Source organism: Argentina anserina, chromosome 6 (assembly GCF_933775445.1).
Source record: "Argentina anserina chromosome 6, drPotAnse1.1, whole genome shotgun sequence".
Classification (NCBI taxonomy): Eukaryota; Viridiplantae; Streptophyta; class Magnoliopsida; order Rosales; family Rosaceae; genus Argentina; species Argentina anserina.
Genome location: NC_065877.1, coordinates 10763292 through 10834208, shown reverse-complemented (window position 1 = coordinate 10834208; position 70917 = coordinate 10763292). Strand labels below are relative to the sequence as shown.

Below are 70917 nucleotides of genomic sequence, written 5' to 3'. Positions count from 1 at the left end.
AATGAGGTTTATTTCTCGTTATTTACTTTTTCTGTTTAATGTTAAACTATGTGAACAAATTGTCCTCTGGAAAAAATTAGAGAAAATTTCATATTTGTTTAAATGATGGTGTTGCATTTGCAGGGTGCACTTTACTTTGGCGTGGAGATGCTGCTCATGAGATGTAAAACTTGGTTTTCCAAGGTTGCGTCATCAGAGGTGCCACCAGAAATACAATTGGATGAGTTGATTTACATTTGGAGCTTCGGTGTAGAGCATGGTGAGAAACTATCTGAATTCACTAGCATGATTTTAGCTGGCAAAACATTCTTGCTTTTCTTAGAACTCATTTTCTTACTGTCATGGTCTCTAGTCTAACATCAGAAATTGAATGCAGCCTGTGATTTTCTTCCAGAGCTTTGTGCGAGCTATCTTGCGAGAAATTTTGTATGTTCTAAACTTATGTTTAGTTTATGTGCAGCCTCCTTCTGCCCATTTATTTTTGTAGTTCTGACTTTCTTGAACTCGAATTAGTTGTTCAAAATACAACATGCTTGAATGTAAGTTCACACACGAGGCCAGTCACTGATCATTGATGCAATTAGGTTATAAGGAATATAAAATCATTTTTCATTAAGATGTATTACTATCTTAGAATTTTTGTTTGGGCTTCCTGTGGATGATAATCATGTCTTATTGTGATACGCAAGGGATAGGAAATTCCAGGGTAGCCAAACGCTAGAGGCAAAATGAGCGGATAAGAATTACTGAGGATTTAATGAAGGATGAAAAAAAATCATCATAGCGTCAAGAACCCGGGCATGTTACACATTTATGATGTGCACATGCACGCATGGATGTGTGGCTATTACTTTTGGTTAGAGTCCAACTAGATGGTAGTACACGTTCTTTCAGATAAAGATGTTGGCTTGCTGCTATTTGTGAAGGGTTGAATCACTACTGTTTTGCTCAAGTTATATCAAAATCCTAGGGATTTATAGTTTCATAGCTTACCAGCTTTATGCAATATATTGTCGTCACTGTGCTCAACCTTATGCTATAGAATTTAACGGATTATGATTTGTTTTTCAGATGTGGGCCATATCTATGAGTTGTTTTGTGGATATTCCATACGAATTATTATTATCCTGTGTGAAGAACATAAATATAACAGTGGATAGGTTAGTTATCCTTCAGTTAGCTTAGTTCTTTTGCAAGACACCAACAAACTCTGATATCTTAGACTCTTGGCTGCCTTTACAGTGAAATGCATCTTGCTGATGCGCTTCTAAATTGGATCAATGCTAAAACAGCAACGATGGAAGGTTCAAATGGTTACGAAAATGGCTATACTTGCTTATTGAAACAGGTACATGTTAAAAATGTTTCAATGTATTCATTTATGAAATACATAACATGCGTGAATTGATCAATTAAATTATCTCTTCTTGCTGTTGAACAGGTCCGTACAACGCTTTTGCCCTTGTCGTTTGCTGCAGGTATGCTTAATTCTCAGATGTTCAACATAGAAAATTGATAGATATTCCTGTTCTTTCTCATGTCCATTATTAGATATTTGATCGGGTTTCTTTTTACAGAGAAAAGAAGTTCTTGTCATTTTTCTAAGTTTGCTGATGAGAGCATTAATTCGATTTTCAGACTACTGAAAATTCCATCCTCTACCTTAATCACTACCATAGGAGATGGTAACTTGCATGATTTAAGGATTCGACTGACAAAATTTTCTAAGGTATATAGTCCTACAAAGGACCCTTAGGAAGTTTTCTCAGACTTCGAGATAGCAAGTTTTAATTAAAGTTATAATTTAGTTAAGAAAGGATAATACTCTGTGTGATTATGAAATGGTTTATCTATTATATTCAAGGGACAATCGAGATCCTTGGGTAATGTATTCTAATATCTGTATCTTTTGGTAGACAGTTTGTGTTAATTTTTATTCTAGTCTGCCTACACTATGGCTACACTGTCAAATCTCTGTAACTGTTTAATTTGTTTTTTCTTTTCTTCTTTCTGCAGAAAGTGAAGCTTTCAAAGTGCCCGCAGATAACCTCACAAATGATACTTTTGTCTGTGCTTCCTTCATCACACAATTTTGATTCCACATTAAGAAGTATTGAACAGTCACCAATTAAGTTTGACCGTATTGACAGAGATCAGTGTTCAATAATACTGAGATCCTTGCCAACTCTGTCTTTTGAAGCAGTACAAGAAGTGGATATCTCTAAGTGTCCGGGGCTTCATCTTGAAACTGCTATTGAGTGCTTCTGCACATCATTTCCATCTTTAAGGACACTGAAGGCAGCTTTTCTTCTAAACTTCAACATAAAAACTTTCAGTCTCCTCATTCGGAAATGCCCTATGGTCTATGAGGTTGACTTAACTACTGAAATAAGTCCAATTATAACATCACAAGTCAGCAGTTTATCCGCAACTCCAGCCACAACACCACAAATATCAAAATTGTCCTTAAATGTTGGAGAAAATACTCTCTATATGAATCCCTTTCACAAGTCTGGATTATCTTTAGCAAAGCTCACACTGGAGGGGAGAAGCGATCTCTGTGGTGAGATAACTTTTGATTAACTATTTCTCCAAACCTTTTTATAATATTTTAGCTTAACTCTACAATGAGATTGGCAGTGAATGGTCAGAAGTTAAACATGTGGCAAACTGAGTTTGCAAGAACATCGACCAGTCTGTTCAATGTAAGGCATGTGATCATTGTAGAATTCATAAAAATGAACTTTTGGCATATCTATAGCTGGCAGTTGATAACAGTGATCATGTCCATTTAATCTGCTGGGTCAGTTATTGACATGTTCCACTGGTGAATGAATGCTGCCGTGGTGATAGTTGAACTTCCATGAATTTCAAATATCTGGGTACATATTTTGATTACACAGATATGCGCACCTGTAATTCATGTGTAGTATTTGTTTCCCTTTTTTATGTGCATTGCCTGGATATTTCATTTATTCCCGAACTAACTGTTCCTTATTATGCTTATGGCAGATTCTGATCTCCAATATATATCCAAATTCTTAGTCTCCTTACAGTACCTCAACCTTAAAGGGTGTATTTCATTAACTGATGTTGGCATAGCAAGTCTTCTTCTCAAATGCTGTAAGCTACATTCAGTTTTAGTTTGTGACACTTCTTTTGGGGTAAATTCGGTACTAGCTCTTTGTTCTAGCCCTTCGGATTATGCGGCTGGCCATCATGTAGAAATAGAGCATATAAAGCCCTTGGCATTTAATCTTCAAGCACTTCATATGGGCGGCTGCAAGCGTGAGTGTCATTCCAACCTTGTTACATTACCTTTTGAGGTTTATATCTTCTGTTATCTGAACAACTGTTTCTCACTTTTTACCGATGGAACACGTACTTGGTCTCTTTACAGTCTTATGATTGCACCTGTGTTCAAATGACTCAGTTTTGCTGATGCCTTGTACATAAGTAAAGATCTAAGAAGTTGCAAATACTGGCTATAACTAGTTCAATAAATTGTATACCTGGGGTCCTGGTTATTTTATGTTATGTCCTGATGATCTGTACATGGTAAAAAAAAAATAGTCCTAGCAATTGGAATGCACAGAGTTCATGGGGCCACATGATGAACAATCACTTTTTACTGGTCAGGTGTTGAAAAAGCATCTCTTCTAAACATTATGTTCCAAATGCAAAAGCTGAGGACTCTTTGCTTGCGCGACACCAACCTAGATGATGGTGCTCTATGTAGGTTTGGAGGTTCATCCTTGGAGGTGCTTGACGTTTCTAATACTAAGGTAAATCGTGAAGTGTAATGAACCTAATATTTTGGATCGAAATCAGCAGAAGACATAATGATTCTTGAGTTGCCAAGTGAAATTTTGTTATGGCTAACAAGACATTGATTGTTGCTTGTTGATGTCTGAAGGCAAACTCACCTGCTTTGTTTTGTTTAGTAAGACATCCACAAGGCAAGAGTCCTCTGCGTCCCTATTGTCAGTGCAACTATGGTAATCATGTGCTTGAAATTTCAGGTTTCACATGCTGCTTTAGCTCATCTTGTTGGTAGAAATCCAGGTCTGAAGTGTTTGAAACTGAGAGGCTGTAGATATTTGTCTCAACAAGAATGTGACACTCAAAAAGGAGAATATTCATCAGTCTATTCCTGCAGAGAACTACTTAACACAATTGGGAGAACTCTTAGGTTGGAAGAATTAGCACTTGGATGGGGATTTTCATATTCCTCTTTGGAAGCTCTGAAACCTGCAATCTCATCACTGAGGAAAATAACAGTGGGTTTAGGTGGATCATTGGGTGAAGACACACTGGGAAGATTACTAAATATCTGTCCCATGCTTGACTCTATTGTTCTTTACTTTCAGGTGATTGCTTGTCCTCTTTGACTCATACTGTTATTGAATGCATCAGTTGTTATCAAGAATATGCAATGCTAAGATGTTTTGTAATAACTATATGTGAAGATGTACTTGAGAAATGCGCCCATTCCTTGCCCTCTTTATGAATGTGTTATGTTCCTTTTGCTCTCCATTATTGTCTGTTGTTACATGGTATTGTTGAGGCTGGGTTATATCCATACTTCATTCATGGCTGTACCTCAGTAAAATTAATTTACCTCCGTTCTTGCAGGTGTTATCTGATAAAATCATCATGCAAATTATGGCAAACCTGAAGAACTTGCTAGCATTGACTTTGTGTTACTGTATGGGTGATATATCTATTGTAAGCTTCAAATCTTGTGTCCCAAACTTGAGAAAGTTGAAGCTTGAGCGGGTGACACCTTGGATGACAAACAATGATTTGGTTGTTCTTACTGAAAGCTGTGCGAATTTGATTGAGCTTTCATTGCTAGGGTGCACACTTCTCAATTCAGGTCAGGAGTCTTCCTTTCAAAGGGATAATTTAAATATGCCATATGTTAATCTAAGTCATGGTTCAATTTCTGCATAACAACTACAAGGAGCCCATTACTCTGGCACACGACTTGTTATTAATTTCTTTTTAAGTTTCAAGTGCATTGCACGGATTTCATTTAATTATCATATAATTTTTGCTATACCTCTTGAGAAAATGAAAATAATAGCTTCTGTTTTGTGTAACGGTAGCTGATTGATATGCCACATTACCTTTCTCTTACCGCCTTGCTTGCAGAGTCTCTACACATAATCTCACGTGGATGGCCAGGCTTAGTCTCTATTCATCTCGAGGTTTGCTTGGTTCAGTTTTCTTATGACTTATTACTAAGTTTCAGTTAAAGTATGATTAGTAACTATCTGCGGATGCTGCCTTTCTCATCTTACTCTGAATGAGTTGAGCGAACATTTAAAGTACCCTTCTTCTGAATAAGTGAAGGAAAATGTGTACGGGACATGTTGCTTTTTCTGAGTAATGTGCTTGTCAGCCATAATAGTATTTATGTGTCAATGTATGAATCAGCCCAAATGTGATATCAGTGTTATGTTTTCAGTCTTTGTTTTTTTAGGGTTGTTTGCATTAAATTTGCAATAGAAGTCTTAGTATTATATAAGATAGTGTCCTGTATACATGCTATGCATGTTTACAGAAGTGATCAATTTTGTTGTTCAGGAATGTGGAGAAATGACAAAAAGAGGGGTTTCTTCTCTTCTTGACTGTCAAGCTCTTGAAGATCTCTTGCTGCGTCATAATGTGAGATTGCATGGCTGTTTCAGTGTTTACTCTCCTGCATGATGTATACGAAATTAGAATATGAAACATATACTAACAATATAAGGATTGCTTGTTTTTATGGTGCTGAATTGTTCTACTTTGTACAGGGTCCTGGGATAAAAAAGAGCTTTATCTCTGATGCTGTTTCAAAGGTGGTGATTTAAATATCGTCCTGCTGTTCTTGTTGTCAGTTAGAGGAACCAAGTTTAACATCAACTTTTTTCCTTTCATGTTGGTCAGTTGCCACTGCTTAGGAAGGTATCATTAGATTTGTGTGATGCAAGTGAAGGTGAATTTGATATTCCTGATGTAAGTCTTGAAATCTGTTGACTAATCTCTTACTCGCTGTCAACCCCTCTCTCTCCTCTGTACTACGTGGTCTAATCTATTATTTGGCACAGTATGCTGACAGGTATTTTTTAAGTACTGTGAAGATTGCCAGATGCAAGTCTCAGAGGTGCGGTCTGGATGTTCAGTTTGTCAAGGCTCGTAGGAGGCCTGTACACAAAGAAACACTTGTGGTGGTGTGGAACAGCAAAACTATCATTAGAACGGTTGTGAAGGAAAGACTCTAATGCTCTTTGGTCAGAGATGTTAATTGTTGAAGTGGTGAACCAACTGCTCAATCATGTATTTATGCTGTACACAATATACTTTGTTGAGTTATACTATGTATTATGCACAAAAGGTCATGTATGTGTACAAATATTAACGAACATAATTGCCATGGACTAACTATTGAATTTTGTGCTAAATCATGAGGTATGTAACTTTGGGTCCTTGCTGTTTCCAGATACATCATAGATTTGACAAACCCTGTTTTGGTGTATTTCTAGTTTGGTTTTTCTTTTCCTAGTGGTTGTGATAGGATCGTGAACTAACCATAATTGAGGAGACTCAGGCACAATTGCACCGTGCTCATGAACTACTAGCATTTGGTCTTCGTGAAGAATAATCGCAGAGTCTCTATTCACCAACGCAGGCTTGAATAAATTCTTCAATGCAACCGGCATTGTGGTTAAGCCATCACTATCATTCCAAAGCTCATCCAAATCAATTTCTTTTCCCCTCGAAGCCTCGAGAAAGTTACCCAACTGGCAAGGTTGAGAGAGCAGAGCAAGCCCATTATCAGTAGCCTCGCTGCTGAACGTGGTCCAAGTTGTGAAAGAGAAGTAGCCTGAATGGACAGTTGAGATCATCCAATCATGTACCTGGCCATTCAATAAAAATTTGGGAAAGGTTGTACTCGAGAACTTGTGGAACATTGAGGTTGACGAGGGCGATGTCGGTAAAGGCATCGTTGGTAACGTCACGATTGCTTGTTGGTGAGGCGAGGCTGGCCTCCTCAGGCACGGCAACGGAAGAGATTACCTCCTTGTGATTAGAAGTGTGTGGCAAAGGAGATGGGTTTGTTGCCGGCTGAGGTGAGGTACTGGTCGAAGTTTCTGGACCCAAAAAGAGCTGACATATCTCCTCCACAAACTCTAGGAAGACACCATCTTGGTTGGCCTTCACAGTCCAAAGTTCGTGCCCCCAGTTCATCTTGGACCTTGAGTACTTAATTGCACCATAGAGCATATCTGGTCTCCGGGTCTTTTAGACAACTCTCGATTTGGCTGCTAGGGCGACTCGATATCAATATGGTGTATGCATCATGAAGTCTTGTTCAATCTTGAATTAGGTGATAGCGGGTGGATATATAATGACTATCTTAATTTCAATATTTCATCTTTAAAAAAAAACAATATGGGATATGGTTTGGCTCTGCTAGGGTTTCTTAAGGTGATTTCTAGGGTTTGGGGTTCTCTTCCAAATTCCTTTCTCTCGACTGTACTTTGAGGTTTTCTTTTGTGCTAAGGCTGGTTGTTTGTCTGGTTTGTATCATGGAGGATGTTGCGAGGAGATTTGCAGAGAAGTTGGTTCTCTCGGAGAGAGAGGCAAGGGGTTTGAAGATTGGAGTTAAGGCGGTGCAGTCGGCGCATCGATTTGAATTTGCTCTTGTTTGTAAGGTTCTGACGGAGAAACCTTTTCATCGTCGGAGCTTTATTGAGTTATTCACTCGTATATGGAGAGGAGATATGGGAACAACCATTAACGATGTGGAGGATGATCGCTTTGTTGCTTGTTTTCATTGTGAAGGAGATATGAGGAGGGTGTTGGAGAGGGAACTATGGGATTTTGACATAAAATTGATTGTTATGGCTCCGATGGGGTTGTTGAAACTGGTGACAGAGGTTCCTCTCACAACGACGGTGTTTTGGATGCAAGCACATCGGGTGCCATGGAATTATCGAACCAAGGAGGTGGCCTTGGAGATTGCTAAGATGCTGGGTACCTATGAAGATGGTAGTATGGGGGATGAAGGGTTTAGAGCGGGGAAGTGCTTAGCTATTAGGGTTAGAATGGATGTTTCTATGCCACTGCTTTGGTGTAGTCCCATTGACTTCCCTAAATCTTGTCCTCAAATGATTGAATTCATTATGAGAGGCTGCCGGAGTTTTGTCAAGAATGTGGTAGAATGGGTCATATAACTCAGGTTTGTTTTGAATTGCTGAAGATTTTTAAGAAACCTGAGTCTTAGAGGAATTTTTCTCTATCTCTAAGAGCTAGGGATGACGTTTATGGTAAGAAAATTTTATCTCGGAATAGTCGAAACATGGTTGATGTTACTTATGGTGATGAGAACCTGAGTGAAGGTGATAGCGGTGTGAGACCTGCGAGGAATCATTCAGAAGCTACTAATTGGAGGCATACGGTTTCGAGGAGTAAAGGTTCATCGAGAAACTCTCAAGCTAGAGTTGAGGAGGTTGAGGAGGTTGAGGAGGAAACGACGTCTTCGCCTATTAAAGTTGACAGGGGAAGACGTGAAGTTGTGGTGACTGAAATTATGGATGATGAGCCCGCTGTTATGGTGGAGAGCATTATTAATGGGAGTAATTTATTAATGTTGGATGGTAGTAAGGACAATGATCAGGAGATGCAGATGGTGGTGTTTAATGATTTAGTTGTTGAGCGTCGTATTACTCTGCCACAGAGGGAGGTTCAAGTGGATAATAATGTTATTAAAAAGTTGGGATTGACTTTGAGAAGGGTTTTTGAAGGACCGGGCACTAATATAGGCAGTAAATTATCAAGGGTGGTTGGCTTAGGGGTCCATGCTAGCTCACAGATTGGAAAAGGAACTGGATGTTCTAAGGCCAAGGCCTCTGTCTCGGTGAAACAGAAACTGTTGTTAGAAGATGTTTTGCTGAATGAGGTGGAGGGTGTAGGGTGTTTAAAGAAGAAGTAGGTGGTTGTTGCTGAGCATAGAAGACAAGTTTCTGAAGAGGTGATGCAGGAAGACATCCTTGAAGTGATGGGAGTAGCGACGCTGCCCCATCAAGATCAATGAGGATATTCAGTTGGAACGTCCGGGAACGTCTGAGGGATGAGGGGATCCCGGACGTTCAGAGACTTGAGTGATTTCATCCATGTACATAAGCCGGATTTAGTTTTCCTCATGGAGACAAAGATGACAGCATATTGCATGAGTAGATTAAAGAAGTGCCTTACAATGGATAGAATCCTCTCGGTGGGAAGGAAGGAGGTGAATGGAAGTTATTCAGGGGGTTGTGTATGTTATGGAGAAATAATGTGTTGCTTTTCGGTCCTCTAGTATATCTCATATAGATGTGATGGTGACATGGGATGATGGGTATGTATGTAGGGTTACAGGGTTGTATGGTGAGCCTTCAACAAGTCAACGCCATATGACTTGGTCTTTAATGAGGGCTTTGGCTGCCAAGCAGGATGGTCCATGGTTACTGTGTGGAGATTGTAATGAGATTCTTTGTGCAGCTGAGAAGACTGGTCGGGTTTTTCGACCGTAGAGGCAAATTGATAACTTCAGAGAGGCTGTAGATGATTGAGGTATGTTTGAATTTGAGTTTACTGGATATGCCTTTACTTGGGATAATAGGAGGACTAGAGGCTTGATCGTGGGTTTGGTAATCTTACTTTGATTCAACAATGTGGTGGTTTCTTGACTCATCACTTGGTGACTATGGTGTCTGATCATCAACCTATTCTAATTGAACGTGATGCTCCAGTTAGTGGTGAAATGAGAAATCAGAGGAGGAGACGGCGTTTTCTTTTTTAGGAAATGTGGTTACATGAGACGGAATGTGATAATGTTGTTAAGCAGGCATGGGATGGTTTATGTAATGAAAATATTATGGAGAAAATTAGTAGATTGGGGGAAAAACTGTTTTTCTGGAGCAAGGAGAAATTTGGTACTATGCGGAAAAAAAATCAAGGATTTTAGATCTGCCCTTGATGAGCTCCAACGTCAAGATAATTTTGATGTGGTTATGGCTCAAAGAAAACAGGTTGGTGAGCAATTGGAAGTTTTCTTGGAAAAAGAAGAGATTCTATGGAAACAAAGATCTAGAATCAATTGGCTTCAGCATGGGGATAAGAATACTTTTTTTTTCATAATTATGCGAAGCAGAGAGGGAGAATTAATAAGATGGAAGGGATTTTGGGGGTGGATAATTGGTGGAGAACTGATCCGGTTTGATATTGGATGTGAGTTTGTTCGCTATTTTCATGATCTTTTCACCTCTGATGGCGGTGTCTTTACAAATGATTTCTTTAGTGTTGTAAATGGGAGTCTCTGAAGATCATGTGATGTTACTTTTGAGACCGTTTGTGAAGGAGGACATTGAGTTTGCGTTGAAAGGTATGGGTGCAACTAAGTCTCCTTGCCCGGATGATTTGCCTCCTTTGATCTATCAAAAGTACATGTCGACAGTTGGTCCAGAAGTGGTGAGTAGATGCTTATCAGTGCTAAAAGGTAATGCTTCTGTAATTGATTTCAACCATACTTGATTGCTCTTATTCCAAAGGTTGAGAATCCTAAAAAGGTGACTGAATATAGACCTATTAGCTTGTGTAATGTTCTTTATAAGTTGGTGTCAAAGACTTTGGCAAATAGGTTGAAGGAGGTGCTTCCGGATGTTATCTTGGCCTATTAAAGTGCTTTCATTCCTAATAGATCAATTCATGATAATGTTATTGTTGGTTTTGAGGTGATTCATAACTTGAAGAGGAGAGGGAAAAAGAGTCGGCATAAGATTGCAATGAAGTTAGATATGGCTAAAGCTTATGATTGGGTTGAGTGGAACTATTTACGAAGGATGATGCAAGTGCTGGGTTTCTCGTGTAGGTTCATTTCTCTGGTTATGAATTATGTGGAAACTGTCACATATTCAATGTTGCTTCATGATAGTCCGTTTGGGAAAATTAGACCGAGGAGGGGATTACGGAAAGGTGACCCGATTTCTCCTTGTTTATTTTAGTTGTATAGGGTTTCTCTTCTCTCCTTAAAAAGGCTTAAGCTACGAGAATGATTCATGGTGTTAACGTGGCTCATGGTGCGCATCATATTTCCCACTTATTATTTGTAGATGATAGTCTGTTTTTTTTTTGTGATGCCAAAAGAGATGAGTGTGAACGGTTGTATGAGGTGTTCCATTTGTATGAGATGGCTTCTGGTCAGAAAATTAACATGGACAAATCGGCGATTAGTTATAGTTCCAAAACACCGTGGTTGGCTCAGTTGAGTTGTGAGGAGGTGTTACAAATGAAGGTTGTTCCTTGTCATGAGAGGTACCTTGGTTTGCCTACTGTAATTGGAAGGAAGAAGAAAGGAACGTTTAAAAGGGTTGCTGATCGTGTGTGGCAGAGGGTTCAAAGTTGGGATGTGAAAGTTTTGTCTAAAGGTGGAAAGGAGGTTGAATTGAAAGCTGTGGCACAAGCAATTCCGACTTATACCATGTTCAAGCTTCTAGTGAGTACGTGTGAGGAGTTGAATAAACATCTTGCTCAGTTTTGGTTGAAGAAGGCAAATGGGAAAGGTATGCATTGGAAGAGTTGGACGTCAATGTGTTTGAATAAGAAGGACGGTGGAATGAGTTTTAGGGATTTCCAGATGTTTAATCAAGCTACATTGGCGAAGCAGGGATGGAGGCTTCTAAGGCAGCTTAATTCTTTGGTGGGAAAAATTCTAAAAGCCCAGTATTTCCCTAGAACTAGTTTCTTAGAGGCTAATTGTGGTAAAAAATCCGTCATATGTATGGAGGTCTATTATTTTGGGGTAGTGAATTTTTGAAGAAAGGGTTGAGATGGAGGATTGGAGATGGTGCTAATGTGTGTGCATTTTTAGATGCTTGGGTTCCTGGACTGCCTGATTTTCAGGTAAGCTTTAAGGATTGGTTGTCTATGCCCATGAGGGTGTCAAAGCTATTGAGTGATGAGTACCAATGGAATTTGGCAGCGCTACAACGTGTGGGAACTGTGAATGAAATTGATGTTATGCGTACTATTCCATTAGTGAGTCGGGGAAGGTGTGATCAGTTGATGTGGCATCATACTAAGGATGGTAAATACTCTGTTAAGAGTGGTTATTGGTTTGCTATAAATGAGTTGAGAAAGGAGCGGTTGTTCATGGTCCAAATCCTGTTCCAAATGATTATTGGAGGCATTTATGAAAGCTTAAATTGCCTCCTAAGATGCTTCACTTTCTTTGGAGCTGCTCTTCATGTATTTTACCTTGTCTAAGTGCTTTGTGTTCTCGTAATTTCGTTAGTGATGCTTTGTGTCCTCGTTGCCAACAAGCTCAGGAAACGCCTTTACATGCAACATATGAATGTGCTTTGAATGTTGCGATGTTAGAAAAGATGGGATTTTATGCTAAGTTGGAAGGTGGTGCATGGCATTCTTTTAATAGTTTCTTAGACTATGCATGGAGAAATTTGCATGCAGAGGAGATGAGTCTATTAGGTGTGATATTGTGGTTAAATTGGAAGGAGAGAAATGCTATTGTGCATGGGGATCAACCTCGTGATGCTAGTTCTTTGTATGATATGGCTATGTCTATTTGGGAATGTATTAAACACAGTTGGACTATGACTAATTATGGGCAGTAGAGTAGCACGGGTAGGAGAGGTAATGAAGCTGAGATTAAATTGAATCGTCCTATGGGTGAGGTTTTGAAGATTAATTGTGATGCCTCGGTCTCAGGGGACGGTCTCAATGTGGGTGTTGGCTGTGTGAGTAGAGATAGTCAAGGTCATCTTGTCGCATCAATGGGGGAACGAGTTGATGGCAGGTTGAGTCCGTTAGCGGCTGAGTTGTGTGCTATTTCAAAAGCTTTTGAATGGGCGGCACAAATGCAATGGAAAGAGTGTATCTTCGAATCTGACTGTTTGGAGGCAATTAGACCTATTAATGCTACTGAAGTGTGCCTTGTTAGTGAAGGAGTTTATGTCCATAGTATTAGAACTTATATGGAACGAGGATTTTGTCTCTCTGCTTCTCATGTTCCAAGGGAAGCAAATAGAGTTAGTTGCACATGAGATAACATGTTTGTAGCTCGTGATGTTGGGTGTTTTCATTGGTTCAAGATTGGGTTTTATTGGCTCATGTCTGTCGTTTTTAACGATAGTCCCGTGACTAGGGGTGACGGTAGAGATGAGTGTGGTGAGGTTACCTCTACCACCGAGAGGTCTCTTTTGATGTAAATTTATGATTTGCAATAAATTGTGTCTTTTTCTATAAAAAAAAATAAAACAAGAGCAAACGTTTATTTAGTCTCTGTACTTTTGATCGGTCATTCATTTAGTCTCTGAAGTTTCAATATCATCTATATAGTCCTCGAACTTGCAACTTTTAATCTAGATAATCCACTCCGTCAATTCATCTGTTAAAATGATGAGGTGACCGTTAAATATCCTCCCAAGAAAATGTGTATTTATCAAAATGTGCTTATGTCAATGTTTTATTTTATTTTCTTTAGTATTTCTTTTTAATTGTTTTCAATATATTTTTAAGAGATATGAATGCCTTTACTTGACAAAGTCATTTCCATTGTTTCTTTGTGTCTTCATATAAATTTAACTTAAGGTGAAAATCATAAATTTATTATATAATTAAAGAAAATATTTAAAAAATACTCCTAGGGCAAACGTTTTCTAATATTTTCTTCAATTATCTAATAAATTTATGATTTTCACCTTATTTTTCTTTGTGTCTTCATATAAATTTAACTTAAAGTGAAAATCATAAATTTATTAGATAATTGAAGAAAATATTAGAAAATGTTTGCCCTAGGAGTATTTTTATAATATTTTCTTCAATTATCTAATAAATTTATGAGTTTAACCTTAAGTTAAATTTATATGAAGACACAAAGAAACAATGGAAATGACTTTATCAAGTAAAGACATTCATATCTCTTAAAAATATATTGAAAATAATAAAAAAAGAAATACTAAAGAAAATAAAAAGAAAACATTGACATAAACACATTTTGGTAAATATACATTTTTTTGGGAGGATATTTAACGGTCATCTCATCATTTTAACAGATGAATTGACGGAGTAGACTATCTATATTAAAAGTTGCAAGTTCGAGGACTATATAGATGATATTAAAACTTTAGGAACTAAATGAATGACCGACTAAAAATACAAGGACTAAATAAACGTTTGCCAAAAAACAATACGGAGATCATGGTGATTGCTGAAATACGTGGACAGACAGCTTCATCAAACGACGCCGTTCGTATCCTGTTTTCACATAAACTTATTAAAACACTATAAAATCAACATAAATTGCCAAAATCCCGAAGCTGAGACGACAACCCCTTCTCCCTCCTCTCTCTGCAACGCCGTCGTCTCTGCTCGCTGGTCACCGGTACTTACTTACTCCACGCCTCTCTCTCTCTCTCTCTCTTCAGCGGTTTCAATCTTCAATTTCATTATTCACAACATACCTCTATTAATTTCGTATTCAAACTGAAATATCCGCTCTGTTAATTTTGATCTACAGTAGACATCGAATCCGACTCATCCGTTAGGTTTTGTTTAACTGTTTTAGTTGTTATGATTCTGCTGCGTTCGTCGAATTTTGAATTTTCTGATCAGCCTGAGTTTATCTTTTTTCGAATTGAGGATGCTTTGGTCATTAATTTCGAGATAGACCAAAAAAAGGTGATTAATTTAGAGTATAGGATGTCTGGGTGTTTCTTTTGCTACTCGGTTGTTCCTTTGGTTTTGAGTTCAATGTTGTTCAAATGTTAGGGCTTTCTTTCGGCATGTTGGTGCTTGTGAATAAGCAAATCACCAATTAGGGTTCTGTATCAAGTGGTTAGGCACTTGGTTAAAGCTGCGTAGTCGTCTAGGGTTTGAGCTGTAAGGTGTCTACTTTCGTAGTGCCTCCTCTAGATTTTAGGGTTTGGAGAGCAAAACTACCTGGACCCACAAAGCATTCGGGGGATTTGGGGAATGGACTGTTGTGCTCGGATGGGACAAGTATAATTGCGTTAATTTGCACAGATGCGTTAGCCATTCCCGTTATTTAATTTTCTGTCACTTGCGAATTGCGATCCCATCGAATAAGGAAATTGGTATAATATCTCATGAGCTGTTTCAGACTTTCAGAAGTTTAAATTGCTCTGAACCTGTTGCTTATTTTTTTAAGTGGGAAACCCTTTCCATCGTTCTACTTGCTAGGCCTAATGAGCTGTTAGTTTATTGTGATTATAATTAGAGTTTATCAATGGGAACTGTGGTAGAAAATAGTTCAATATGAATAAAGGCAGTTCAATTTGAACTGTCAGATTCAGTGTGGGAGTTGGGCCATTCTGTTATTAATTATCTCTTTGTCAAAAAAAAAATTAATAATTTGGATTGGGTCATCTTTGTTGACTAGGAGGAAATTCTTGTAGTGTAGGGACTAGTTCATTTAGTTTACAACCTCATGGTATCATTGATGTTTCTCGTTTTCTTGGAATACAACCTCCTGGTATATTAATACTTTCTTGTATGAAATCTAAATTCTTGCTCAATTTTTCATATGGATAGCTTTGGAACAAGAAGATTCTGAGATACCTCATGTGTTATTAGGCAGTGGCACTTTCAAATGATGGCTCTTTGCATAGTGTTTAGAATGATGTATCTGAGAAACTTGACTAATGTACTTGCAGTAATTGACATGTAGTTACATGTTTATTTTTTTTGTGATTTTTGAGCAACATATTATTTTTGAAAGGTGAACAATACACCTCTCTCTCTCTCTCTCTCTCTCTCTCTCTCTCTCTCTCTTTTTATAAAAAAAGTCAAACTATGAGGTCAATCCATGATTTTCCAATGTTTTCTTTCAATTATACTATTTCCACACTCATTGGGATTGCAACCTATCTGGCCTCTTACTTACGATAGTAATTTACAGGGCACAGTAGTGTGGTAGAATATGCTAATACAGCTATCTTGTTGCATCAGATCTATTGTGTCAGACAAATGAGTAGAATTAGGTTGATTATCTTGTTACATCTGATCCATTGTGTCAGACAAATGAGTAGAATTAGGTTGATTATCTTGTTACATCTGATCCATTGTGTCAGACAAATGAGTAGAACTAGGTTGATGTGTGAACACTACACTTGTTTCTTGAAACCTTGATGAGAGGAACTCGGTATATTTATTCGATCCGCTTTTCTTGTTGAGACTACTGCTGTAACTGATGGGATTTAGTTTTGTGCGTAGTTTTAGTGTGTGCATCATTAGTAGTAAAGTTACAATAATGATGGTTCTTCTGATTGATATCCATTTGATATTGCCTGAGATATCCCTTGTCTTGTCAAGACATTATATTGTTTTGGTGCTGATGCTTTATTAATTTTCACACTATTTACTCATTCTATGTTGCTATTGATGACAGGTAGAAAATGCCGAAAGTTAAGACTAGTCGAGTTACCTACCCAGAAGGTTGGGAACTAATTGAGCCCACTCTTCGTGAACTGCAAGCAAAAATGAGAGAAGCTGAGAATGACACTCATGATGGTAAAAGGAAATGTGAGACCTTGTGGCCTATCTTCAAGATATCGCATCAAAAGAGTCGCTACATATTTGATCTTTACCATCGTAGAAAAGAAATTTCCAAGGAGTTATATGAGTTCTGCCTGGACCAAGGTTATGCAGACCGCAATCTCATTGCAAAGTGGAAGAAGGTTTGTCTTCGAATTTCTTTTTATTTTATTTGATATCAATAGGTGAATTTGCCTTGGTTTATATGTGAATAGAGTTGACTTGGAAAAGAATTTGAAAAGCAAGATGCCCATTTCTGTTTTGAAACATTAGTAAATAACTAAATAATGATGAAGGTACTTTAAATGAGAAAGAAAAACAGAATAATATAATGGAGTCGGCATAGCATGCTAGACGTTTAACCATACAAGGCAGGTACATGGAGGTTAGACACATCATGCATATACCTAAGAAATTCTTGATTAGTGTTGTTTTAAAAGATTAAATTCATATCTGCAGTAATTTGCTACATGCATTGGAAGTGTTGTTGTTTTATACTGAGATGCTAAAGGAACACCTATCGCATAAGTGCGAAATTATTGGATGACAGTTACTTCAATTTGTATGTTGGAAATGGCCTGCATATTGGTTATACTCATTAGTTCCCTTGCCACATACAAAGGAAACCCATGTTTTGATATTATGATGCTAACGGATCACACGTCATATATTTGGAGGGTACTTACCGGATGAAATTGACTTCAATTTATCTCTTGAAAAATTCAGTAATATTGCATCAAACTCCTTTCACTAGACTCGTACCCGTGCGATGCACATGTTAATTTATTGGTTTTTGTGTAATGATGAAAAAACAGATTATATTTGTGGTTACATCTATTTTGATTTTTATAACACATAATCATTTTGTGTAATTGAATCTAATAAAAAGGGTATTCTAGGCAAAACATATTTTGGTGATTTGGAGGGTGCTGGCTTTATATAGTAGTATATATTTTTATAACACATAATCCTTTTGTGTAATTGAGTCTAATAAAAAGGGTATTCTAGGCAAAACATATTTTGGTGATTATATACATATATATATATATATATATATATATGTATATCTAAGTCTCTTAAGTTCCAACTTCAACTAAAAGATATATGGTTTGTGTTTGCAGCCGGGTTATGAACGGCTCTGCTGTTTAAGGTGCATGCAGCCTCGGGATCACAATTTTGCAACTACATGTGTCTGCCGTGTGCCCAAGCATTTGAGGGAGGAGAAGGTTATTGAGTGTGTGCATTGTGGCTGCAGGGGCTGTGCCAGCGGAGATTGATAACTGTTCTCTTCTTCAAGCTTAAATGGTTTGCCTAGAGCTTTGTATTATGTATAGCGATTGTACCCCTTTAACTGACAGTGAACCTTTTCAAGCTGAGATTCTAAATTGTATGTCTTTTTTTGCAAGAACTAATTGTTGTGATTTGTGATGTTTTACCAAATGCAAGCTTGAAAGCTGAAAAAAAGCATACTGTGGTGCATGCCTGCTTTGATTTTGTTTGTCATATGTTTTGCTTATCGAAAATTTGCTTCAATAGAATGGATTTCTTTTCAGTGATTTTTAGATTCATAATATCTACGGATCACTCCCCCGCTTGATTACCCGGAATTTCGCAACTAATAGATTTTTGTTCGAGGAATGTTTTTATACTTCCTTCTTTAGTGGCAAACTGGCAATGGGCACTGCAAAAGCCTAAGGGCAGGTTTACTAAAGTAGAATGAAATTGAGAATAAATGAATTGATTACATGATAAGAGAATTCTGTCGTTTACTAATACATGATAATTGAAATGAATGTGGGTCTCACTTTATTAGGAATCGATTTCCTGACAAAGCCCCTAACTTGATATCCAAGGGGGAGGTAGGTATTAGAATGAATTCCTCCATTAGTTCGGGTATTAATTTTTGTTACCTAAACGACAATTAATATATGTATATATATAGTATTGTTAAAACCCACAAATAAACAACTATATATATTCTACAAAAATATTTAAGGTCAGTTCTTCTATTTCTCTAATAATATTCTCTAATTTTTTTTCTTTGTTTACATACTTTATGGTCGATATGTAAAATGTGGTTGGAATTAGATTTGTTTTATTGGGTGCTAAAGAAAAAAAATTGGTGTAGTGACATTTATGTCGTTTTGCTGGTAAAAATTGGTGTAGCACAATAACACTATTGATAAGTAGAGGAAATAAGTGACTTCATATATATATATATATATATATATTAATATATGGTTATTTCAGTAATTAAATTAATTTTAATTTTGATTCTAATGGTAAGTAAACAAATATAAATCGTAATTGATATTGTTTATGTTATAATTATATGTTGTAAGTAAACAGTTAAATCGAATTAAAATATCCACATCCAAATCAATTTCGTCTCTTATTTTTAATGAATTTCATTCTTGATAAGTTTCATTCTAAGTTAATAAACGTGCCATAAAATATGTCAATCAAGTTGTTCCTCACTTTCTTATCCCACAAAGAAAGAGAGAACATCTCAACTTGGAATAAATACTAAACCCTACATGCTGCTCGACTCCTAAACGATCAGTGCAAAGAATGAGAAATCTGAATCCTTCTGAAACCAAGAAATCTTATTGCTTCTTGATCCACTCAGCCACGCTTAGTTAGTGGGAAGTGATTTCTATTTGCAATCATGAGCAAGTTTGGTAATGAAACATGCATACGCATTATATCGATTATGGCAAACATGCTGTGCTATTGATAGAGAAGGATCACTCCAGCCTCCCTATTGGCCTAGTGGGTTGAGGTTGCCTTCTCCCGGGGTACATAATTATATCGGCAGCCCTGAAGCTGAGCATCCTAAGTTGACTAAGAGTGGTTTACAATCTTATTTTTTGTCCTGAACACCTGATATACATATATATCTGTGGGCAGTTACACTTTGAAGAATTATATATAAGAATACCTAACACGTACATGAATACTTGCTCGGTCGACTTCTAAAGTCAGTTTGACAAATTAACATTGTGCTCTGGATTCCAGTTTCTTTCTTAAAACAGAAGAAAGGTTGAGGTTTTGCTTGCTGGAAACAAAAAGCAGTTGCAGTTGTTGAAATCTTGAGCTCGTAAAAAGGAAAAGAAGAAGAGGCTGGTTTGCATGAACAGAAAAGGCTACGTATACTCGTACCTATTTCATGTTTTTTATCTGCATAGTTAAAGATCATCCAACAATGCATGCAGGGAAGTGAAGAAAAAGCACTTGTTGCTTGCTAAAATCGACCAAATAAAATTTCAACTGTAGAAAAATAACCAAGCTTTACATCTTAAATTGAAATTCTGCTGACTTAATATAAAGGAGAAATATTGTTGGTGAGTGGTGACTGGTTAAAGCTAATGTTTCTTTAGATTTCTTCATTATAGTTTCACAATGAATTTGCTCTTATGTGAGATTAAACACCGTACCCGCAGCTATATATCTCATGTCACTAGAAATTTGAGTTTGATACCAGCACAAGTGGCATGGGGAGGTTTAATTTGAGAATGTTTAGTATGTATGTAGATGTACATATTACTTCTTCGTCAATTTTTCTTGATTAAATTCGGTGAGATGTCTAAAATTCTAATTAATAAATAACTAGAAATTAAATAATAGTCTGAAGTAGGGCTGGGCATGAACCGATTGTAAATAGATAAACCGACCGAACCGAACCATATATATTGTTTGGCAACCGAATTAATTTCAAATAAATTGGAAAATGGATTCAAGAAGTCCAAAACCGAAATGAAATTGTTCGAAAATGGTTTCTTAGGTTAAACCGACCGTTTATAAACCGAACCTACCGATTTAATTTTTATATATTAAAAATAATAATAAATTCGTTATAAGTTATTAAAGTTATTGTTTGCACATAAAATAATAAGAATTAAGTTTGGTGCAGTAGTTCCTTGCCATTCTCTACACCTAAGAGGTAAGGTTTCGAGTCCCACCTCATGAAAATTTTAAAATTTTTGCAATTGGGTCAAATTATCAGCCCATTTACAACTCAGACAAAATGATTATTACAAACCAAATTTATAATTCAACATTATATCAAATGGCAATGTAAAAATCCTCACAAATCCTCACCACAAGATAAGATAAACAACTTCAAGTCTTCAGAGTTGTCCGTCGATTTCCGTTAATCCACACCTGTGGAATTATCCCCTATATCATTGAATAGGTGCACCGGGATTGTAAACACAAACCCGATAAGTTTTACAGCTCGTATGAGTAAAACAACAATACAACTCGCATAAAAATATATACGAAAATCCACAAAACATCAATCATAAATGCACTCATGAGTCATTAGACAGCCCATCTGGTTGTCTAATAAAATGAAAATATATGTGCTCATGAGAAATTAGGCAACCCCTCTGTTTACCCAAGTGCATTTATAATACGGGTACTCATGAGCGCTGGTACATCTCTGTTACCCCTCATGTACAACGCCGCCAACATTGGACAACCACTTGCTACCCAATATCAAAAATATGGGTACTCATAAGCCGATAACTCATCTGTTACCTCTTATGCAGTACCCCAGCAGACAGACTAGAGCTCTAACTGTATCGTAACTTTCGCCCGGCCAAGGCTATGTTCCGACATGCCAACACGTCCGAAGACATAAACACATCCGAAGACAAAAACACGTTTTAACGAAACTCAATGTTAAAACCACGTACAATAATCATTACATTATATTGTACAAATCGAATCAACATGCTCAATACATAAATCTCAACACCAAATGAACTTATTCGCAAACGAAATTTATGAAAGTATATAATATAGCAAACCGTATATATGTACCTATTTTACCATTTATACACATACACAATCCACTATATCTTATACATATCATAGTTCATTCATTTAATTAAGCAAAATCATGAATCTCCGCAAAGGTAGATTCGTCGCTTTGAGATTTTACTCACCTTTTAATCCTGAGCATAATTTTCACGATTCCGAATGTGAATCCTTTACTTGAAGTATCAATCACCTTGAATAGATAAAAAGTGAATTTAGGATCGTTACGTAAAAGCTTAAATGCCGAAACAGTAATAATATTTTACTGTTCAGCAATTTCTGGTTTTTACGAAAATACTGTTCATGTATATACTATTCACGTATTACTGTACAAATACATATCAATTACATATTCTTGTACAAGTACATATTGTGTACGTATTTCTGTACGTATGCATACTATTCAACTGTAAATACTGTCTCAGTAAATAATAATTACGATTTACCCTTCCGAAATTACCTTTACATTTACTGTACGTAATTTACATTAATAATTACCGTACATAAAATAAATTCACATTTACCGTACATAAATCACTTTTACATTTACCGTACGTAAAAATAATTTTTTACAAAATTACTGTTTTGAATTCACTGTTCACGTGCCGCCGCACGTGGCGGCGCGTGGGGTACACGCGCCACCTCCGGCGACCGCGCGCGGCGCGCGAGCACCACCCACTGCGGCGCGTAGCACGCCACCGCTGCCCCAAAACCTCTCATTTTTCCTTCCTCTTCTCCTCCACGGCCTCTTGCCACCTCCTACCTCCTCCACGCACCCACACGCGCCGCCTAAGGCGGCGGTATCCTCCCCTCTTCCTCTTACTCCGATCCGCCTCCAAATCGAATCAATCCATCCAAAATCACACCAACAAACATCACAACAATTCAAATCAATCAACCCTTACCTAAATCAAGTCGTGGAACCACCGGAGTAGAGCTCGATAGCGGCGGAACGATTTGCAGGTCTCGGGTTGGAGCGTGAGGACTCACGGCGGCGAGATGGGTCGCGTCTTGCTCGGAGGAGGGTGGAGTCGAACTGGCGAGGGCGTAGGTGCCGGCGGTGAGGACCACGTCGCTCGGAGATGTGAGATCGGCGACGAATTTTCTTGGAGAGGGAGAGAGAGCTCGGGGAGGGAGAGAGAGAAGAGAGAGAAGGAGAAAGGGAGGCAGGGGTGAGGGTTTCCGAAAATGGAAACCCTAGCTACATTAATTTCCTTTTTATACCAGTTTCCAAAATCGGAAATTACTTCCATCGTTAATAACTTTCACGTCTGACGTCCGATTTGAATGCGTAATGTGTCCACGAACTCGTATCGACGAGCTCTACAACTTTCGTGAAGGAAGTTTTCCAAAATGAGCGACGGAGAAAAATTCGACTCTCACGTCGCGGAAACGTAACGTTTTTCTAAATATAAGTTCTGATAACGTTTCCGTTTTCGATTTACAACGTCGCAAAGCAACCAAATGTCGTTTAATAAATTTTACAACTCTAATAATTTCTAAAATTTCAAATTACTTGACTCCGAAAACTCGGGTCATTACAAAATACACCACATAAAAAACCTAAAATACTCTTGAATTAAAAAATCACAAAATATGTCATTATTAGATATATAAGGCTACTTTTTACAGTGATTAGTATATTAATATATATATATATTAACATCGTATAGATGTTCATATCGATTCTTGTTTGTTCTTACGAATCATTATAGATTGCAATTGTTTTCTTTTCAAAATATTTAATCATAAAAATGATAAACAACATGAAGAATATATATATATATATATATATATATATATATATATATAAGAGAAATGGATGAATTGATTGTTTGAAGAAGATGAACATTTATTTGTTAAGAATGTATGAAGATGAAATTTAATGAAGGATGAAAAATCATAATTCTTTTTCATGAATTACCTTGTTCGGGACTCTAAAAATAAAAATGATTTGTTTTTGGTGAAAATTAATGAATGAATTGATTGTTTGAATCTCCCACTTAATTTTCCATCAAAATATATACTAATTTAAATTTTCCTGTAAATTTTCATATTTTAATTGTTTCTAAAAATAAATTCTTAGTTTTGATAATTTAATTTGTTTTTAATTTTCTGAATTATTACATGTACCTATTTTGGTCATTCAACATACATGCAAAATGTTATTTAATTATTAAATGATAGAGGTGAGGTGTGTATCAAGAGTTTATAGGTGTGTATTTAAAACTTCTCTTTCTTTTATTTTCCGCACTGTAATTGATCAAGCTCATGCACATAAACCGAACGATGATGGAGTGTGAAAAATGGTTCATTAACGGTAAATCACATTGTGATGAAGGTCGTGTTAATTAGAAATTGATGCGAAATGAGTCAAGAACAATTTATGTTGATATGTAAAATGGCCAGATCCACCCTATATAACTTAAAGACTTAAAGAGTTAAAGTAAGCTAATGATACGTTTACTAAGAGCATCTCCAACACTTCTTGTATAAATTATATATTATAAAGGAGGAGATTAAAAAATCTCTATAAAAAATGTCACAAACTCTAACAGCTCTTTTATTTTATTCGATAAACTTAAATGCATTTCTGTATAATTTGGTGAATATATGAAAATATTATATATTTGTTCAAATATTATATATTTGTTCAAATAAAGAAAATTAAAATTTTGACTTTATTAACATTTTCCTTTTTAGGTAGAGAAAGTGAATTCTAAAGACAATCAATAAAGTTTAAAGATTTTTCATTTAATTATACAATTTTAAGAATTCTACAAATATAGAGATTTTCATTCGATCTATCTCTTCCCACTTTCTTTATAATAGATGATGTTTTACATGAGCTGTTAGAGCAAAAATATGGTGCCTATTTTTCTCTAGAATATAGATAATCGAGTTTTACAAAAGCTGTTGGAGATGCTCTAACCTGAAATGACATTAAGAATGGAGGAACGAATTACAGAATGAGTAAAATTCCTCGTTTACTAATACATGAATGAATTAGAATTAATGTGGGTCCCACCTCTTAATCAGAAATCAATTCTTGACAAACCCCCTAACTTGATACCTAAGAGGGGAGGTGTGTATCGATATCAAAGCTCATGTATCAATTTTTCTTACCAAAATTGTCCTTATTTAATTTTCAATATCTCATAATTGTCCCAATCTATTTATGTGCTATTGTTAAAATTCAAAAGCAAACAATAGAAATATTTCGCGGCTAGTAAAAATTAGAGAAGATTTATATATATATATATATATATATATATATAGTCCCTATCCAGAGTGAAGTTTCACTTTGAAATTACATAGTGAAGTTCCAATTTTAGCGCACTTTTCGGTCAAGCTTTTTCACCATAAGCGATTCAATATTTAGGTATGCTATTCAAGATCATCTCTACAAAATTTCATCCAATTTGATAATGGTTTGAGCTTTTAAAATTGAGATTTACACGAACGGTTCACGTTGAATAGTTTTAATTCATTCATTGATTTAATCTAATTTCAATACCTTAACGATGTCCGAATTAGATGAAATTTTGTATAGATGATCTTGAATAGCATACCTAAATATTGAATCGCTTATGGTGAAAAAACTTGACTGAAAAGTGTGCCAAAATTGGAACTTCATCATGTAATTTCAGAGTTAAGCTTTACTCTGGATAGGGACTATATATATATATATATATATATATATATAATATGATCGATATGTGACATCTAGTTGATACCATGAGATTATGAAAAATACTAGCAAAATATATCAAATGGAAAGTAAATAACAATATGAATAAAGTCTTGAGTTTGATCATTATCGAAAGGTACAAGTTTTTACGGTATGGTAAGTAGAAAAAATTGCGACTTCATTGATAAAGGGGTATTTCAGTAATCAAATTGGTTTTAATTCTAATTTCTTAGGGTAAATAAACGACATCAATCGTAATTTATTTTGTTTTTGATTTGATTTTATGATATAAATAAACAACTCAATAGAATTAAAATCTTCACATACAATTTTATTATATCTCACATTCTTAATAAATTCCATTAATGAAAAGTTTCATCCCAAATTAATAAACGTGCCCTAAAAAAATGCGTAATTAGAAGCTTTTGTGTTTAAGCAGTGTCGAGATTAACAGAAGATGACATGCGTGCATGCATACCAGATACACTGATACTCATCATACTAACGTCTGAGCGCTATATATATAGGGGCCGGTATTATACACCAATACATACATACATATATATATATATATATATATATATATACACACGCATAAATCCGAAAATACATAGGATTCCAGGAATCTCTTTGCTTTTATTGTAGACAAATGCTTGATAATTTCCGAAACCGGCCAATTAACACAATTAATTCTTCCTATCTATAGATTCCATATCGATTTGGATACTGATCTACATCCAGAAAATAATGTATTTATGGGAAAGAAGAATTTTCTTATTAGAAATCACACTATCACATCTTAGGACAAGAATTGATTCCTTTCAGAGTTGACAACAGCTACGTCCCAAGTTCTAGTCGGTATCTATTTAAGCAAAACAATTACTGTAGAACTAACATGCATGTATTATAAAGAATTCAAAGAGTGATCTTTCTTCTTTTGTTTATTGGGTAGTTCGAAAACTTTGCCCTGGATCTTGAACATGACACCAATTAATTAATATGGCAGATCGATCAATTCAAATCGTACGTTGGAAATATATGTTCGTCATGTGTGCTTGATCTTCTACTTTCATGTCACTCAGATCTTTATTATATTCTGGCCCTATATGATTTCTCATATTTTTATACTATCACCTAAGTATGTGTTAAAAACTTTATAACTTTTTATACTATGCTCACTTGCTCAGTACGTGTGTGTTTCTTTTTCTAATTATCATTCAGTCCCCAGCCGCCGCCACCATCCATCAAGATCCATCTTACATTCATTTCCAACTCGATCACTCTCTCTATAATGTTTCTATTTTTCTTTTCAATACACTCTAAAAAAACAGTTTCAAAAGAGATACTACAACTTGATACGGTATTTCCCTTCCTCAAGGGTTTCCTCTCGTCTCCACCGACTAAAAAGCAAACCACATCTTTCCAATCCTTCTTCTCTCCCGGCCACCGCCAGCGCTGCTACCGTTGGGGTTTGGTCTGGGAGAGGCTTGTAGCTTGTAGCTTTCGGTGATATTTTCAGCCAATTTTGGTTTGGGTCTTCTTTTCAGTTGTCATAGGAGCTTGCTCTAGTGATTTTCTGGATTGTTGCCTCAGACGCCCTGCTTGGCGTGCTCAATCATGGCAAGGTTGTTGCATCTTCTTTGTTTGGTTTGAATAAAGCCTACCGTCTCGTTGTCTTTAATGATCATCTTTAAGCATGGCAGGGCAAAGTTCTCGTTGTCGGCTCGGATGGTCGCTTTGGTGGCTCTCCTCGTTGATTCATTTCGGGATCGGCTGATCTGCTATTCTCTCTTGGGGTTCGTCCCCCTTTTCATGCTCTACTGCTCTCCATTATTCTCATGTCTTCTTAGAGCGTGGGTATCAGCATGGGCCTCCTCTTCGTTGCGTTCGGTTTTGCTGGATTGCTTTGCCCTTCCTCTTGGTCGGACGTCGCTGCGTCTTCCACTCTGTGTGGCATTCCTTGGTTGTGTTCTTCTCTTTCTCGTTCATCTCCTTTTCTCCTACTCTTTCGGCGATCAGATTTGGTGGGCGCTCGGCTGTCTTGGTGGTTTGGTGGTGCCACGTCCCTTTTTTTTGGAAGTCGATGTCTGTGTCTTCATTGGGCCCTCTGATTGAGCTGGTTTCGTCGACTGCGGTGGCCGAGGTTTAGGAGCAAATGGATCTTTGGTTCTACCATTGTGACCGAAAACAAACATGCTCGGATGTAATCCGCATAGTTACTTTACTTAGTCATTGTTTGTGTTTGTTGTTCGTCCTTTTTCTATTTCTTTTCCTAGGCCCCGGCTCTGTCGTCTGTCTTTCTCTCTTAGCGATTTTCTTTGTTAAAATCGTGTGTTCCAGTGTATTGCATTACGTACTCATGGATCCAAACTTGTTTTAATTTTGTTATTTATTTAATGAAGTATAAGTTGATTAAAAAAACACTCTAATATACATATATATATATATATATTGTTTTCTATTGGTACACGCGGTCCGGATGTTTTCTTGTTTCCGTCCAATTATTAATATTCAGAACGTGTGAAAAGCTAAGTTCATCATAGTATTAAGTTTTGATTTGATAATACATGATTAGCATTTTACAGATCATATTCTTCCAACTTGCCTGAGAAAAGATATGCAAATAATATACTACTGATCTTAACATATATAGTGGGCAAATATGAAAGAAAGCTGCACAAATTGAACCCGAGCTAGCTTACCTTTTATGCTGCATATATAACCTGCATGCATTCATGAAAGCATATATACTTAACAGTACGTCTAAATTTTATAACTGCAGATAGTCACACTGCAGCAGAAGATCTGCAGCCAAGATACTGAAAGGAATAGTTGTTAGGGTATTAGGTTATAGCTTTCATACTGCGCGCTTGTGTTCAAATCTTAGATTGTGCATGTTTGCATCGATCTGTATATTTCAGTCAAACTCCAAGACCAAGAAACTTCACCAGATTGAAATACTAGAGAATCTCTATACCTAGGTATCGCTCTGATAGACTGCATGATTACCAGCTAATCATATTGAATATTTAAGTTACTTAGTAAATAAGGGTCCCAAAGACCAAAGTGTTCTTAGGCAAGAAAGTCGTCATCAAATGAAGTTAATGTATGCCACAAAGTATAAACCAATGTTCTTTTTCGTTTTCTTTCTGGGTTAAAAATATAAATTCTAACCCATGGCAAAGACTTTGTGATAGAAACAAGACCCGAAATATCCCATCAAAGAGAGAAGGATCCGAAAATTCTTAAATTACTAGAATTCAAAGTGATTCCAGTGATCTTAATATGGAGTAGGAGCACCTTCCCTTTCTTATCTATCTTAGACATTCAAACATGGATTCATATTTGATATTTCAACATCAGAGATTGGACCCATAAAACAATACGAAGGTGATGGAATTAAACTCGTTTGGCCATTTAGCTAGACTGCTAGAGTACGTCACAGTCGGGCGGACGATCGGCTTCCCGAATCTCAGCGGCTGTAAGTTAGGGTTTGGCCCATCATCAACTATTAACTTTAGCGGCGCAGCAACCTTTTCGGCTTTTCCGGCCGTACGTAGGCAAACTGGTAAATTTAAATTAAGATTATTGATTAGCTTGTTTGTGCTGACTAGCTAGTTGCTTCTAGAACACCACCGGAAATCTGATGCAAGTCATCCAACCTACTTGTAAAAGGAAAGGATCGAGATGTTACGGTATGATAAGAGTTGGATAAGCTAGCCGTCACATTATTATTTCTCTTTTTAGCTTTTAAAATTTGGGCTTATTATAAAAAAAGTCACTTTTAATATATGTATTTAGAAAAAAGTCAAGTAAGATTTGAAAATTATAAAAAAATCAGTTTTTTAAATCTCTTATACCGTTGCCCTTATAGTTGTTAAAAATTACAATGTGCCGCTGAAATTGACCAAATATTGAAACATCAATTGACCCGATCTGAAAATTCGATCTAGACCTTCTCACATGAGCTTTCTTCGTTGGCAACTTCACCAGCACACCTCGCCGAGGCATCATTCAGAGGAGAAGGCGACGTTAGAGATGCACTGGTTTTGGCCCTTGAAGATCTGGGAAGGATTGATGGTGGGGGAGGAATTGTCATCGGAAAAAGGGAGGGGGAGGTATTCCGACGCGATCTGCAGGCTTAGAACTCATCTTTCTCGGGAGTCCAGCCGTCCAGGGACCACGATCTGGAGGTGGCGGCAACGACGTCTGGTGGACGTTGACGACGATCTGCAGGCGATGACGATGTTGTTGTTGCTGCTACTGTTGATGCTCGTCGGAAAACATGTTGAACAAGTTTGCTCGGTTCCGACAGTTCCCCTTGTGCGTCGTCATTTTAGTACTCTAATGGATTGAAGAGTAGGCAAATCGTGTGGTGGAGGGAGGTCTGGAGATGAGGGGAGTTCGAATTTGGGGGTGGGTGAGATGAGGAGGAGGTGGTGGAGGAGTTTTGGTCGACTTGGTGGATGACGAGCCTTTTGACCAGGTTGACCAAATCTGGGCGCGCAAATGATTTTTTTTAAAAGAAAATTGATGTCACGCTAGCTGTTACATGACCTATCACACTACCTGTCACAACAAAAAGTTAGTGTGACGGGTAGTGTGATAGCTAGTGTGATAGGCAGTGTGATAGGTAGTGTGGTTGGGGTGTGACATCACATTAATATCGATATTTGGTTCGTATGAGTTAATTCAAGAAGCTCAAGATCACATAATAGTAAACAAATATACGTTAATTCTAGTCATTCTTCTTCATCATCTTTTCACAACATAGTCACATAAAACAGTGTGACAACGGTTGTGACAGGTGGTGTGACAGAAAGTGTGACTGTGACTGTGGTTGTGATAGGTAATGAGACAGTGGTTGTGACATGTATATAGTGTGATAGAGTTTGTGACATGTAGTGTGATATTGGTTGTGATAAAGGTTGTGACATGGGTTGTGACAGAGGTTGTGACAGGTAGTGTGACAGGAGTTTGTGACAGGTGGTGTGATAGTGGTTGTGACAGATAGTGTGATAAAAGTTGTGATAGAGATTGTGATAGGTAGTATAACATGGGTTGTGACAGAGGTTGTGACATGGGCAATGTGTGTGATAGAGGTTCTGACAGTGGGTGTGACAGTTAGTGTAAATAGATGGTGTGACAGCTTCTGTGACAGTGGGTGTGATAGCGGTTGTGACAGTTAGTGTAAGAGGTAGTGTGACAATGTCTGTGACAGTGGTTGTGACAGTATGTGTGACATGCTGAGAGGAAATGTGGAAATATGTGAAATTTTGTTGAAATTCAAATGAGATTGGTATAAGTATGTTTAGAATGAAGGGAAAAAAGAGTGAAAAAATGTCACAACCGCTATTAGGGAACCTTCAGCTTCAGTTTCGCCGGAATTGCTTGGAGCACCGCCATCAATTACGGCAACCACTTACGATGGTTGTTGCGCTTTGTACAGTTGGTCGATTCAGAGTGGGTAGTATATCAAATGAAAGAGGGGAGCGAGATCTTTCTAACGGTACCAATTTCGTCAAAATCTATCGCCGGACGGGAAAGTTATGGCCGAAATTAGAAAAAGAATGAAAAAAAAGAGTGAAAAAAGGCAAAACAGTCCATAAAATATTTAAAAGTGATATTTTTTTAATTTTATTAACCTTTTTCTAATTTTTATTTAAATATGATGACATTTTTATAATTAATTAATAAGTAGTGACATTTTTCTAATATAAGTTGGGAGATGATACATTTTTATAAGTTGCCCTTAAAATTTTTACTTTTATTCTTACAGTATAGATCTGAACTTACTTAATTAATATATATGTTTCGATTAATGAAAAACTTGCTTAATCTGTTGTTATAATCGATATATATATATATATAATGTTGAAACCCTGTTAAATTAAAGAGATCGAATAACAATTACCCTATGTTACTTTGCTCCTGGCCTCTTACCCAACGTACGTAATCTCAAGTTCTCCAAATTTGACAATATATAAGGAGAATGATGAAGTATATTTGCTAGATTAGGATTCTCACCTAATTATTTTGAAATTATTTCTTGATGTATATATATATTCAGTTTGCATAATGGTATCTCTAATTAAGGTCGAATAAATATCTTTGCTTTATCATTCTTCTAGATGATCCAGAAATTAAAGAACCTTAAGGTTGTGAACTTAATTCTAGATTATCAAAATCCGATCTGATCTTTAATCTACAGCTAGCCTACAGCCAATAAGCCAATTAATCACGTAATACGGAATAATGGAAATGTTTTAGGCAGGAAATTATTCATAAATGTAGATGCATGAGAGATTTTCCAATGAAGTCCATCTTGCTAAGGACTAGTTGAGAACCAAAGAGATTTACCCACTTTTCGATCTTATATTTAGATCTCGATCATTTAGTTTGTAAATATATATGAATAGATCATTCTTATTAATTTTTGTTCAAATTGAAAATCATTTAAGACATTTAGTTTGTAAATATATATAAATAGATCATTCTTGTTCAAATTAAAAATCATTTAAGACATCCATAAATGTGATTTACTCATTATGAACTCGAACGTTTCATGTTTGATAATTTTGGTTCATTCACTAATTTGATATACTTTGATACCTTAATTATTACCAAATTAGCTAAAAATTTGTACAAATTATCTACATATAGACTTAAAATCTAAATGATTGAGATGAAATAATATAATCAAAAAATATGTCTAATTAATAATTAAATATTTTGTCCTCAATAAGATGGTGGTCATTGAAAAAGCTCACGTAGATGCATATCCTTTAAGATATATTGATAGTAATCATGTGATAGCAGTTCTAAACCATAAAACATGAAACACATACAGGGAGTTCCCTAGATGACACTAGCCAACAGTAACCCGGTGACCTAAAAACACCAACCATTCTACACATACTCCTCCTTACGTCCCTTACGATATATTCTTTTCGATCTCGAGGCTTTAATTTAGGAACTATTGCTGCCAGATTTCAACGACCTTTGAAGAACATTACAAGTAAGTCATGTTAGTTGTTAGTTGTTGCTTAATTTTCTCTGTTTGTTTAAGTGATGTTCTCTAAATTTTCACACCCCAAGTAAGTACGAAAATGTAAGTATCACGATTTCGCTGAGAACACCGGTTGATTAATTTATGCTACTTTGATATACCACATCGTTAGCCAAGTATTGATATTGGGGGCGCCCTAGAACGTAGCTTTTGATTTTGATCTTGCCTGGACGTGGAATAGGGTTTAGGCTAAACACTAAACATATCACATCAAAAATACATGGCCTAGGATAAACCTGAAATATATTCCTAAACCTGAAGCATGATATTAGAGTGCTGCTTGCATAAAGTTTGATCTTTCGAACTCTTAACACTCTGTTTTTATTTTTGGCAACGAGCCCGTCCTCTATTTATCCAAAAAAAAAAATCACTCTCTTATTTTGGAGTCAAAATATCTATGATTTAGTTGACTGTCTCTATCACTCTTTAATTTAAGGTTCCAAACTTCTCAGTTACTGCAGTTTGGTTAATTAGTTGGTTATCTTTTTAACCATGCCAGTTGCTCGAATTGCATATAGATCATGTGATGATGACCTCTATAACAGTCAAACAAAAGAGTCCAAAGTGAGCTGTAGAAGGAGTGAAACATACGTAATAATTTATATTGTACGAATATCTTAAAACTTCAAGAAATCTATACAGTATATTGCCTATAAATCATAATCGCCAAATGAATGAAATCACCCTTAAACTCAAACCTGATGAGACTGGTGCCCATTTCCGTGTACATATGTATGATGTATCAACTCCCACGTCCATTTTCTCTCTAATCTCATTGACAACGATGACACTAATCACCACCACAAGTGGATGCCCTGTATAAATTTGTTGACAGCAGCTTGTTTAAGCTTTCTGGTTCGTTCCATTGCAGGTGGTCGTTGAGTTAGTTAGGATATCACTTCGTCATTCAGAACCGCCATACAAGGTAGCTGCTGGTGTCGCTTAAAGCTTTGTCGAAACTCAAGCTGTGTTGCTGATCGAAGTAGATTAAAATGGCGTCGGCTTTGGCCGGAGATGATCTGGCACGTAGCAGCCGGAGGAGTTATACTTCACAAGGGAGCAAGCGGAGCTGGGCGTCCACAAGTTTCCGGGAGGTGTGGCAGGCCCAGCCTGACGTGTTCAGCCGGAGTGGTCGGCAGGACGAGGATGAAGAGCTCAGGTGGGCCGCCATCGAGCGGCTTCCGACTTACGATAGACTGAGAAGAGGGATGCTCCGGCAGGTACTCGACAATGGAATGGTTGTCACTGATGAAGTGGATGTTACGAGGCTTGGAGCGCAAGACAAGAAGGTGTTGATGGAGAACATACTCAAAGTTGTGGAAGATGATAATGAGAGGTTTCTAAGAAGACTTCGAGACAGAACCGACAGGTATGACACTGTGAAGCTCACTCTAACAAAGAAACAAAAGGGTTACATTTGGCTTTGCTATTTCTTTAGTTTTTGATTATGGAATTTTGGGTTTTAAAGAGTTGGGATTGAGATTCCGAAGATTGAAGTTAGATGCGAGCATCTGTCAATTGAAGGAGATGTGTATGTTGGGAGTAGAGCACTGCCTACTCTGCTAAATGCCACCTTGAATAGCATAGAGGTGATTTTTCTTTTCTGGGTTCGATCAATTTTTTGATGTTTGAGGTTGCAAATAATTTATCTAGTGAGTTTGATTAATAGGATGCTGATGTGGATGATGATTGTGTTTGTTTGCAACGTTTCTGGGTTGTAGAGTGTTCTGGGTTTGATTCGTCTTGCTCCATCAAAGAAGAGAAAGATCCAGATACTTAAAGATGTCAATGGAATAGTGAGACCTTCTAGGTAATTTTGATGCTTTTGCCTTTCATTTCTTGATCTAAAAAGTGTTGGTTAGTCTTTTAGACTTTTAGTACTGGTACTGTGTTTTCACTTTTCACTCAATTGGTAATTTCCAGGATGACCCTACTTTTGGGTCCTCCAGGTGCAGGTAAAACAACACTGCTGCTGGCACTTGCAGGGAAGCTTGATGACGATCTAAGGGTGATGATTCTCTCATTCAATTTTCACTTGTTTGTTTTTTTTACCAAGTTCTGTATTGACTGACTTGGCAATGGTGAACAGGTATCTGGGAACATCACCTATTGTGGTCATGAATTGAATGAGTTTGTTCCCCAGAGGACATGTGCTTATATCAGTCAGCATGATCTTCACTATGGAGAAATGACAGTGAGGGAGACATTAGATTTTTCGGGTCGATGTTTGGGTGTGGGGACTAGATATGAAATGCTAGCTGAACTGTCCAGAAGAGAAAAGGAAGTAGGTATCAAGCCAGATCCTGAGATTGATGCATTTATGAAAGCCACCTCAGTTTCTGGCCAGAAAACTAGTCTGGTCACAGATTATGTTCTCAAGGTTTGTAATTGTTAATTGCCAGTTTTTCTATTGATTCTGAAGCCAATATATATAGCTTAATCTTTCATTGATCCACCTATTTAAAAAAAAATAACTTCATGTGAATGATTAACAGATTCTTGGGTTGGATATTTGTTCTGATATTATGGTTGGTGATGATATGAGAAGAGGTATTTCTGGTGGCCAGAAAAAGCGTGTCACAACTGGTATGCTTCTTGCCAGATATCTAACATGTTTCATAGCGATGTTAGACAATGTTTTAGTGATGAATTTTAATCAGAATCAGCTTGTTAGGTTCCAATATAGTCTCTGCAATGTAATGTGTCACACAGTGTTACCATCTTAATGTGTTTTGCTTGAAAAATATGCAGGGGAAATGTTGGTAGGACCAGCAAAGGTGCTTTTGATGGATGAAATTTCAACAGGGTTAGACAGTTCCACAACATTTCAGATATGCAGGTACATGAGGCAAATGGTACATATAATGGATGTGACAATGGTCATCTCTCTTCTTCAACCTGCACCAGAGACATTTGAGCAGTTTGATGACCTTATCTTACTTTCAGAAGGTCAGATTGTATACCAAGGTCCGCGTGAGAGTGTTCTTGAATTCTTTGAATACATGGGTTTCAAATGCCCAGAGAGGAAAGGAGTTGCTGACTTTTTGCAAGAAGTAACATCCAAGAAAGATCAAGAACAATACTGGTTCAAGAAAAGTGAACCTTACAGATATATTGAAGTTGCTGAGTTTGTTGAGTGCTTCAGCAATTTCCAATATGGCCAACAGATTGCATCGGAACTTGGAGTTCCTTATGAAAAATCAAGGGCTCACCCAGCTGCGTTAGTAAAAGAGAAATATGGCATTTCAAATTGGGAATTGTTCACGGCCTGTTTTGCAAGGGAGTGGCTGCTAATGAAGCGCAACTCTTTTGTGTATGTATTCAAGACCACCCAGATAACAATCATGTCAGTAATTGCCTTCACAGTGTTCCTCAGGACTAAAATGCCAGTGGGAACTGTACAAGATGGAGGAAAATTTTTCGGAGCGCTGTTTTTCAGTCTGATTAATGTCATGTTCAATGGAATGGCAGAACTTGCAATGACTGTTTTCAGGCTTCCTGTGTTCTTTAAACAGAGGGATTTCTTGTTCTTTCCTGCTTGGGCTTTTGGATTACCCATTTGGGTCCTTAGAATTCCCCTATCTTTAATGGAATCGGCGATATGGATTATTCTTACTTATTACACCATTGGATTTGCTCCATCTGCTAGCAGGTAAACAAGGTTCAACTTTTATCTTGGAATGTATATTTATTCAGTTTTGAGCTATGATGTACGGATACGGATACGGATACGGGGTGCGTGATACGTGAATTTTTAAGAAAAACATGATACGGGATACGTTTTTAACTATTAAAATAATATATACTATAATATATATATATATATATAATATAATATAAACATTATTGAAACTATTGGCATAAATTTGCATATATGAAAATAATGGAAAAGAGGTTAGTTAAATTGTTTGATATAAGCTTTACTAAAATAAGCAAGAAATTAACAAAAAAAAAGAATTAAAATAATAGGGTTTTATCTTTAATTGATGAAGAAAGACAAAAATGACCCTAAAATGTATCTAAAAACGTATCTCTGAAGTGTCTATTTGGTCAAACGCGTATCCGAAATTAAAGATATGTCAAAATAAGTTTGGATACATATCCAAGGCATATCCGTATCGGGTACATATACGATACAATATTTTAAAATTTCTGTGTATCCATGCATCATAGGTTTTGAGGTTATTATGATCAGAGATATATCCACTCACATTTTGTTTGATTCACTATTACAGATTCTTCAGACAGTTTCTGGCCTTTTTTGGCATACATCAAATGGCACTGTCCCTCTTTCGGTTCATTGCTGCTCTTGGAAGAACACAAACGGTTGCAAATACTCTCGGTACCTTTACCTTGCTTATGGTGTTTGTTCTGGGAGGATTTATTGTTGCCAAGGGTATGTAATCAATGTCTTTTTAACTTGAGTCCCTTTCTTGCTATTAAAGCAATCTGTTAGTACTTATAATGTAATGTTAGAAATTCCTTGAAAATATCTGATACTTCATCTTGGTACTTGATGATCTATAATAGTAAGCTCCTGTGACTGCAGATGACATTGAGCCTTGGATGATATGGGGATACTACATATCACCTATGATGTATGGACAGAATGCAATTGTCATGAACGAATTCCTCGATGAGAGATGGAGTGTGGTAAGATCTCTCAGAGGATTAATAGTCTTTATCTCATGATCTTCAATTGTGCAAGCAGTTTCATGCGTTAGGCAGATATATATATCCAACTGTACCCAGCTTTTATATTCTCAAGCATGAGACATTATTGAAATTGAAATTTCTAAAGACTCATATCCACTGGACTTGCAGCCAAATACAGATCCAAGAATTAATGAACCTACAGTTGGGAAAGTCCTGCTTAAGTCCAGAGGATTCTTCACAGATGAATATTGGTTCTGGATATGTATTGGAGCACTATTTGGATTTTCTCTTCTCTTTAACATCTTATTCATTGCAGCATTGACTTTTCTGAATCGTAAGTTCATCTCACTTTCAATTTTATTCTTTTCATCGATAATAGCAAAATTATAGAGTTCACAGTTAACTTCCTTGTATTGGATTATCAACATCAGCTCTTGGAGATACGAAAGCTGTCACAGTTGATGAAAAAAGTGAGAAAAAGAAGATAAAGTCTTCAGCTGAAGGTTTGTGCTTTTAATCTCCTTCCCACACCAATGTGTCTCTACTAAGACAAGTAATGATTTTTTACCTTCAAAATTTCTTCCAAAAAAATTCCAGGCATCAAAATGTCATTGAGAAGTTCTTCGGAGCATGCACCAACGAAAGGAATGGTGTTGCCCTTCCAACCCCTTTCACTTGCATTTAACCATGTCAGCTACTATGTCGATATGCCAGCTGTAAGTTATTCATACTATAAAATGTATGCCTTGTCCTGTAAGAAATGTTCATCATTTCTGTGTCATGCAAAAGGTCTTTATTAAGTGAGCTTCTGTTATCTAATAACAGGAAATGAAGAGTCAAGGAATTGATGAAGATCGCCTTCAGCTTCTACGAGATGTCAGTGGTGCTTTTAGACCAGGAGTATTGACAGCACTTGTAGGTGTTAGTGGTGCTGGAAAAACAACTCTTATGGACGTCTTGGCAGGAAGAAAGACTGGTGGTTATATTGAAGGGACCATCAACATCTCTGGTTATCCAAAGAACCAAGAAACATTTGCTCGCATTAGCGGTTACTGTGAGCAGAATGATATCCATTCTCCGCATGTTACTGTATACGAATCTCTACTGTATTCAGCCTGGCTCCGTCTTTCTTCAGATGTAAACACCCAAACAAGAAAGGTATGCTGTGTGCAATGTATAATCAATAAGATTCCATTTCTTAGACCTTACCTGTCTTCTTTACGAAGTTTTTAGTTTCAGTAATCATCAGTACACTGAGTCTTATCTTTGATGTGATACAGATGTTTGTTGAGGAAGTCATGGACTTGGTTGAGCTTAATCCCATTAGAGATGCTCTAGTTGGCCTTCCTGGACTAGATGGTCTTTCAACTGAACAAAGGAAGAGACTAACCATAGCTGTGGAGCTGGTAGCCAACCCCTCCATTATTTTCATGGATGAACCAACATCAGGACTTGATGCCAGAGCTGCTGCCATCGTTATGCGTACGGTGAGAAACACGGTGAACACTGGAAGAACTGTCGTCTGCACGATTCATCAGCCCAGCATAGATATTTTTGAAGCCTTTGATGAGGTATCACTCAACGTGCTAGTATTTTATTGTTACTTCTGTTTCTATTCTTGTTTGGTCCCTCACCTGCCTCTTACATATTTCTGACTTGATTTGTGCTTTCTGCAGCTGCTTCTTATGAAACGAGGAGGACAAGTTATATATGTTGGACCTCTAGGTCGCCAATCTCACAAGCTTGTGGAATATTTTGAAGTGAGCTTTCTTTGTGGTTGTGGTTCTGTGTACATATTTACTCTGCTTTGAAAATCTGAGAAGGCCTTTAATTATTGTTACGGAGTAATATACTGAAGTTTAATGCCCTATACTAACATAAATCTGTTACAGGCCATTCCCGGAGTCTCTAAGATTAAGGACGGTTACAATCCTGCAACATGGATGCTTGAGGTTACTGCACCTTCAGTTGAAGCTCAACTGGGTATGGACTTCGCAGACATATATGCCAACTCCTCACTTTACCAGTGAGTATGATTTTTCTTTGTCGTAATGTTGTCTAATTATCTATCTCTTATTTTTATCTTACTCTCATTCTTGATGTTTTATTAGGAAAAATCAAGAGCTTATCAAAGAGCTTAGTACTCCGGTGCCAGGGTCCAAGGATCTCTACTTTCCAACCAAATACTCCCAACCTTTCAGTGTCCAATGCAAAGCTTGTTTTTGGAAAATGCATTGGTCATATTGGAGAAACCCCGAGTACAATGCTATCCGGTTCTTCATGACAATAGTCATTGGTGGTTTATTTGGTCTTATCTTCTGGAACAAGGGACAACAAACGTAAGATCACAATCCCTTAGACTAATTAGTTTGATCAATTGACTGCATAGCTAACTATATTATACTATCAGTACCTACATCTGATGTTAGCTGACATTATCATATAACAGAACCCAACAACAAGATCTGATGAATCTTTTGGGAGCCATGTATGCTGCTGTGCTTTTCCTTGGAGCTACCAATGCTTCTGCGGTGCAAGCAGTTGTTGCAATTGAAAGAACAGTTTTCTATCGTGAAAGAGCGGCTGGAATGTACTCTGAACTGCCTTATGCATTTGCTCAGGTAATGCATCCACTAACTTGGTCTTGAAACATTACAATTCTAAACCTAGTGAATCTTGCAAAACATGGTTACTTGATCGTCATAATACTCAACTGAAAAGCTATCTTACTTCTTCTGCAGGTGGCCATTGAGACAATCTATGTTGCAATTCAAACTTTTATTTACACTATGATCCTCTACTCTATGATTGGATTCGAGTGGAAGATAGTCAAATTCCTCTTGTTCTACTACTACATACTTATGTGCTTCATCTACTTCACAATGTATGGGATGATGATTGTTGCACTTACTCCAGGCCACCAGATTGCCGCAATTGTTATGTCCTTTTTCCTCAGCTTCTGGAATTTGTTCTCCGGTTTTCTCATTCCAAGACCGGTATGTGACATTATATCTAAATAAATATACAAAATGCATCAATTTCTGTTGGGACGCAATAATTCACCAATGTTCTTTTATTCTGAGCAGCTAATCCCAATATGGTGGAGATGGTACTACTGGGCATCACCTGTGGCTTGGACACTCTACGGCCTTGTCACCTCTCAAGTGGGTGACAAAAATGCTGATCTTGTGATACCTGGATATGGCACTATGCCATTGAAGACTTTCCTCAAGGATCAGCTGGGATTTGATTATGATTTCCTCCCGGTAGTTGCGGCTGCGCATGTTGGCTGGGTACTACTTTTCTTCTTTGTGTTTGCATATGGAATCAAGTTCCTCAACTTTCAGAGGAGATGACCAGCTTCACTCAGGCACTGCTACAAATATGAAACTCTTAGACGATACAATAGGATGTATGCGATTATGTGTAAAAGTAGTGATATAGGGCCTCACAAATTTATGTCTTAAATGCCTTAATCTTATGTGTCAAGTCAACTCATATAGACACACATCATATCAATTCTAAAATTATACAACATGATTGTTAAGTAAAAAGACCATCAAATCATTTTCAAATATAGTGGTTATTATTTATTTTGAAAATATTTAATGGCCGGTTATAATTTATTCTTTACATTTGACTTCTGTTTTTTTCTTAATTAAATTTAATTGATTAATGATAATTTCTTACCTCTTCGGTTACAAGGATCTCATGAATTTAATTTAATTAATATCTTAATATATTTTCTTTCTACATTTATATCTTTTGACTTTTTTTAATTTACTGGTTAGTGCAACATACTGTGGAAGGAAATAAATCTTTTCATGAATAAGGTACCATTTCAATATGAATTTTGTTAGAATTACATATAGGGCTCTTATATATGTGTATATTCATATATTTGAAACAAATATCATTAAAAAAAGTATATATTTTAACCTTTTTTAGTATGAATTATATATTCAAATTATATATTTTGTAGATGAATTATATATAGGGCTCTTATATGTGTGTATATTCATATGTATTCATATATTCGACACAAATATCATTAAAAAGTATGTATTTTTTAACCTTATTTAGTATGAATTATATATTCTAATTATATATTTTGTAGATGAATTATATATAGGGCTCTTTTTTGGAGTTTATTTGGTGTGTTTTATTTTTAAATCAAAGAAAAATTTGAACAAATATTGGAGAAACATATATATTGAGGAAAAAAACAAAATTCAAATATAGGGAATAAATTATAACTATTAGATATTTTCAACAACAAAAAATAATAACCATTAGATTTGGATAGGATTTGATGATCTTTCTACTTAACAATGGTATTGCAAAATTTGAAAAAGATATGATGTGTCTATGTGACTAAGCTTGATACATCGGATTAAGACATTTGAGGCCTAAAATTTTGAGGCCAACAATCATTTTTCTCTGTGTAAAGTTGCCCTCTTATTCTTGTGCATTACTACATTCTTTTGTCCTGGTTTTCCACCGATGCAGCTGTAATTTAGCTCCTTAGGGACACAATATATCTTTGTTGTTTTTGTTTAGTCAGACAACTAAATCGAACTTATGCATACAACATTTTTGCCAATTGATCCAAAATCATTTGTATGGCACATTGTCCACATTTTTTAGACTTGAGTTTTTTTTAATAACTTTTTTATTTGATAGTTAATCATGTTTCAAACTACCTTGGGGGGGGGGGATTGAATATGACATTGACAACTTTTTCGTTTAAGATTTAGCTTCAAGGATAGCAAATGGATGTGCTATCCTGAATCACAAGAATATGATTGTGTAAACTAAAGTTGCAATAACATAAATAACACATGTTTTTTACTCGTAAAAATCCTAAACTCATAAAGAAATATTGTGTGCCTCTAACTCCATGAGAGACAAAACGTTCCACCAAATAATCACACTTAAATACAACTTTGTAGCAACACTGGGATAGTAACCTCGTTATCTATCCCATGTCTTAGACCTCTCCTCTCTCAATTGTTCTACCTCACTTCTCTATTGATTGATTACAACAATGGAAGTTTACAGAAGTTTCACCTATAAAATGTAGCTAACTCCTAACCTAAGTAGCACGGAGAATAAGCAAAATAAAATGTTGGAATGGTTGAGGAGTTGTTGAGTGCCTTGGATGACCAAGGTTCGATTCTCACCATAAACACTTTCACTTTTATTATGAGTTGGTGCGTGTCCGCGTGTCCGATTCGTATACTCGCGTGTCCGGGCCGTGTCTAAAGTCAGTTCGCGTGTCCGTGTCCGTGTCGAACACGCAATACGGTGTCATGAGCATGTGTCCGTGCTACTTAGCTCCTAACTAATTCATTGTGAACACTTTGCAGGTTGATGCACTACCATTCACGATCTCATGATATGCATATGCAATATGAGTTCTTGAAAGAGTTTTCTTCAAACTTATAGATTTATATTCTCTTGAAAGACTCTAAGTACCAGGAACAATGCAACATAAGGAACAAAGAAAAAACTCAACTCTTAAGACAATGTATTAAGACAAATTCAACAACCAATGAGCTAAGAGACTTTGTTTCATATTTATAGCCAAATGAGAAACACAAGTGTATTTTCCAAGTCAGCGAAGGAGTTGCTTGTGACTAAGCCAAACTAAGTGAGTTTGGGTTGTAAGGAACCTTAGTCAAAACATTCCTACATGGGAAGTAAATGCAACTAATGAAACAAAGATCTCATTAGCATTAAATGAAGCACTAAGCCTCATTAATGAAGCATGCATACCAGCTCAGTAAAAGATTCTCAAGAAACAAAAAAAGGGCTTTGTTCAAAAGATAATGAAGGAAAACCTTTGATTAACTCTTAAACATAAGAGTTATGCCTAAGTGATTACACTTAGAGAGTATAGGCTTAATAAATGATCTGAGCAAAAGTAATTTGAATTCAAATGGGAGAACTCATAGAGACTTGACAAACAAGACTAAACAGATCGGTTTATTAAAAAAAATGTGTGAACCCCAACAAGAAGGATAACAGACTATCCATTTATCCTCGGTGTAAAACATGAAATGCATATACATGAATTACATGTTGTACTATGAGATCATGATCGGCCTTCAATTTGCTCTTGGGCCTTGAAACATGTAGACATGGGCTCACACATTTAAGTATGTGTTTTGTTCAATAAGAGGACTGCCAACAATTCTTATACTTACACCTTTGTTAGCAATTTTGCTGAAAATGGAGATCGTGCCCAGATTAGCCCGGGACTCGTTGTTGATATTATTCCAACTATTTTGTTGCAAAAGGGGGGCATATACCTTTAAGAGCATTACAATTGTTTTTGTACGTGACATGTTGCAAGAAAGCAGGTGCCAAAACTAATGAGAGATCAACTTTGAATGATTTAAAATTTTAATCTATTAAAGTGCCCCCAAAATTTTAATCTTGAACTCGACCCTAATCTAAACTACTATAAAGTGAGTATCAAAAATATCGAACTTCTGAAAACATTGATTCATATTTCTGTAACAAAAAGGATATTACAATCAAAACTTCAATATTTCAAAAATAAATCAACCAGTGAATAAAAATAAAATCATTAAAATGTTTGCTCCTCTGTTGACTGTTGATTTTTGCAGCCACAAACCCCGCTACATATAGTTCCCAGTTCAACGTTCAACCTCCCAAAGCTTTCTTCCTCCATCTTTACCATATCACATCTCCATCCACCGCAAAACCAAAAACCATGTCAGACCCAAAACCCAGACTCGTCTGCTGCATCGGCGACGTCCACGGCTTCCACACCAAGCTCCAAAACCTCTGGACCAATCTCGAATCCTCCAGCCCCTCCTCCGAGTTCGCCACCGCCCTCATCATCTTCCTCGGCGACTACTGCGACCGCGGCCCCGATTCCAACAAAGTCCTCGACTTCCTCGTCGCCCTCCCCTCCCGGTACCCGCGTCAGAAGCACGTCTTCATCGCCGGTAACCACGACTTCGCCTTCGCCGCATTTCTCGGAGCGGTGCCTCCGCCGCCGGACGGGTCCGAGTTTCGCGTGGGGTGGAGGGAGTTCGAGGACAACGAGGAGAGAGAAGGGTGGTTCAAGGGGGAAGGGTATGAAGGGATGCATTTGCAAGGGAGGAGATGGGGTGGGAGGATGAAGGGGTTTAATAAGGCCAAGGGGACTCAGTATCAGGGTTCTATTTATGATGCTGGCCCCACTTTTGAGTCTTATGGAGTGCCTCATGGTTCTGCTGGTATGACATTTCTGAAGTTTGGTGTTTGATTTAGTTGGTTAAATTCTCAAAGCAGGGTGATTGTTGGTTCAGTGGTTCTTTTTCTATGACAGCATTTTTGTGTACTGATTTGAATTGATTGCGTGGTTTTGGTTGTTGATAATGTCGAATTATATGGGGTGATTTCAGCAGCATTTAGTCGCATAATGCAAGTGGCAATCTCGGTTTGTTGAGACATTGATGTCTGCATTGTGTTGTTATGTGTAGTATTCAGTTCGTTTAAGCTTGTGTAGTGTTTATATTATGTGTCTTTATATCTTTCAGTTGTTATTAATTGTTTCGTTCTTTCAGTAGAGTGAGAGTGAAACCATGTTGTTTTCTGCTGTGCGTCAGTGCAAGTGATAAGGTTGGATATTGGTTTGCCGAATTGTGAATGTATCATTGTGTTATTCAGTACTTCTAAATTAGTTATCTATACATGGATTGGTTTGTGTGTTTTTTTAGTAAATCCAGTGATATGTTTTGTTTGTGAATTTCTGAATTGAAACAATTTTTATGGCCAGATTTGGTGAAGGCAGTTCCTGAGGATCATAAGAAGTTTCTTGCCAATCTGGTTTGGGTGCATGAAGAGGTCAGGCTTGTTTTATTGCTCTCTTTTTATGACATTACAGAGCAATTGATTGGAGCCATTGTGTATAATTGAGAGAAAAATTTCAATTGCTTCGTGTTCCCGCTCACCGTATGTTCTGTAGCAGAATGCCGTAATTGAGAACAGATGATGATGTGTGTTTTTCTATTCCAGGATGATGTCTGTGTAGAGATTGAGGGTGAAACCATACACTGTAAATTGATTGCTGTGCATGCCGGTTTGGAGAAAAATAAAGATGTCAACCAACAGTTGGAGATTCTCAAAACCAGAGATACTCGGATACCTAAGATAGAGGCGCTGAGTGGCAGGAAAGACGTGTGGAATATACCAGAGGTGATGGTTCTCTACCTTTTAATATCACCAGACAAGCGTGCATTTTCTTATAGCTGGTTGATTGCCAACATCATGCAATTGTTTTACGTCATTGGTAATTAACCGCTGTAAGAGAATGCATACTTAAATGCGTATTCTCTGTTATGCCTATAAGGAAAGGCCCTTGATATCGCTAAACCTCTTTAGTGAAAGTTTCAGATTTAGGATCCCACGATTCTTTCATTCCTTGAATTTCTTATATTTATTCTTGATAAAGATTTTCAACTGTACGCGTTAGCTGAGATTTGTTACATATCCTCATACTGTGGAATGTTACTGAAATAGATGTTTGCTGGTGTTTTCTTGTCTTATAGGAACTGAAAATGACTCCAACTGTTATTGTAAGTGGTCATCATGGGAAACTTCACATTGAAGGCCTAAGGCTGATTATAGATGAAGGTGGTGGGTTCGCAAAGAACCCAGTGGCTGCAATTTTGCTCCCCTCTATGAGGATAGTTCGTGATACAGATGTTTTGGCAAACTAGTTTCATCTTCTGGGGTACATACTACACTGTCATACACCCAGTCATAATAAAGTATATGTTTGCTAGCATAATTTGGCAAAGCATATAGGTTGCATTCCCCAGATGGAATGTTTTACTCATGGGCTAGCTGAGTTGAATAGTTGTTCTGTTACATCTCTTAGAATATATAATTTGTTTGAAGGATATGGAAGTGTTAATGCAGTTTTGTTTTGTTGTCGCTGAAGGAAGTAAAAAATTTCCAGAAAAGAAATACAGGGTCTGAGCACACGGAATATAACTTCCCTTTCTACATACCCTTTCATTTTCGTTTCTGTTTGCCTGAGCTTCAAAACCAAACCAGAGAAACTTTTACTTAATTTTGTGGACACATAACCCTGCCAATCGTTTACTGAAGAAATTTACAGTTGAACAGCAATGATGTTCATATTTTGGATTACTGTTTAAGATCTCTACTATCAAACCATTACGTAATGGCTATGAACAGGGCAACCGGCAGAAGCTGTTAAAAATGGAACACTGTTGTTTTATCCTTCTGAAACTGTGACAGTTTTCATGAAGTCTGCAAGTTGGCCTCAGAATTCGTCGGTACATAAGAAATCACGGAGGCATTGGGTGTCATTCTGCCACTTCAATTATTCGATCGAGCTGTAATCCCCAGGATGAAAAGCATATTCTTTCATAACCTGTATTTGATTATGAGGATCATTCTTTTCAGTACCCCACATGAAGATTGCGATATCCAGAGAGTGAGACTCAAATGTGGCTCACCAGATGTTTATGAGCATCCAAAGTACATTAGATACAGTTTACTGACACAGTACGATTCTAGTTAGTTGCAACTGAAACCAAGATTGTGACTTATGAGCTCGACGGTGAAAGAAACAAAGGGTGTGAAATTGCTGGAACTCGGTTGCAAAGAGAGACAGAGAGCAATGGCGTACTCAGCTGAATGATCAGCATCAATAATGACTACGAAAGATGAAGGTGTTTGATGAACAAACAGGGCATGTGGTACAATGACTAGAGCTAATTTAGGGGGGAGAATGACATGAATGCGTGACATGCTATGTCTTGCTTTTACCTTGTAAACATACATGAGTTGATTGCTTTCTTTACGTATCTATTATTCTTAAAAATGTTCAATAGAATAGAATGCTACTAGTGGAGAAGGAATATGCCAAACAAATTCGACCCAGTAAAGGAAAAAAAACAGAACCTTTCCCCATTTAAATAGAGAGAAGGCCATGGCTAAACAACGCAAAAATATCCCAGCCTTTCGTTCCTCATCTCCATCGTGCTTCCATTTTTATATAATAATTTTCACGATGGGAGCGATATCTTGAATATGGGGAGGGGGGAATAAAATAAAATAAAATCCCAAGCAGGAATCGACGATGGAAAATGCAAGGGACCGGGTCCCACACACTGCACACGTAGCAACCGAGCGAGTGGGCTTGTTTTGGCTTCAAGCGCCACACACTCTTTACTCTAAAACTCTGCAAAACCCGAGAGAGACTACCCACCCACTCTCTCTCCGATTTTCGCTGCTTCTCCACTCACTCAAATCACGTTTCTCCCGGGAGGTCCGGTGAGGTGCTGCCACTGCGAGATCTTCTGATCTCAAGCTTTGTAAACCGAAACAAGGCAAGAGGAGGAGGAAGAAGAAGAAGATGGTGTCGACTCTGTCCGGGATACGCTTCCCTCTTGTACCTTCCGCTTTCAAAACCTCCTCGTTGCATTCCAATTTCAATGCCGGTGATCGCCGCTCCACCACCCTCTGCCTCTTGCTCGACAACACCTCCTCCTCCTCTCGTACTACTCTCTCTCTCTCTCTCTCTCTCATTTTTGAGTTTTCGCCCAAGGAAATGTAATGTATGCTGTTACTGTTTGATTTCCACATTCGATTTTTCCATTTCTTCGGATTGATTAGGTCAAATAGGAGCTGTTTTGGCCTTGATTGTGTGTGTTTCCAAGTTACAAATAGAATGGTTACTATTACTCGTTGGAGCTTTACAAGACGGTGATTGGACATGTGGCCATTGTAAACAATGAGCACAAATTTGCTTGGTACTGATCCGAATATGATGTGGATTTACTCCATTACTCCTTTTGCTACTTCAGGAGGTTCATGTGTCTTGGAACCCTGAAGAAGTATTTGATGGGATCGGTCGGAAGAAAGTGTCCGGCTGCTGGTGCTAATGGGAATTTACAAGAGAAATTGATTTCCTCTGTTTGTTTGTTTGTTTGGGTTTACACATTTCACTATGTGCTTAATGGACAGTTGAGTTTCATGTTGAGATGAATGTAGCATCTGATGTTGGGAAATTTATATTATCAGTGATTAATAGTTACCTCTTGTTAAGTGTGTTAAGCTAAAGTGATACTTGTTTGTAGGGAAGCGTCTTGCCGGAAAGTCGTCGTATGACTCTGGTTCAGCTTCTTCTTTAACTGTTGCTGCTTCCAAGAAAATTCTTGTTCCCGGAGGTCCCAGTGATGGCTCTCCACCATTGACAGAGGAATTAGAAGCTCCCAGCACAGATTCAAAGGATCATCAGGTTTGTGATACACATTACTGGTGTGTGTAACATTATTTTCAATATTATATATGGTTTTGCCAACAGTATACCAGTTTTACAGGTCAAAATAAAAAAGTATATCACTTTGATTTTAGACTATGTGCAGAAATGCCATATCAATGTCACACTTTCTGTTTGACATCTTGGGTCACATCACAGATTGTTTATGTGTACTATCATTAGGATGTAGACGGTGTAACTATGGATGATGAGAAGATTGAAGATGAAGCAATCTCTTCGTTAGATATGGGCAGTGTTCATGATGAAGCACCTAATGCCTTAAAAGTGACAACTGCTACAAGGACAATTCCACCACCTGGCACTGGGAAAAAAATATATGAAATTGATCCACTTTTGAAGGGCTTTCGTGACCATCTTGATTACCGGTAGGTTTCTCTTTCACAATTGTGCATATAAGCAATACATCTTATTATTGAAATGGATGATGGCCTGAAGTTGAAAGTGAATGAAAAAATAATTGATCAATTGGTGAGGTCTGTTCCCCTATTGAGAAATTTGGCACAACATTGTCTAGCAAGCTAGTGTATGTTACAATCACAAGATGCTTTATGTTTCGGCAGTGCACCAATTTATGTCCTTTTTTTTTCTCTTTTCCTACTATAAGTATTTCTTGCTCGCTTTATCGCCAAATAAGATTATTGGCTCTCACTGATTGTGTAATACTATGCTCAGTTATGGACAATACAAAAGGGTGCGTGAGGAAATTGACAAGTGTGAAGGTGGGTTGGAGGCGTTTTCTCGTGGCTATGAGAAGTTTGGGTTCACACGCAGGTACAACTTTTATTGATCTCTGCAATGTTCGAAGCCTTTTGCATATTTCTTGTATTATACTGGGTAATCACGAAGCACCTTTCACTTGTCTCTTGTTCTTTTCTTATAAGAATAACAATTAGAATTGTAAACCAAACTATTAGAAAGGTGATGTCTAATTCAGTCCAGCTGAATGGAAATAAAGGGGAAAAATCCATGCTACGTCTTGCTTGTGTCTCAACTACCTTCTAGACTTCTAGTTTTTCAAAACAAGTCCTTCAATCTTATAAATCATTGAAGTACAATAGACTGAGTACCATTTGTCTAACCTTTATAATCCTGACGTGGCAAGCGTTCAGCAAAGTTAGTACAAAGACAGTGGTCCCCGTAGCTTTTGTTGGTTACAGGACACTTCAGTATGTTTTATTCCAAGGAGTGACATAACAGAAATTTACTCTTGAAAACTTTAAGATGTACGTCTTCTAGTAATAGTGTGCATGGCCTGTGCAACATTCAAGGCATCGATTTGCAGTTCCTGAACATATTTTTAACAAATATCACCCAGGCAGGTCAGCTCTTTGAGGGAAAAAAAACTGTGATGTGCCCATATATATGTAGTAAAGATGCATCCTCTTCCACTTCAGGGTGGTAGTGACATTTTCTGTGGTCTGTTTTTCTCATTACGACACTACTTTGTTATATTTATTTTGGAAAATATATTTTCTTTTCTTCCACTTTTGGTGTCAAAATAATCTAAGATCTTTTGTGCTGATCATAATCTCAAACTGGTTTTTCAGTGCCACAGGTATCACTTATAGGGAGTGGGCACCCGGAGCTAAGGTTTGTTTGCCTTTGATATTCTAAGTATATATATTTTTGCTGTTATATGCTCTTGAAGTAAGTATTACTGTGTTCAATTCAGTATTAGGTCCTCTTCAGCCCTTAGTCTAGCACCTTTACTTCTTCTGATTGTTTGCTGACCATTTCAGTCTGCATCATTGATTGGAGATTTCAACAATTGGAATATGAATGCGGATGTGATGACTCGGGTATATTTTCGGAACTTTAGTTGTGGGTTTAGTACATAGGATCCAAAAGAATGTATGCCTGACATAAACCTTGCATGACATTTTGTTCTTCACTACACTCCTCTTGTCCACAGAATGAATTTGGGGTCTGGGAGATATTTTTGCCAAACAATGTAGATGGCTCACCTGCAATTCCGCATGGTTCTCGAGTGAAGGTAACATTTTCTTGTTGATGATTTTAAGTCTAACTTTACTGAAATTGTTGGGATTATTTTTATTATTTTGTTAAGTTGAAGGTAAAGTATTTTTTTTATTTGATTCTTCAAATTATGCTAACAATACATTAATTCATGTCTATGAACAAGTCAAATAATGTTCTTTTTTCCCTAGGAGTTTTTATCAAATATACATAGCAATTTTACTGTTACCTCTGGACAACTCTTTTGGGCATAAGGCTAGTTGCTAGACATGCTACAATTTTAGGTGGATGTTATGTGAAATTCGATAACTGTCCACTGTAGGAGACTTGGTTTTGTCGGTGTAATGTTATTGCCATAAGAAAAACTTGTATACTTCATCTGATGTGTTGTGTGAAACTGCAGATCCGTATGGATACTCCTTCAGGTGTCAAAGACTCGATTCCTGCTTGGATCAAGTTTTCAGTTCAGGCTCCTAATGAAATCCCATACAATGGAATATACTATGACCCTCCAGAGGAGGTAATTTTTTACCTGATATATTAGTGTCTTGGTGTTTTTACCTACAATTTGCTTCTACTATCTATGCCCTATGTGAATATAGGGGTTCGGGGTAGAAGAAAGGGTGCAGTAGTATTTCATTAAATTACCTCATGTTTATGGGGTGCAAGGAACTTCTGTAGAAATTTTTTTTTTTGTAATTTCACCGAACATTAACAAATGGAACAAAATATAAGGTAAGCTGCGTGGAGAGAGAATGAACCGCGAGTCGTTGATGTTTGCTTTGAATAATTGTATTGGTCATTGATTGGTTAGGACCACCTTCAACTAATTTGCCTAGAAAATGTTAAGTCAAGTTCAAGGAACTTAATCTTGTTATGTATGTCTAGTCAAAATCTTCATGTCTAAATGCTGATCACTTATTTTTGCAGGAGAAGTATGTATTTCAACATCCTCAGCCAAAGAGACCACAATCACTCCGCATTTACGAGGCACATGTCGGAATGAGTAGCACAGTAAGCATTGCCACTACTCTAGCTAATGTAGAGTCGTTCTATATTGTTGCTATCTATATATATGAAGATATATGTATATCTATATTCGATATAAATATTCCTGTTACCGTACCTTGGGTCAATACAGACATGCTTCAGATATGCAGGATATTAGTTTTAGAGTTTTTTTTTTCCTGCTTTCTAAGATGTATGATGCTTCTTTCCCGAGAGAAGTTATGTCACATATAAATATGGATGAGCCCAACTAAATTTTCCGGTAATTGAAAGGAGCATTTTTTTTTATCCAGCTTGATAGGATACATTAATGACTTCAAAGCTAGAAGGTACTCTTGGGACGTGGGCCAAAGCCTGATGTAAATCTTGAGCTTTGAAATTAAGTTGGATAGGAATGAAAATTATTCAATCTGACAAAAATTTTGACTCAACTGCAGTGTTTTACAACCTGAACCCAACTGTTGGACCCCATCCAATGAACAATGAAATTTTATGCTGTTGGTTGAAAGCTTAGAGATATGCCTCAACATCTGTCCTTTACATGTTTTATGCTGTAGGTTTAAAGCTTAGAGATATGCCTCAACATCTATCCTTTACATGTTTTGTGGTTAAATAACAGTATCAAGCTTTATCTGTTTTTAAACAACAATTTTCGTTTTCATTTATTAGTTAACCTATTCTACCCTGATAATATAAATGACTGATCTTGCAGGAGCCAAAAATTAACTCATATGCTGAATTCAGAGATGATGTGCTACCACGCATTAAAAAGCTGGGTTACAATGCTGTTCAGCTCATGGCTATTCAGGAGCATTCCTATTATGCCAGCTTTGGGTAGTGCTCTTCTATAGCATTTGCTGCAACACTACGTACTTTTAGTTATATTTTCAAGAGGGTAGCCATTATGCAGTTCTTTATGAGTGTTTAATCTCTCTTTTGTTCTAACTATGAAATTGCACTTCTTTTTATGTGCTGTAGGTACCATGTCACCAATTTTTTTGCACCTAGCAGCCGATGCGGAACTCCTGACGATCTGAAATCTCTGATAGATAGAGCTCATGAACTTGGTCTGCTTGTACTCATGGATATTGTTCACAGGTATCGGCAAATGTTGCATAGGAGTTGTCACACAAGTTTCTGGGGACATATATGCTCCATCTTGAACATGCCTTTTTTCTCTAGTAGATCTGCACTTTGCAAAGTTATTCTAGATTTATTTGTGAAATCTGTGTACTTATGCTTGAGCACATATCAAGAGCAAAGATTTAGATTTAGGTGCAGTCTCCTTTCTTACTGACAAATCGCAGAATGTTCAACTGAGTCCTAAAATCTATATTACTTACCACGCTTAATACCACCTCCCTTTCGCTGATCATGTGGCCACGTGACTTAATAGATTCCATGTAGGAAATTTTCATTCTTCCTTTTGAAACTAGTTTTAGCATCTATTTTCTCCTCCGTGAGTTTGTAGTGTATCAAATTCACATTGCTATTGATTTGCTTGATTTCATGAGAATATCTGTGACTAATAAACATATATAATGCCTTTAAACATAATTCTATGAACTTCTTTCTCTTCTGTATATGTATTCTAATATTTTTACACATCCAGCCATGCATCAAATAACACGTTGGATGGGCTTAACATGTTTGATGGAACTGATAGTCACTACTTCCACTCTGGGTCCCAAGGATATCATTGGATGTGGGATTCTCGCCTTTTCAATTATGGAAGTTGGGAGGTGTGTGCTTTCTTTTTCAAACATTAACAGTGTGCTACTGTTGTAAGAAATATGGCCTTAAGCTTTTTGTTTTTCCTGTTGTCAGGTTATGAGGTATCTTCTCTCAAATGCAAGGTGGTGGTTGGAAGAATATAAGTTTGACGGGTTCAGATTTGATGGTGTAACTTCAATGATGTACACTCACCACGGATTACAGGTGTTGTATAAGTTTCATGGTGTCGTGTGATGTCTTCTTCCATCACATCAGCAGTTACTTTTATTCCATATATAAAATTGTGCACATTATATACTGTGCACACTATATATATATACGTGTGATGTGTGTCGTGCTACAGATACTGTGCACACTATATTTCTTTGTTTTATAAAAAACAGGCAAAAGCACATCTGTCTTGCTAATTTTTAGGATCCTATCAAATTAAAACGATATCAGATTTCACTGTTTATATATATATATATATATATATAGAAATTCTTAGTTGCGGACATTCGCACGGTGCGGATTCAGTGATTCCAGCGACGCGCAACGACGGCGCGGATGGTGCCGGCCGGAGCTGCAGCGCCAGCCCACGGCGGCCGTAATCTCGAAATTTCCGCACGGTGCCCAGAAACTTGAAATTTCGAGATTCCGGCCGGTGCAGACATGAGTGCTGGGAGGTGGGGAGTGCGGCCGGCACCGTCGTTGCGCGACGCCAGTCGCCGGAATCGCCGAATCGGCACCGTGTAGACGTCCGCAGCCGAGAAGCCCTATATATATATATATATATATATATATATATATCTATCAATCTTGATGTTCTCATTCGAATTTCTGTTATTGTATTTGGCAACTCGATGCATTTTTTTTCATATCCCGATTGTATTATGTGATTGATATAAGTTTTGAAAGTGACTTGTTAGCAAGGATGGGAACTGGACCAGATTATTGTACGTAACACTTGCAAAGTCCAGTTCCTATACAGTATTTATGAATCCTGATAATGTCATGGTGGTGTTTTTATCTATGTGTCAAAAATGCTTTGATGTCACTTGATGTTTTTTCTTTTACTTTTCATGATGAAGGATTAGTTAAGAAATATGCCAGAAAAATTCAATCACAAAATCTGTGAAAGACATTCATGTTAGGACAAAATGAATTTTTCAGTTCATGTGCTACATTATTGTGTTACTTCTATTTTATTATCATAATAGCAGGTTCGTTATGTATATTTATGAATTTAATTTTCGGTTCAACCCTCTGTAGGTAGCATTTACTGGAAACTACAGCGAATATTTTGGATTAACAACAGATGTAGATGCTGTTACTTACCTGATGCTAGTTAATGATTTGATTCATGGGCTCTATCCTGAAGCTGTTAGCATTGGGGAAGATGTATGTTTTCTACCCCTTTCAGAAGTAAAATTGAGCATCCCTTGTGTTGACAATTACCACTTCATTAACATATCAATATTTCTTACTGTAATGAACTCAATACTGCTAGAATATCTTGAATTAAGGAAACTAAGATTTTATCTCTGTATTACTAACTTACTAAGCTTTTTATATCTAGTTGTTAGTATATTGGCTTTCTCTCCTCCTACTTTTACCCTCACCTAACGGATGGGAAATCTTTTGTTTTAAAACTATTTAATTGCAAACACTACAGCAGCACAGCTCTTTGGATTGACAAGTTTAACTTTAGTAAATTAGTTTACTCAAAACCTTAATGATCATGGTGTGCCTACATCATTGACTGTGCTAGTTATGCACGTTTTGTCATTACAGGTTAGTGGAATGCCCGCATTTTGTATTCCTGTTGCGGATGGTGGTGTTGGATTTGATTATCGCCTTCATATGGCTATTGCTGATAAATGGATTGAGCTCCTCCAGTAAGTTGCCGTCTGAAACATAATTCCTTGAGATATTTGAAATCAGGGTCTTGTATCACCACTGTAGTTCAAATTTATGAATAAACGGACCAACTTCTTGCTACCTTATTGTGTCATGAAATTTGCTGTAGGAAAATGGATGAGTCCTGGCAGATGGGTGATATTGTTCACACACTGACCAACAGAAGGTGGGGAGAGAAGTGTGTTGCTTATGCAGAAAGTCATGACCAAGCTCTTGTTGGTGACAAAACAATTGCGTTCTGGTTGATGGACAAGGTCACAAAAAATCCCTTTGCATTTTACATTTCATACAACTTAAAAGACACCTACAAAAGGGTTCAACCTAAAGCTTAATTGTTCTGTTGCATACCCAGTTAATTTATTTGATCTGGTAACCATATTTTGAGAAATGGTTATTAGTTATAGTATTTGTGGTTCTTTAACATGCCTATTCTATTAGTGGACGTATGTAACGTCAGTCATTATTGACATATCTGATCATCCTCAGATGAACTACAGAAGCCTGGTTAGTTTTTAGTTGTTCAGGGCTAAAAGAAATTTAAGTGGTGATTGTGGAACCAACATCACCAACGTTGATCTGGTAGTCATTTTCTGAATGTCCTTGAGCATGTTTTCCTTAATGCATAATATGCCCGTTGTAAGACCCTTTTTCCAAAACTTACTTAGATATCATGTTAGCACTCTAGTATTGCAAAGCTCCCACGTACGAATCATGACTTTTGTCCATATTTATTTATGAGTGCAAACATGTTGAACATTGTTTACTTGTTATTTTGCTAAATATATATATATATATATATATGTATGTATGTATGTATGTATGTATGTATGTATGTATGTATGTATTTGATAACAAACAATGTGCAACTCATGCCTCTTATATCTATCGGCACTCATCTCGGTTTCTATGCTTATTTCAGGATATGTATGATTTCATGGCTCTGGATAGACCATCTACTCCCACTATAGATCGCGGAATTGCGTTACACAAAATGATTAGGCTTATTACTATGGGATTAGGTGGAGAAGGATATCTGAATTTTATGGGGAACGAATTTGGACATCCAGGTGAAATGAATTTACATCAATTTATTGTTTTTATCATTCGATTGAACTGCCGAGAGCTTTAACGTGTGTGGTTTAATTTTTAATTTTGCCCAGAGTGGATCGATTTTCCAAGAGGTGTTCAACGTCTTCCAAATGGAAAAATAGTTCCTGGGAACAATAACAGTTTTGACAAATGCCGGCGTAGATTTGATCTTGTAAGTTTTACTTAGCTTATGGTTAAACTGTTCATTTATTCGAAGGATCCGTACCCTATCCTAAGTTATGGATCTAATGCATTCACTACTGTTCAGAGTTAGGACTTGTTTTTCCTAGGAGGATGGAATGGGGCTTACACACCATAGGACTATTGGTCGATGAGACTAGAGTTTCGAAATCCCTGGGAAACATTTATTTTTACATTGAACTCATATTATACGCGTTCTTGAAACAAAAAGTAGAATCGGTAGTATTATAATGTCCATACGAGAAAGAATATACAAAATGCTTCACCAAATACATTAGTAGCTGTTTATGGAGTTTTCCACCAGTAAAAGTCAATCGAGCTCAAGTCGAATGACAGTTTGACTGGAACCAATCCTCTTTTGAAATGTTATTTGTGATCTTTTCTATTTTTTATGTAGTGAATTGATAATCTATCTGTGTTGGACAGTGGGGATCACTCATTGGCTATGCCTTAATAAATGTTCCAACCCGTCATTCTCCCTTTGTTAAATGGTGTTGGAACATTTATGTTCTACTAAAGTATTTTGACTGCTACCTTATTTTAAACACTGGCATGCTGCACATCTTGTGATTTCTGGATGATTTCATTTGCAAAAGGTTTATGTTGTAATCAATGCAAGCGTATTTTGTACTTGCTTCTTTCAAGTTGTGCTCATGTTTTATGAACATTGTTGGTCATGTACCCAGGCAGATGCTGAATATCTGAGGTATCATGGTTTGCAAGAATTTGATCGAGCAATGCATCATCTTGAAGAGAACTATAGTGTAAGTTTTGCTAGCCTTGGTTTCTTGGTGCATGGATATTATTTTATGACTGTTTCCGAATGTGCTTGAAAACTTCACCAATTGTTTAGGTAATAACAAGCTCAATATGATTCAATGTCAGCTAGGCATTTCTAGTACTAAATTTAATCAATTCTTGATGCAGTTCATGACTTCTGAGCACCAATATATATCTCGAAAGGATGAAGGAGATAGGGTTATCGTCTTTGAAAGGGAAAACTTGGTTTTTGTCTTCAATTTTCATTGGAGTAACAGTTATTCAGACTACAGAGTAGGCTGCTTAAAGCCAGGAAAGTATAAGGTATGTCCTCTTCAACATCTATATAGTACCAAGAGTTGGGTTTCCAAATTTATTTATTATCTCAATACTTTCTTTCTAGCATTAATTGTAAATATTAGGTGATTGTGTACATATTTCTTGTACATCTTGAGATTGTTATTTTGTTCCAATTGTTTTGGCTGGTTCATTTTCACATCACATCCAAAGGTCCTGTGCTGCAATTGCAGGTGGGATCTAAATATGGGGTTCTAGGTGTTACTGTTGGTTGAGAATGTATCATGTATATTTTGAGCTTTTTAACGCTTGCTAATTTTACTGTTATTTTCATGCATCTCTTTCAAATTGAATTTTATGTGCCTGTTACTGAGTTTACTGCCTTCCAGATTGTCTTGGATTCAGATGAGTCGATATTTGGAGGCTTCAATAGGATTGCTCACACCGCCGAGTACTTTACTGTTGTAAGAAAACTTTCTTTGTCATAATTTCGAGTCTCTTTGCTTTCTGCCCGATCAAAGTGAAGCTTAATCTGGTAAACCCTCATGATTGTATGCAGGATGGGTGGTATGATGAGCGGCCCAATTCCTTCCAACTATATGCGCCTTGTAGAACAGCTGTGGTCTATGCTCTAGTAGAGAGCAAGGAAACGAAACCCATAAACGAAGTAAAGAGCAAGGAAATGAAACCCATCAGCGGCTGATTTTGATACTAGTATAGTTCTGGTGCCCAGAATGTCTACATTTTGCTTCAAAGACGCAAGTTACCGGCTAATAAAGCAAAGTGTAGTTCATGTTGAATCATGCTGTCATCCCTAGTAGCTGTGCCGGCCCAAGTGAGAAGAATAAGGTCAGGAAAGGAGTTGCAGAACGTGAGCTTCCAAAACGAGAATTAATGTATAGTTCAGACGCCCTACCCCCACGTAGGCATATAAACTAGACTAATGTTCCAGTTTGTGAAAAATCCTCCTGTAATTATTTTCCAGGTTATGGTCTGCCATACATTTTGCATTGTATAGATAGCATGTAACTTATTTGTGGTCATACGCTTGAATAAATTATAATAGTCACGGAATTCTCTTATTTGCGGCAACCCACAAATTGTCATCTGATGTAATTTAAATTTTCCAATCTTAATCTGTCAACTGAAATCATCTCTTTAGAAAAGAATTTGCAACAAATTTAGTTTATCTTCATAAAGCAAGCTGTTGGGACTGGTCCGGTTAAGAATGAAGATGCATTCAATTTATACATAACAAAGAAAAGGAAGTTGGGACTGTCGCTATGTTATTTCAGGTACTGATGAAGCTAGTTTCGGAGATAGAGCCGCGAGGCAACTAATTGGTGAGGAGTTGGAGTGGGAGTGGGAGTTGGAGGAGCGCAGCGCCTCCGCAAGAGGCCCTCCCATCGAAGCCATTTGGTTTGATCCCCATCCCATTGGCCAATTCAACTGCGGCTGCCCACTCTCTTGGCTTGGTTCTACTCCATTGCCGGTGGACAACTTCAGTGAAATGGAGAGGGAGGTTGTCGAGTTCAATGAAGAAGCATTGCTTCTCCCGTTGTCCGGTTCTTGAAGCTGTCCCGGCCAGTCATCAAAAAACGGCCGCAATACATGGCTGTCGGATTGAACACCTCCCGAAGCCTCCCTACAGGTACCAAAGAATTCGGGTTTGGACTCCAAAGAGCTAAGTAACGAACTAGGAAACCCATTGTTGTTTACATTTGAAGCATCACATTATTAAACATGCCTTTCTTAAGATTGAGAATTCAAGAACATTGTACAAGTTAGGGGACAACAGGGTCCATCAGATTCTATTATTATTATCAAATCTAATGTCTACAAAAAGAGAAAGAATTCAACATCTTCATCAATGCCATATTCATTTCAAGTTTAACTGTACTGGGTCCAATCTCTCAGCATATGATTCACATTCAATTTGAACCCAAAAGAAGGACAAGAATATAATTTGGTGGGTTTGCCTTTTTTTTACCTCTGGTTGAGCTGGAGCAGATCAATGGAAGGTGATGACCCAGAAAGAGCAAAATGGGTCCCATCCGACCCATTTCCCACCGACGAGGCAACAGTCACGGCTGAGTTCTTGGTACCAGCAAGAGTTCCGCCACCGCCTGCGGCGGCGTTTGTGGCGGCGGTGGTGGTTGTTGCTTCCACAGGCTTTCTTGAACGGTTTCGTCCGCGGTGCACGTGGCGCTCGCAGTACTTCTGACCGGCCACCACGTCTTTAGAGCACCGCCATTTCTTGCCGTCTGTCCTCCGGCACCTGTTCGGCTCCGGATCCATGGACCCTCTTCCCCAATAACCCGATTGCATCACTACCCACAAACGCAAACACAAGTTGTTCCATCAAAGTTCAAACCTTGAAACCCAAACTAACAAGTACCATTTTTCCAAATCCCAACATAATGCACACTCTTCAAACAGTAACAACTTCTACGTGGGAGTTTGATCAAAATGTGGATCCAATGTGTTAAAGAACATGCAATGCTTTGGTAAAAAAAAAATCAAAGTAGGAATCTTGTAAATCATTCAATCATGAGATAGAAACTTACAAGCAGGGTACTGTTGAAGAGGGTATTGGAAGAAAAATTGAGAATGCAGAAGGCTTCTCTTGATTGGCTGAAGAAGCTCAGGAGGAACGGCAGCACCAGCCAGCATGTACCTGAATATCAAAGCCTGCAGCTCAAGTTCTTGCCACTGACTCATGCTGAAGAAGCTCCCCATTCCTAGAAAAACACAAAACAAAACAAGTAAATCAAACAATAAACTACCAAAAAACAACTACTGTAAGAAAAGACCCGAGTCTTTACTGGGTTTCTGTCAAAAACAAGAAAAGCAAAGAGAGAAATAAAATCTCACTGGGAAATCTGGTGGCAGAAGAAGCTGGTGTAGTAGTGGTAGTAGTAGAATCAGAAAATGCTGACAGGCTGCTGCTGATGACTTTGGTGTTTGGTTCAGGTACAAACAAAGGGAGAGCATAGCCAGAAGCTGGTTCAGGTTGTGTTTGGGTCTGAAGAGGCTCAAGTTTTGGTATCTTTGCAGCAGAAGGATAGGGCTGTTGTTCCTCTGACTCATGCTGCTGGTTTCTCCATTGCCTGAGATGAAAGTCCATAGAAAAAACAAAGGTGGATTTGAGTTTAACTGGCTGGTTTGGTCTATAAATACTTCTCTAGCTCTCTTATCTTTATCTCTGGGTGGGTGTTTGGTTGGGTTAATGTGAAGAGAAAGTGTGCTGAAGCTTTTCTGCGGAGGCTTGTGGGTTCTGTTTATAGCTTTGGCAGATGCCTTCACATTCTGACATAAAACCTAAATATTTTAATGAAAAATTGAAAGAAAACTATTAAGCCTGCAAAGTTTGTTTAAGCCAGTGAAGAAGCCTGAGGGCACACTTGAGAAAAAGACACTCAGACAAGACAGTTGAGAGAAAAAAGTGGGATTAAATTTCTTTTTTTCTTCAAGAGACGATGATGAATAGATGGAAGAGCTAGACTAGTAGAGAGAGCAAAGAACCTGCAGTTTTTTTTTCTATCTCTGTTTTGCTTTGGAACTAGTACACAAATTTGTTTTATTAGGCTTAATTGGTTAGTTTATTCGTAACGATACGATTAAGTAATGTAACCTAAAGTCCTAAACCCAAGACTCATATGATAGGCATGATATATAAAAATGGGAGAGAGAGAGAGAGGCATTCAAGCTGACTTTGCTGTTACATATTGCAGCCGAGCCCAGGCTTTACCGCCCCCATTTCAAGGTTATTATTCTTTTCTTGTGCTGTAAGTACGAGTATGTATGCTGTGTTAGGTTTTCTCAAGACATTGATTTAGATTGCAAGTACGGTTAGAATCGTATTTTAACTCAGATCTGTTCTTCTAAGAAACACAATACTTTGGGCTTGCAAAACTTTATTTGTTGGAGAAACAAAACTGTAATTTGTGATTGATTCGTCGTTCATGATCATTTGGTTTTTGTAGATAACAAATTAATTTTATGGGTTAATTCCTCCTATGGTATTTAAAGTGTGGCTATTTGGACAATTTAGTACTTCATATATGAAAACGGACATTTTGGTACCTGAAGTTCTCATTTGTAAGCCATTTTGGTACCTCTATCAATTTTGATCATATTTTAGGGTTATTTTCGTCATTCTAGTCCTAAACTCATTAAATTCACATTTTTCTTCATTTCTTTCTATAATTGTCTCTCTTTGGAGATAATTAAATTGATATATCTACTCGCATCTACTTCGCATATATCGAAAATAAAATTTTTTCTTAATATACTTATTGTATCCTAAATATTTTCTGCAAAGGAAATAAATTGCCTTTATGTAATTGTAATTTTGTATTAAAATATATTTTCTAATTACTTATAATTAAAATTAATTTAGATTGATAGCTATATTATAAAAAATGATATACGTAAATCATCATAGATACTAAGTGGATCAGTTATTAAATTTTTAGTGATAATTTAGAGGCAATTTGAAGGTATTATAAAAAATGAAGTAAAGTATAGATAGAATGACGGAAATAACCCTGAAAATATGGTCAAAATTGACATAAGTACCAAAATAGCTTAAATTTGAGAACTTTAGGTACCAAATTGTCCGTTTTCATACACCAGATATTAAATTATCTAAGTAGCCATACATCAAGTACCGAGGAATTTATCCTTAACTTTATATTCACACAAGTTAACAATACTACAATAGATGTAACTGATGTATAGTAGAGAAGATGAGAGAGATCAAATTAATTTAATTTGCATGAATGATCAAGCTAAGATTAAAAGAAACCAGTTGCGCCAAGCCAGACGTTATGATTGATCATGAAGAGTCTTCTTCAGTCTTGTAAAGAGGGCACATAAATGTGGGCTCTGGGACCTCTGTCAGGCTCTGTGTGTCCAACAGTTCTACCATATATATGAGAGGAAGGAAGCAAGTACTATTGTTTGACCCACATGCTCATGCATATTTGATTTCCTCCCATTGATTGACTAATTTGAGCGATATCTATAGTATTTACTCTAAGGTATGTATGTTTTTATTTATTTAACGTACATTTTGACCGACTACTAACCTTTGCATGAAAGATTTTTGGGCGTATGAAAACATGTCTGAGAAAAATTATTCTACAGACCGAGATGCAAATGAACCCACACATGTCATCGGAAGGATCAATGTTGTACTGCTCGAGTTGAAATCCGAATTAATCATCGATACAAAAAATGCGAATAATTCACTTTTGGACTTCACATTATTTGACAGAGTTGGAGATTATTATTCTCAATTAATTAGTGAAAACATTTTTTGTAAGTTAGAAATTATTATTCTCAATTAATGACAGTTACAGTAATTCCAAATGTAAACAAGATCAGACAGAGTTGGAGGAAAAAGATATGAAGTTGTATGTGGAAGGCACTTGTTGAGCATTACCATGAGAACAGTGCAAGAACTGGTGGGTAGGGAGCAATGGATGGCATCCCCCATTTAACCCGAGCAAGCTCTCATCCGATTCATAAAACCTCATTATTTCCATCTCCTCCCACAAACATGACTCATACTGTGTTTTCAATGTGCGTATGCTTTATTTGATGCGACCAACCACCATTTCCAGCAACGAAGTGACAACTCGACCCCCTCCCCCAATTACCCCATTACCACCTACTCCTCTACTCTCTACCATCCCTATTTCTATAATTGCATTAGGCCCTTTGACGAAGTTCTCTTCTGTGCAAGAACCGTTGCCCTAGTTCGTTTTAAATATTGCATAGTCTTCGTTTCCCACCTCCATGCGATTCTTTATTGTATAATCAGAAATCAGAACTACTCGGAAGCTTTGCCTCTCAGTTTCTCGGTTCCCAGTTTCTCAAGCTTTCTGGTGGGTTAGCTTTTCTGTAACTTACGAAACTCGTGTATGCGTTGCGGTATATATTATTTGCCCGGACCAAATGTCGTTCGTTCTGTCAGCTCAAATATAATTAAAACAGTAAAACTTGCCAACTTGCTTTTAGTTTCATTGCCGATGAAGCGCAGGTTTAATGATGATCCTGGGATTGATATGATGTGATATTCATGCTGGTGTGAAGGCTATCATCGATTCATTGAAGAATATTTGGGTAATTAACAGCCAAATACTGTATACCGATCAGTTGACACAAACCAATACCCAGGTCGTTATATTCATCTACATATATTTAGGGTTTCGTATTCTTTTTAAAGAGCAAAGTATTCAAGAATGAAGTCTAGGGTATGGGAACGTATATTTGGTTGTTCGAGCGCATATTCAGACTCTCTCCAAGACCCAGTTTAAAACTGACCAATGACGTAGATAACATAATATGGAACAGAAAATAGTCAAGCTAATGAAATATAAAGAAATATATCAAACTGAGTTTCGTGCTTCGAAGACGAAATAAATTATTATTCACATCTCTTGTCTGATTAGATGGTGTATATATTAAGCAAGGAATAGTATCATGCATCAATTACCCATGTTATGGCGTTTCAATATGTATATATACCTTTGTGAATTTGATTTTGTACAGTTCCAAAAGGTTCTCCTTTACCCAACACTGATTCTGTTGGATTCTGTTGATTTCTCTAATAAAATTTGATGCATCGTATTCAAAATTACCAAACTACAAACGTAATTGAGGAAGTTTATAAAGTTCACATATCGAATTATGTTTGTAATACTTTGTAGTAACTAATAAGCAAGAGCTTCCTTTGCATTTCGGACAAGATTTGTGTTAGAGAAGAAGTCTCCCAATTGGACAAACTCGAAGAACCTCCAAACAGTTTGCTTTCTGGATGGAACAGTTTATAGGATCATAAATCCAAGCAGTTGGCATGGACCAAATCTTGTTCCTTTTGTCAGCTGCGACATATTTTGAACACCGACGACAGGAATTCAGTAATGATCTAGGTCTAGGGTTGATAGAGATAATTTTTTTAGTACATAAAAGTTTTGGTGAGAGCTTGGTTGGAGAGGAGAGATCATACATCTAAGAAGTGACAAAGAAAATAAAACTTATAAGTGGGTGGATAATAACCAATTGTACCGAGGCCTTTTGTGATTAAAACCCAACACATGTGAGGTGGCTAAGTTGGGACAGTATCGGTACAGTTGGTCCACGGGCCACGCTTGTCGCTGTTTAACATGGTATCAGAGCGGGTCCCTCTCCAGTCGCGTCTCCAATCTATCGTGGGCCCGAGTTGGGTGTCACTTTGTCATGAACCCAAGATGGGTGTCATTATCATGTCATCGGAAAGTTTCCGATTGAATGGTCAACAAGTGTCGTTGGTTACTGGACCTTGGTTTATTTCGTCCCAGTATGTGGGATGTTAATCTGTCACGTGCAGACCTAAAAATTATGTTGCACGTGAGGGGCGTGTTGGAGAGGAGAGATCTCACATCTAAGAAGTGACAAAGAAAATAAAGCTTATAAGTAGGTGGATAATAACCAATTGTACCGAGACATTTTGTGATTAAAACCCAACACCTGTGAGGTGGCTAAGTTGGGACAGTATCGGTGCAGTTGGTCCACGGGCCACGCTTGTCGTTGTTTAACACTTAGTTACCATCCATATGATGTTTAATTAAAAATGTGTTTTGTTAGCAAACGAAATCCATTTTTCATCAAGTTTTTTTTATGTAAATTATAATACGAGCTAGTATGTAACATCAATGTCGACATGCATGTTTGAATAACCACTCTTCGAATAAGCAACTTAAATTCTACTTACTATCTAGCCGCTTGAGTATGAGAATTTCTGCTTCTTTGTCGACCTATACCGCAGCCAAAGATAAGAGACGAAGCTAACAGTCCCTTGAGAACTAGAGGTCGCTTGGAAGATTCAATGCTTACCACTTCATATGCATCCCTAGATTATTTTCTCACTACACGTACTATTACATTCTAACTATTTCTTGATCAAAGTCTAAAAAGGAAAATCGTAAAGGATTGATAGTGATATTTTATCCTCCAAGGCTCCGACATGTAGCAAGAATTTCGAGACATAACTAAGTACCCAATATATATTATGAAGCACAAACACGAGTGTCTTAGACACAATACGATACGCGGACAAAGTACGAACACACGATAGACATGTTAATCAAATATTATTTTTGATATATATTTATTAAAAATTAATTTATAAAATTTAAAACTATCTTAATTGTTATATATATCAAAATTTACATAAATATAAACAAAAACCATTTCAATCTTAATTTTCTATTTTAGATAACAAAGATTCGAATTCCAGAACATCTTTCACTCGTATCTTAATTTTCTTCTCTTATTTCTGTATTTACAACGGACACACTTGTCCATTTCATATACGGACGTGTAAGCGACTAAGTGCAGGTGTCCGTGCTACATAGGCCGCACGCAGTAATACGTAGCTTAATTAAGAAACTAACTCGACTCTCGGTCTACCATCTCATGAACTGGACACGACCCACTTCTTATGCATCACCTTCTGCTTTTGCCTTCGTCAGCCTTTGGACTCGGACCATGCATGAGTCCAAACATGGCTCCAGTAAATTCTTATGTTTTAAGGGGGTATATGTGTCATCTCATATCCCAGAGAGACGCACCACCTATTGCCCACTGAGCAAAAGACATCTCGGATCCACTGCACGTACGGATTTGGGCCGGGCGCCATTCCCACATCAGCTACTTCGTTTTTTTATTTCCTTTACAATAAAACAAAAACAATGAATACATATAAAATTGAGAAAAAAACAAAGTGTTCACATGTCTGTGGGGGAGGATGGTGGGGCCCTAGGGCACTGACACCGTGTCAGAGACAGCTGCCCAACGTGGACCCCTCGCCTTTTCTTTCAACTTTTTCTGTAGGAAAAAGCAGGGCACGCCGGCACGCGGGTGTCCTCTCACGTGACTTCTTTTTTCGAGGCCTCTCTATCCCTCTTTTTCTCGTTTTTTTATTTTCATTTTTCAAAATGGTTTTTTAAGTGCATGTGTTCGTAGCCCCCTTCCTCAAATCTACATGACCTCATCTTAAATGGAAAATAGTCGCTTGACTTCATTTTACACAAATACAAATAGGCTAGTTTTCCGGACGTTCACATTTCACTTTGTTAATCAGATCGTTTTCTTCTTTTATAAATTTAGCAAATATAATCAGACCGTGTGTCATGTGTGACCTTTGGGGCACTTTTTGTCACCCTTACATATATACCCGAAGGGTTTAGCAGGACAATGTTTAATTTGAAGGATGTGTTAGAAGCAAGTTACCACTATATTTTGGTGCACACTGTAGATGATTAGATAGTGATCGTCTCTATTAATTTCAACCCCTACATCGTCGTTTTTCACTTCTTGGACATTGTTTTCCACGCTCTAATGGAACTTTTAAGTTTAAGCTTGTTATGATCCCAAATTCCTAAGCATATATGAGAACTTCCCCCTTTTAAAAAAAAAAATCGATGATATATGAAATTTTTCGCTTGAAAATGTCAAACTCGCTAAGAAGAGGTTGAGCCTACTTCACTATCTGGAGTGACATGCAAACTACTTAGAAGCGTCTCTATTTAAAGAAAATCATGAGTGCGTCGCCATTCAACTATACATGAGAGCAAGAGGCCTAGTGCAATATCAAACACAACAATTTGGAAGAAAGTATTGTGGCAGATCCTCAACCGTAAAGAATAAATCATTAGGGAATATATGAAGTGAATGTGCTTAACAGACAAAAATAAAACAGAAGAGGAACCATTGTGCTACTAGAAAGATCAAAGACTCAACTTTGTGGCTCTCATCCTAATTAATAACTAAATATTTTTACAATAGGAGATTTGGGGTTTATTGCCAAATTGGCTGCGTCGTGCTTTGCATGTGTAAGTATAAAAAGTGTTGGCAATCATTTGTTTGAACTTTGAACAAAACACATGCTTAAATGTGTAAGTCCAAGTCTATATAAATCAAGGCCCAAGATCAAGTTGAAGGCATGTCATAATCTCATGGTAAAACATGTAATTCATATATATGCATTTTATGATTTTCACTGAGAATAGAATAACACTCTGATATCATAATTTTATGGGCTTACCCTTTTTGTAATAAACTGATTTGTTAAGTCTTGCTTGTCAAGTTTTTTATGAGTTCTCTTGTCGAAATCAAATTAATTTTGTTCAGATCATTTATTAGGCTTGCACTCTCTAAACATAATCACTTATGTATAACTCTTATGTTTAACAGTTATTCAAAGGTTCTCCTAATTGTCCGGAGGATAAAGATTTGCTTTTGTTTCTTATGAACTTTTGATGTGTAGATCTACATGCTTCATTAATAAGGCTCAATACTTCGAGTTTAGATAAAGAGATATTTGCTCTAGTAGTTGCTTTTACTTCCCTTAGATGAACGTGTTACCTAGGGTTCCTTGTAACCCTAACTAAGTTTGGCCGAGTCATAAGCAGCTCCTTAGTTGTTTTGGAGAGCACAATACTTGTGCCCCCTTGTTCTATAAATAGAGAGCAAAGGCTCTTAGCTCCTTGGTTTTTGAATTTGTCTTTGTACATTTTCTTAAGGGCTGCGTTTTCTTTTGTGTCTGTATTGTTCTTGGTGCTTAGAGTCTTTCATGAGAATATAAATCTCTAAGCTTGAAAAACTGTTTTCGAAACCCATATTGCATTTGCATACCATGAGATCGTGATTGGCAGTGCATTAACTTGTGAAGTGTTCACAATGAATTAGTTAGGTGTTAGCTAGATTCTGTAGGTGAAACTTGAGTGTATCTTTCATTGTTGTAAACACACGAGAGACAAAGAGAGGTAGAACAGACGAGAGACTGGAGGTCTAAGTCAAGATAGGTAATGTGGTTGCTATGAACTTGTAATTGTGTGAGTTTACTTAGGGGAAATGTTTGTCTCTCAGGAGTTAGAGGCATGCAGTTTTTCTCCCTGGTTACAGGATTTCTGCGAGTACAAAACATCTTTGTATTATTTCTATTACTGCAACCTTACATTGTTATAATCGTAACCTTGTGATTCAGGATAGCACAATACATTACTATCCTTGAAGCTCAATCTCAAACGAAAAAGTTGTCAGTGTCATATTCACTCCCTCCCTCTGAGACCTTCAGCATGTCAATGAGGTTTGATTGAGATGCTCCCCCTTACGGTTGGATAAAATAAATACGATGGTGCTTGGAAGAATTATGCCTCTAATGTTGCCGGCTATGGTGGTCTGTGTGGGAATTTTAAGGGTTATGTGGCTTTGAGTATACCATATTTAGTGGTAAAATAGGTCATTGCGGTTATAAAAGCAATTGAGTAGGCATGTTTACGAGTTTGGAAAATTTGGGAGCACGTTTGGTTAGAGGCCGACTCAACTCTTGTTCTTAATTTTGTTTTCGTTCTCCAAATCAACTTAGTTCCTTGGAAATTAATAGTTTAGTGGAAAGTTGTCTGCACTAAATCTTTCAAATGCAATATCATTCGCCCGTATATTTCGTGAAAGGGTAATTAAGTGGCAGATTGCCTTGCTAATCATGGCTCAGCTTAGTTTGAATTTATCTAGTGGCCAACTCACTTCCTCCTTCCATTTTATCTCTTGAGGATATGGATAAGAGAACTTATTCAAAACAACAAGGTGCATTTAGGTCTCATTAATTTCGGTTTGCACTGACTTTTCACCCTTGTAGTACTTGATTCGCATACCACGTCTATATGTTACCGCTTTATTGTACTACAAAAATAGGACAAATCATAAAATAGTATTATCTCCCATAATAAATTAGAGAAAAAAAAGTCACCATTTATTTTCTTATTATAAAAAAGTCAACTCATTTAATTTAAAATTAGAAAATAATCAATAAGGTTTAAACAAAATTAAAAAATAGTCAATTATTTAATATTTTTCAGATTGTTTTGTCATTTCTTATATTTTTTTCATTATTTTTCTAATTTCAGCCATAATTTTTTTTCATTATTTTTCTAATTTTAGCCAATGTTGGATCTTTCATCGACGACCCATCGATGCCGGAAGCTTAGAACGACGTCAGAATCAGCAACGTCGATGCCGATGCTCCTTCCCAGCCTTAGGCAGCACCTCGTTGCAGCTCAACTCCGCCGAGAATTCTTTCTTTGCTCAAAACCCAGATGCATCAAATCGGATTGGGAACAAAAGTGAATGAGTAACATTTTTTGTAAATTTTAAGGCATTTTTCGTCACTCTATTAAGGCACAAGGCCAAGGAAAACAGAGAACAACAAGCAAGGGAAAACAACAAAGGTAACTGAGACAAAAAACTAAAGCAAGAGCTAAATGAACAAACAGAACACAGAAATATGAGAACAAAGACTGAGGGTTGGAGAGGCCGTCATTTCTCATAAATTTGCAGAAGGGAGGTTAGGTGCTCATTTGCCCATTCTGAAGAGCACGACCTCGCCATAGCCAGCTTTTCCGCAGCATCCACCGCTCGGTTAGCTTTTCTTGGAACCCAGTTCCACACAATCTCATCAAATCAACACCTTAGCTACTCAATCTTCTTCAAAACATGACAAATTTTCCAACTTGCCTTAAAATCAGCAGAGGTTATAGCCATAAAAACTTCCATGTAATCTCATTCCACTATAATTTTCTTGTGCCTAAGAAACTCAGCCAACTTAATACCCTTAAGGACCGCCTCTGCCTCTACTTCAATAATTGCGTTATGCACACATAGAATAGAAGCACCAGCAAGGAAGTTTCCTATGATTGTGCAACCAATACCAATAACACTCTTCTTCTTGTCAACCTTCCAAGCCGCATCCATGTTGAACTTTATCACAGAGAGAGGGGGAGGGCACCACACTCTAACCAACTCCAACCTAGGCTCCTGAACAGAAGCTTGAAGATGCGGCTAAGCAGCATACGACTCATAGAAATGCCAATGTATAGCCTCAATAGTTTCAAGAGGATTAGGAAGGACCTTATTCTTAGCCACCTTACAACGTTGTTTCCAAATTTCCCATAAATGGAAACACACCGGTTGAAAGAAACCTCCATCACCTCCAGGCTGGTTATCAGACTTCTTCTCCATTGCAAGCAACCACTCATCAAACTTAGAGCAGCTTTGTCTGGGGAGTAGCCAAGGTAACTACCTAACCAAACTGCGGCAGTCCAAAGACAGTGCAAGAGACAATGCTCCACCATTTCTTCATGTTCCCCGCAAAGCTCACAAGTAGGATTGGGAATGATTTGTCTTTTGTAAACACTCTAATTGGTGGAAAGAGCATTAGAGGTGACACGCCACATAAAATTAGCAATTTTTGTAACCAACTTCGGCTTCCAAATCACCTTCCAAACTTTAAAATCAATGACATGAGAAAAAGAAGGCTTTGGAGTCTTTTTCGACAAGCTCAGCTGCTTCTCAAACACTTTCTTGTAACCACTCTTAGCCGAGTACCTCCCACATTTCAAATGAGGCCAAATGAGCACATCCTTGTCATCTACATCACCAATTGGAGTAGCCTTTATGGCAGCAAAATCCTCCGACTTCAAGAAGTATTTTCAAGTGGTCAATATCCCAAGCTCTATATGAAATTACCTCTGACACCAACAAAGGCTTAAACTCATTCGACGTATTAGTAAGAATGATCAAACCACTGCTCTCATTTGGAATCCATCTAGACTTTCGAAGTTCAACACTTTCCCCATTGCCAATTTGCCACAAAGAATTCTCAGCTATGGTTTCCCTTCCAGTAAGTAAGCTATTCCATACCCATGGAAGCCATGAACCCTTCTTCGC

At 37.2% G+C, this 70917-nt stretch overlaps 6 protein-coding genes and 1 long non-coding RNA gene across 8 annotated transcripts in view; 6 read left to right on the top strand and 1 right to left on the bottom strand.

The window, feature by feature from the left end:
* Nucleotides 1–6377, top strand: part of LOC126797705 (BTB/POZ domain-containing protein FBL11) — a 7090-nt gene extending 713 nt beyond the window's left edge. Inside the window, exons 4-19 of one of the 2 annotated variants that reach the window (XM_050524405.1) lie at nt 124–259; nt 377–426; nt 1072–1160; nt 1243–1348; nt 1442–1478; nt 1578–1729; nt 2017–2563; nt 3013–3288; nt 3640–3785; nt 4023–4370; nt 4636–4879; nt 5158–5213; nt 5593–5673; nt 5802–5846; nt 5935–6003; nt 6096–6377. In XM_050524405.1, coding sequence (XP_050380362.1) covers nt 124–259; nt 377–426; nt 1072–1160; nt 1243–1348; nt 1442–1478; nt 1578–1729; nt 2017–2563; nt 3013–3288; nt 3640–3785; nt 4023–4370; nt 4636–4879; nt 5158–5213; nt 5593–5673; nt 5802–5846; nt 5935–6003; nt 6096–6269 — 2556 coding nt within the window. In that variant the 3' untranslated portion in view covers nt 6270–6377. Of the gene's footprint in view, nt 1–121; nt 260–376; nt 427–1071; nt 1161–1242; nt 1349–1441; nt 1479–1577; nt 1730–2016; nt 2564–3012; nt 3289–3639; nt 3786–4022; nt 4371–4635; nt 4880–5157; nt 5214–5592; nt 5674–5801; nt 5847–5934; nt 6004–6095 lie in introns of those variants that run through there. The other variant, XM_050524406.1, reaches the window with a different exon arrangement.
* A 7945-nt stretch (nt 6378–14322) lies between these two features.
* LOC126797775 (protein BUD31 homolog 1) lies at nt 14323–18105 on the top strand. Its single transcript, XM_050524499.1, has 3 exons — nt 14323–14431; nt 16457–16745; nt 17724–18105. Exons 2-3 carry the CDS (start codon nt 16464–16466, stop codon nt 17877–17879), a joined length of 438 nt encoding a protein of 145 aa, XP_050380456.1. The 5' UTR covers nt 14323–14431; nt 16457–16463; the 3' UTR covers nt 17880–18105.
* Nucleotides 18106–32894: 14789 nt separating this feature from the next.
* LOC126797700 (pleiotropic drug resistance protein 2) lies at nt 32895–40384 on the top strand. Its single transcript, XM_050524399.1, has 20 exons — nt 32895–33555; nt 33655–33775; nt 33908–33996; nt 34110–34194; nt 34276–34566; nt 34682–34772; nt 34938–35838; nt 36422–36582; nt 36736–36839; nt 37011–37176; nt 37274–37345; nt 37440–37558; nt 37668–38000; nt 38123–38413; nt 38519–38602; nt 38735–38868; nt 38954–39181; nt 39292–39463; nt 39584–39838; nt 39929–40384. The coding sequence occupies exons 1-20, from the start codon at nt 33179–33181 to the stop codon at nt 40196–40198; spliced, it is 4344 nt and encodes a 1447-aa protein (XP_050380356.1). The 5' UTR covers nt 32895–33178; the 3' UTR covers nt 40199–40384.
* Nucleotides 40385–43510: 3126 nt separating this feature from the next.
* Nucleotides 43511–45797, top strand: LOC126797757 (tyrosine-protein phosphatase RLPH2-like). Its single transcript, XM_050524472.1, has 4 exons — nt 43511–44095; nt 44638–44705; nt 44877–45056; nt 45410–45797. The coding sequence occupies exons 1-4, from the start codon at nt 43585–43587 to the stop codon at nt 45578–45580; spliced, it is 930 nt and encodes a 309-aa protein (XP_050380429.1). The 5' UTR covers nt 43511–43584; the 3' UTR covers nt 45581–45797.
* A 1289-nt stretch (nt 45798–47086) lies between these two features.
* Nucleotides 47087–58233, top strand: LOC126797708 (1,4-alpha-glucan-branching enzyme 1, chloroplastic/amyloplastic-like). Its single transcript, XM_050524409.1, has 22 exons — nt 47087–47392; nt 47975–48135; nt 48340–48542; nt 48850–48948; nt 49725–49767; nt 49917–49976; nt 50090–50170; nt 50558–50674; nt 51085–51168; nt 51875–51996; nt 52141–52260; nt 52775–52904; nt 52990–53100; nt 54148–54276; nt 54670–54773; nt 54905–55049; nt 55715–55862; nt 55956–56056; nt 56772–56849; nt 57013–57168; nt 57531–57605; nt 57701–58233. Exons 1-22 carry the CDS (start codon nt 47251–47253, stop codon nt 57842–57844), a joined length of 2553 nt encoding a protein of 850 aa, XP_050380366.1. The 5' UTR covers nt 47087–47250; the 3' UTR covers nt 57845–58233.
* On the top strand, nt 51463–51867 carry LOC126797784 (uncharacterized). The gene is made up of 3 exons (XR_007672468.1): nt 51463–51491; nt 51600–51663; nt 51720–51867. It is a non-coding gene; the product is annotated as an uncharacterized LOC126797784 (long non-coding RNA).
* A 199-nt stretch (nt 58234–58432) lies between the features above and the next one.
* On the bottom strand, nt 58433–60355 carry LOC126797750 (growth-regulating factor 3). Its single transcript, XM_050524462.1, is given in 5 exon segments — nt 58433–58479; nt 58482–58786; nt 59132–59471; nt 59709–59882; nt 60016–60355. Coding segments are annotated over 5 exon segments (1119 nt in total). The 5' UTR covers nt 60269–60355.
* Between the last annotated feature and the right edge of the window lie 10562 nt (nt 60356–70917).

Bases quoted from the DNA above. Each gene is read 5' to 3' on its own strand.
- LOC126797775 (XM_050524499.1), top strand. From the start codon at position 16,464: ATGCCGAAAGTTAAGACTAGTCGAGTTACCTACCCAGAAGGTTGGGAA. The intron at 16,746-17,723 runs GTTTGTCTTCGA...TTGTGTTTGCAG, and splicing joins TCATTGCAAAGTGGAAGAAG to CCGGGTTATGAACGGCTCTG.
- LOC126797700 (XM_050524399.1), top strand. From the start codon at position 33,179: ATGGCGTCGGCTTTGGCCGGAGATGATCTGGCACGTAGCAGCCGGAGG. The intron at 33,556-33,654 runs GTATGACACTGT...TGGGTTTTAAAG, and splicing joins CTTCGAGACAGAACCGACAG to AGTTGGGATTGAGATTCCGA. The intron at 33,997-34,109 runs GTAATTTTGATG...GGTAATTTCCAG, and splicing joins GGAATAGTGAGACCTTCTAG to GATGACCCTACTTTTGGGTC.
- LOC126797757 (XM_050524472.1), top strand. From the start codon at position 43,585: ATGTCAGACCCAAAACCCAGACTCGTCTGCTGCATCGGCGACGTCCAC. The intron at 44,096-44,637 runs GTATGACATTTC...TTTTATGGCCAG, and splicing joins AGTGCCTCATGGTTCTGCTG to ATTTGGTGAAGGCAGTTCCT. The intron at 44,706-44,876 runs GTCAGGCTTGTT...TTTCTATTCCAG, and splicing joins TGGTTTGGGTGCATGAAGAG to GATGATGTCTGTGTAGAGAT.
- LOC126797708 (XM_050524409.1), top strand. From the start codon at position 47,251: ATGGTGTCGACTCTGTCCGGGATACGCTTCCCTCTTGTACCTTCCGCT. The intron at 47,393-47,974 runs GTACTACTCTCT...ACTTGTTTGTAG, and splicing joins CAACACCTCCTCCTCCTCTC to GGAAGCGTCTTGCCGGAAAG. The intron at 48,949-49,724 runs GTACAACTTTTA...CTGGTTTTTCAG, and splicing joins AAGTTTGGGTTCACACGCAG to TGCCACAGGTATCACTTATA.